The 56418-nt window shown below is 41.9% G+C and overlaps 1 protein-coding gene across 1 annotated transcript; it reads right to left on the bottom strand.

Annotated features, from left to right (window-relative positions):
• Positions 1-11519: 11519 nt before the first annotated feature.
• prrt4a (proline rich transmembrane protein 4a) lies at positions 11520-36902 on the bottom strand. The gene is made up of 2 exons (XM_020511700.2): positions 35720-36902; positions 11520-13486 (listed from the first exon to the last, which is right to left on the bottom strand). The coding sequence occupies exons 1-2, from the start codon at positions 36900-36902 to the stop codon at positions 11520-11522; spliced, it is 3150 nt and encodes a 1049-aa protein (XP_020367289.2).
• Positions 36903-56418: the final 19516 nt, after the last annotated feature.

Raw genomic sequence — 56418 nt, 5'->3', positions numbered from 1 at the left:
TATTTTCTGCATATAAACTGACGTCTTCCTAGCCACCATCAGTTCTGAGGAAGGGTCACCGGACCCGAAACGTTAACTCTGTTTTCTCCTCCACAGATGCTGCCAGACCTGCTGAGCTTTTGCAGCAACTTTGTTTTTGTTCCAGGAATAGTGCATGTTGTATGAACTGAGGATCTGTTTGATAGCAATTTATTTTTCATATGCAAAGTCTACAAAGCATCTAAACCAAATATTTCCTTCGCATATACTCCTCAATCTTTAATGTTTTAGCAAAGATCTGTAGCTTGGGTTGCGGTTGGAATTGTTGGTTGTTTCGCCGAGCTGACTGGTTTTTGTGCGAACATTTCGTCCCCCTCCTAGGTGACATCTTCAGTGCTGTCTAGCCTCCGTGAAAGCGCGGTTGTTCTGTTCCGTTCTGAATTTATATGGTCTGATCTGTCATGGTGGGCAGTTCTGTTTCCAGTTTTGTTCCGTAGTGGTGTATAGATGGGGTCTATTTCAACATGTTTGTTGATGGCAACAGTGATTGCCAACCAGGCTTCCGGGGCAAAAAAGATCCTAACAGCTTCAGCACACAAATGAACAGCCGCACTTCGCCAGCTACTCTCAAAGATAAGAGTACCCACAATGAGCAGGACAAATGTGATATACAAAATACCATGCAGCAACTATGAGAACCAATACATAGGACAGGCGGGCAGGAAACTCGCCACCAGAATACATGAACACCAACTCGCAGCAAAACGGCATGACTAACTCTCCCTCATTTCTATTCGCTCTGACAAGAAAGGACATCAGTTTAACTGGGACAATGTAACAGTACCAGGACAAGCAAAATAAAGACAAGCACAAGAATTGCTGGAAGCCTAAATTCAGGATGGAACAGAACAACAGCACTTCAATGGAGGCTAGACAGCACTAAAATTGTCACCTGGAAGGGGGACAAAATGTTTGCATGAAAACCAGTCAGCTCAGCGAACCAAGCAACAGCTCTTCACTCTTTTCAAATGCAATGAAACTGAATACAAAATCAGAAATCCTCAAGTTGTAAGTAAATGTACGGAAAATAGATCTTATCAGACTCACTGTAAGCTGTCCTTATAGAGTCATACAGTCATACAGCACAGAAACAGACTCTTTGGTCCAACTTAGACATCCCAATCTGACCTCGTTTAATTCGCCAGCATTTGGCCCATATCCCTCCAAAAACTTCCTATTCATATACTCATGCAGATGCCTTTTAAATGTTGTAATTGCACTTGCCTCGATAACTTCCTCCAGCAGCTCCTTTCAGACTTGTGAATAGTCTACCCTTCACACATAAGTTTATTACCTTGTTTTACTTAGATAATGCAGTCAAGTAAAGGGGGTCCCAGCACAGTAAGTCAAGGGCACCATCTATTACCAGTTCAGACACTGATCGGGGCAGTCGGAATCAGGATCCATATCTTCAGCAGAGACAACTGCTGTTTCCTGTTGGAAATGTAAAGCCTGGGCTGTATCAGTCAACAAACAGCTCAGTCTAAGGAAGACATAATGGTGTGATTTTTTTTATCCTTCCTTGGATGTGGCGAGAAAGGTGTCAAGGGGAAATAATGGCATGAGTTATCCCAGAAGAGACACTCAACCCCCTTCTCGACTCAACAATAATTAAGACTCTGTAGTAGTTAAGTAGGGCTGAATGGCCTTCTCTTGCTCCTATTAACGGTCACTTAAGGGCCTTGGTTCACCACTTCCCATATCACCTGCCTCCCCAGCGGATGAAGAACGTGGTTGATGAGGGGGGCTCCAATTACTGAAACCTGGGGCACTTGGAGACACAAGGCCTCTGAAAACCACCTCCTTGCCTTGCCACTGACCACACCTGGAGAAGAAGAGAAAAGAATTAGCTTCTTCCTTCTGGGTCCCTATGGGGTAGTTCCATGGAGTTTAGGACCCAGAAGGTGCCAACCTTTCATTTGCTGGCAGCTTCTCACAAACCATTAGATGTTTAGTGGGTGATCAGGAACATTATTTTGACGATGGAATGAGGTCTTGGTTGCCAGCTAATGCCCTCAAACCCCAATTTAGAAAGAAATATGGGAGAATTCCACCATAAGTAATGAAAGTCACTGCCACATTGTCTGCCACTGATACAGATATATATGAGTCCTGAGTAAAATATCAAGTATGTTGGTTGCTGAGCTTGATTCAGGATCAACAGTTCAATATTTAATTGGAGTTGCAATGACACTGACTGGTGGTTGGTGTGAAGATTTGCATTGGTGCAGTCACCACTACCAGAAGGAGGACCTCAGCAAGACACCCTCTGACTGTGAGGACCACAAGCAAGGGAAAGTGAGTGGTCTTGCCCTGCTGTAGGTGACTACAAGGGAGCGAGCTGATTGGTGAGTGGCAGGTAAGTCAGGTAAGTCCTTACGACTTCTATCGCTTATAGTACTTTCTTTGGTTTCTGCTCTGTAAGGGTAGTACACAGACCAGGAAAGAAGGGCCACAGATACCGGATTTGATTTAATCTAATATAAAGTACTACCCAAGGTTTAATTTAAAGAGGTAAACCATGGCAGGAGAGCTCAAAGTCTTGGTTTGCTCCTCTTGCTCCATGTGGCAGACTGGGGACAGTTCCGGACCCCTTGGCTCAGCATGTGTGCAGGAAGTGTCCAGCTACAGGTCTTGGAAGCTCGAGTTCCAGAGCTGGAGTGGCGGCTGGGGACAATGTGGAGCATCTGCAAGGCAGAGAGTATCATGGAAAGCATGTATAGAGAGGTGGTCCCACTGCAGGCTCAGACTCTGCAGGAAGGAAGGGAATGACCACCAGACAGAGCAAGAGAGATAGGCAGGTAGTGCAGGAATCTCCTGTGGCCATTGCCCTGAAAAACAGATATACCGCTTTGGATACTGTTGAGGGGAATGACCGCTCAGATGAAAGCAGCAGCAGCCAAACTCGTTGCACCATGGTTGGTTCTGCTACAGAGGAGAGGGATAAAAGGCATGCCAGGGAAAGAGGGGACTCAATTGTAAGGGGAATAGTCAGGTATTTCTGTGCTGCAAATTAGACTCCAAGATGATATGTTGCTTCCCTGGTGCTAGGGTCAAGAATCTCTCAGAGCGGGTTCAGGACATTCTGGAGGGGGAGGGTGAACAGCCTGTAGTTGTGGTGCACGTTGGTGGAGTACCACGTGGTGCACTAATGACATAGGTTTAAAAAAAAGGGATGAGGTCCTAAAAGCAGGGAGCTAGGAAGAAAGTTAAGAAATTGGACCTCAGGATGACTACCGGTGCCACGTGCTAGTCAGAGTGGAAATGACAGCATATATCGGATGAATACGTGGCTGGAAAGACGGTGTCGGGGGAGGGTTTCAGATTCCTGGGGCATTGGGACCAGTTCTGGGGGAGGTGAGACCTGTACAAATTGGACAGGTTACACCTGGGCAGGACTGGGACCGATGTACCAGGGGGAGTGTTTGCTAGGGATAAAGGAAGAAGCATACAGATTGGCCAAGAAAAATAATGTATATGAGGATTGGGAGCAGTTTAGAATTCAGCAAAGAAGAACCAAAGGATTGATTAAGAAGGGGAAAATACAGTATGAAAGTAAGCTTGAAGGGAACATAAAGACTGACACTAAGAGTTTCTATAGGTGCATGAAGAGAAACAGATTGGTGAAGACAAATGTAGGTCCTCTACAGACAAACAGGGGAATGTATAATAGAGGACAAAAAAATGGCTGAGCTACTGAATACATACTTTGGTTCTGTCTTCACAAAACAGGACACAAATCAGATACCAGAAATGTTGGGGAATGCAAGATTTAGTGAGAGGGAAGAATTGAGGGAAATCAATATTAGTAGAGAAATGGTGCTAGGAAAATTGATGGGATTGAAGGTGGATAAATCCGCAGGGCCTGATAATCTTCATTCCAGAGTACTTAAGGAAGTGGCTGTAGAAATGGTGGATGCATTGGTGGTCCTCTTCCAGGATTCTATTGACTCTGGAACAGTCCCGACAGATTGGAGGGTAGCTAATGTCACTCCAATATTCAAAAAGGGAGGTAGAGAGAAAACAGGGAATTATAGACCAGTAAGCCTAACATCCGTAGTGGGGAAAATTCTCGAATCCATTATCAAGGACTTTATAGCAGAGCATTTAGAAAGCAGTGGCAGGATCAGACAGAGTCAGCATGGATTATGAAGGGGAAATCATGCTTGACAAATTTGTTGGAATTCTATAAAGATGTAACGAGTAGAGTTGACAAAGGGGAGCCATTCAATGTGGTATATTTGGACTTTCAGAAAGCATTTGACAAATTCCCGCATAAGAGATTATTGTGCAAGATTATAGCGCATGGGATTGGGAAAGTGCATTGAGATGGATAGAAAAGTGGTTGGCAGAGAGAAAACAGAGAGTAGGAATTGATGGGCCCTTTTCAAATTGGCAGGCAATAACTAGTGGGGTGCCACAGAGCTGGTGCTTGGACACCAGCTATTCACAATATATATTAATGATTTGGATGAGGAAACAAAATGTAATATCTCAAAGTTTGCAGGTGTTACCAAGTTGCTTGGGAGGGTGAACTGTGATGAGGATGCAGAGATCCTTCAGCATGATCTCAACAGGTTGGGTGAGTGGGCAAATCAATGGCAGATGTAGTATAATTTGGAAAAATGTGAGGTTATTCACTTTGAAAGCAAAAACAAAAAGGCAGATTACTACCTGAATGACTGACTGTAAATTGGAAGAGGGGAGTATGCAGCGGGACCTGGGTGTCCTTGTGCACCAGTCACTGAGGGTAAGCATGCAGGTGCAGCAGGCGGTAAAGAAGGCAAATAGTATGTTAGACTTCATAGTGAGAAGTTTCAAGTATAGGAGCAGGGATGTGTTGTTGCAGTTGTACAGGGCCTTGGTGAGGCCACACCTAGAATATTGTGTGCAGTTTTGGTCTCCTTTTCTGAGGAAGGATGCTCTTGCTCTTGAGGGAATGCAGCGAAGATTACCAGGCTGATTCCAGGGATGGTGGGATTGACGTATGAGGAGAGATTGACTAGGTTAGGACTGTGCTTGCTGGAGTTTAGACGAATGAGGAGGGATCTCATTAGGGATTTATACAATTATAACAGCACTGGACAGGGTAGATGCAGGGAGGATGTTCCTGATGGTGGGTGTGTCCAGAACCAGGAGTCACAATCTGAGGACTCAGGGTGGACGATTTAGGATGGAGATGAGGAGACATTTCTTCACTCAGAGAGTGGTGAGCCTGAGGAATTCATTACCACAAGAAGTAGTTGATGCAAAAACATTGAATGTATTCAAGAGGCGACTGGATATAACACTAGGGGCAAATGGGAGCAAACATTATGGGGAGAAATCAGGGTAAGGCTATTGACTTGGACGATCAGCCATAATTGTGATGACTAGCAGAGCAGACTCGAAGGTCCATATGGCCTCCTCGTTCTCCTATCTTCTATGGTTCTATATTTTCTATGCTATGTTGATGTTCATTACTGTCCTTGTGTGCAACATCACTGACCGTTTCTGCAAGTGAATGTTGCACTCCATGCAGACAAGAATATGTGCTCTTTACTTGCCCAACATCTGTGTGAACACAATAACACCCAGAAGTCAAAGATTGTTCTCATTCCTGGTCACAGTGTCCTACTCAAAACTGAGAATGTGTGGCAATACAAGGCTATGACTCAGCTGTCACTCCTACCCCATCTTCAACTGCTTCCCTGTAGTTGAATCTATTTGTCCATGATTCTCTCCCAAAGTTCATCAGTTAGATGCTATTATCTCTGAACGTGTTGCAAGAAAACAATCAATCATGTGGATGCCAGTATACTGAGTTATCTGTTACTTTCCAATTGTAAGAATAGTTACGTCAAGAGAAACTTCAGACCACTAAATTCCTCAGTGAGAAGGGAATTTTTTTTAAAAAATTCATTCACAGGATGACAGAGTCACTAACCAGGTAGTATTTTTTGCCCATCCCTAATTGCCTAGAGGGCAGTTTAGAGTCAACCACATTGTTCTGGGTCTGGAGTCAAATGTAGGCTAGACCAAGTAAATTTTATTCCCTAAAGCAGATTAGTTTTCACCAACAATCAGTTCATGGTTATCCAGATATTTTATTGAATTCAAATTCCACCATCTGCTGTGGCAGGATTTGAACCTAGGTCCTTAGATTATTATCTGGATTAACAGTCCAGTGATAATTCCACTAGGCCATTGCCTCCCAGGTAGGAAGGTGAAAGAGGATCAGAGGGTTACATACATCTGTATGAGATGTGGAATTACACAAGAAACCTGAGTTACTTCTTTTAACGTTTGAACATAAGCTAATTCTATTGGCTTCAATAGTATTCAAAATGGTACAAAGCTAGCGAAAAAGTAGTGATCCCCAGCAATGACAATGGACCAATAGGTCATCCATGAAACCAGAAATTAGCATTGTCTTTATTTGGATACTCTGAAAATTGAGTCAGGACAAGGAAGAAATTAAAGATGGGATTAGTTTGAATCCACCAGACTACTTCTTACTTTTCACTGCTCAGAGCCTTTAAGGGTTAATGGTTTAGGTAATAAAACAAAGCTCCCCCATCTTTTTTGTGCTCTCTGTGCTGTGTTAATGGACACACAGATCAGAACTGGTTTAACATCTCATGTGGGCTAAGTAAGGGATGGTCTAAGATGGGAGGGTGAATGAATAGGATAAGGATCAGGGTAAGCATTTTGTTGTAGATAGTCGCATAGTGCTACTGTCACTGAACTTGTAATCTGGAGGCTCCATCTAACACCATGGGGACATGGAAGCTGGTGGAATTTAAATTCAATGAATAAATCTGGAAGTAAAAATGCTAGTAATGGTGACCATCAATTATTGTAAAAGTTCAGTAATGTTATTTTCAAGGAGTTAAATAAAAGGCTAAATGCATCAAGGGTATAGGCAGAAAGCAGGAACAGGGTACTAAATTGGATGATTAGCCATGATCATGTTGAATTTGCATTTCATATAGCACTTTATGTTATCTTAGAATATCCCAGAATGCTTCACAGCTAATTAAATATATTTGAAGTTATCACTATAAAGTAGGACAGTGGAGAGGAAAGATAAGATCAGGAGACAATTATTGAATGATCTAGTTTCTGGTTCACCACCATAGAAAGGGAAAAGAGAGAGAAAATTAGATTGCATTGGTCCCAAGGCATACTAAACTCAACGTTCAGGACAGGAGACAACAATTATACCCATTACTGTTTCAATATCGCACTGGTGGTAACATAGCTGTAACACTCCTGCAACTGTTTGGGATTGTTGTCACAACTGAATTATAAAAAATATACACAACAATTAATGCAGCAATTCACATTGATAAGTACGTTTATTTTCATCTGTCTTGTTACCATTTTTTTTGTGTTAAATTGCAGTCAGTTGTTCACAGAACATGGTAGGGCTAACAGGCAAACATTCAGCTACGTTCCCTGGCCCCTGCTATTGGAGGGCCACAGTTCAATATGTAATGAGGCAGGAAAAGGAAATGGATCTTAAAGCACAAGTTACAGTTACTAAGCCATGAGAATAATCTGATATTGAGGTACAGTTAGCAAGTAGGGCCAGTGTGAGGTGTTTATCTTTTATCCGCATTTTCATTAGAGCCAGAATGTTACAGTATATTTGAAACCATGATACCCACTATTATCTCCCCTTAGTTTATTGCACAGCAGCTGAACTGGATTAGAGACATACAGCTATACTATTGCGAACTTTGGGCTGCAAAGACCATACTCAGTAGGCAACAGCTCATAGGCTGTATGAGTAATCAGTTTTGTGAACCCTTGCCACTGCGCTGGATGCAGTCCTCTTCCTGCTCATCGATTCGTCTGACTGAGCAGAAGCACAATGTCATCAATCCCTTAATGTCTGCTTACAGCAGAGACATTGTGGCAGAGGTGCTAGGGAAGCAGTGACTGCAGTTGCTCTTCAAATGTCATCCTTTCAAAATTGATGCACCATCTTTAAGTCCATGGTAATTCATATCTACTGAGGGATGGGGTTTAGCTCATACTGACTGTTGGTGGGCTAAGTAAGGGATGGTCTAAGATGGGAAGGTGAATGACAAAGGAGGCTCACACAAAGTACAATGAAATTAAAGAAGTGTAATTCACAAAAAAAATCAAAATCCTTGAATAAAAAAGGAATTTAACTTGTTCAGTCAACTTGAAGCAATGGCCACGGCCAAAGTCTTTATTTCAGGCTGGTTTATCTAACCTACATTGTACTCTGAGCTGTCAGCATATTTTAGTTCTGGGCCAGCTCTTTTGAAGGGGTGTCAGTTGGGGGTGCTTAATTATTTCTGGGCCCAATGAGGCATTGGGTACCATGTCTGATCAAGTGAGATGTTCAATCCTGAACCCAAATGATTAACATATTCTCTGGTAAGTACTTTATCCTGTATCCAAACTAACCAATCAAGTATTAGACATCAGATGGTGGTAAGCAACCAGAGGAGTAACCTTCAACTCCTTACTCCTATGAGGGGACTGCACTCATTGGGAACTGGGATTGAAAAATGGTGGCTGCTTTGGGTAAAGGGGATTGTAGATTTACCCTCAATTTTATACTGTGATGACATTGAATTTATTAGCCTTTCAGTTTATTGAAGGTAAAAAAAGCCATTAACCAAAGTTAACGAGTCCTGCTGTCATTAACAATACATCATTAATCTGGGAGTAAAATGCTGGAACTTCCATACTCTGGAATCCAGTCTTTGTGACACCCGAGCAGTGGAGTTCCACTTATAAGCAGCTGGCAATTTTGGAAGCAATTTATCTCTACTCTTTCTCTTATGTTTCCATTTAATCTTTGGCCAGGTTGCCACAGAAAATAGTCAAGAAAGCACCAACTTGTCAGCTGTCCTGTTAGTATCGTACATTATAGGGAGATTCAGAGTCCAGACCATTCTTGAAAAAGCAAACTGGTTGAAGTGCACAATCCAGTGCATTGTTGGCAGAGTATTCAATGTCTTGTTGCATTATGATTCAATCGTACATAGTTATAGAGTCTATTACAACACAGGAGGAGGCCATCATCCACGCTGGCTTTCTGTAGAATAATCCAATAAGTTCCATTCCCTGCTTCAGCCTTGTAGCCTGCAAGTTTACTTCCCTCAAGTGCCAATCCGTTTCCTTTTGCAATCTTCTTCATTTCCACTTTCACCACGTTCATAGGCAATGAGTTCCAGGTCCTTTCCACTTGCTGCTTTAAAAGGTTCTTATATGACCCTCTGTTTCTTGATTGGAACCTTATATCTGTGTCTCCTATTCCTTGTCCCATCAACTAATGGGATTGTGTGTCTTTGTCTACCTTATCTAAACCTGCCATAATTGTTATTACCTCATCACATGTCCTGTTAACCTCCTATGCTCCAAGGAGAAAAACTGCAGCTTCTCCTTCCCTTGTAGCTAAAATCCCGCCACCCTGAAACCAATCAGGTAAATCTCTTCTGCATCCACTGAAGGACCTTCACTAAAATGAGTTGGCCAGAAAGCTTCATTAATGTTCAACATAACTTCCCTGCTTTTGTACTCAGTATCTCTATTTATGAAGCCCAAGATCCCATATGCTTTTCTAACTACTCAGTACCCTTCTGGGACCAGATGCAATCTCAAAAAACCTTACTGAGTTGGTTACTGGGTTCGATAACTCATTGTATCAATTAGACTTGAAACTTGATTGAATCAGACGCAGGAACAAATCTGACTCAATATTTGATTTGATTAAGTGCACTCGATGAGACACATGTATGTTATTCTAAAAATCTGCATTACAGATGAGGGCCAATACCATTGATCAGAAATGTGACCGCATTGCCTTTGATATTTCTGATCAGAAACCATAGATATCTTGTTTTAAAGTTCCCCTTCTTAAGAACATTAGAATTGGAACTGGAGTAGACCATACTTCCCTTTAAGTGTTTATTCTATGACAGTGACCTGTAATTCTAGATCCTCCAGTCAGAGGAAAACAGCTTTCCAGCAACTACCCTGACAAGCCATACCCTTGACAGTGCCAGTAAGAACACCCTCGGTAGAATTAGTACTGATCTAAGTGGACTGTGTAATACCTCACTTGCTTAGGTAGGTACCTTCTTTATGTTCTTATTCTCCCTGTTTCAAAACTTAGCCCAGGCTCATGATCCCAGGGTTCATTTTGGAGATCACTGGTTAAAAGTTTTTAAGTGGGATCATTTTGGAGATCACTGGTTAAAAGCTCAATCTCCAGTGCTATTGCTTCTCCTTTCAATCACGCATCTGCTACAGAAAAACAAAAAGGGCTTAGGATTCTGGCACTGTGAATATAAACCGCAATGTTTATTATTGTAACAAGTGCTGAGTCAAATGGCCACATATTCTGGTCTGTTTGTTCTGTCTGGAAAGGTCCTGGGTATAGTTTTACAAATGGGACATTTATGTTTGACCTCACGTGGTGAGTGTGGGCTAGACATTCAATAAAAGGAAACAGGTACTTCACAGTGGAGCCCAGTCTATCTCTCACCTGAGATCCACTCACAAACACAAGTTCAGTTGAAGGCTCATTGTCTGGTTGATTTGCTCTGTTCCAAATTGAGGCCAATTAGTTTAACTTCACCTGACAGCAGCTAACTGAGCAGAGAACAAAAATGGAGCCAGAGACTTTCCTGTATATTTCAGAAGGACAACAGGCCAATATATGCAGAACTAAACCAGCAGGGATTGAATTTAAACTAAGGGGTTAAATAACCTGCAAGGAAGATCCACAGGAGTTGTTCCTGCCACTTCTCCAGGGTTTCCAGCTTCCAGTGAAATTATGGTACACACTAGGGCAAAGTACCACAGATACAGCCAGTATTTAATGTCTTATCTCAGCTCAATGGTAAAAATTACTTCCTAGTATTAATAACTATCTCCAAAAGAGAAAAATTGATGACAGTTTTACCTCAAAAATACCCATTTGGCTTATCTACAAGATTGCAAATTCTCTGTATACCAGTAAGCACTTGACCCAGCCTTGTCAGTAATACTGCACCATATATACACATTTGTAGAATTTCCATTTTTTTTAAAGTCAACATGTTGCAATCCACCTTTGAAGCTGGTAGAGATCTTGGCTCAGAGATAGGGACACTACCACCGTGTCACAAGAGTTTCCCTGTGCAGAAGTTCTAGGAGGCCAGAACTGGTCTCGCATGTTGGGGCAAAACAGGTGTCAGCAAATTAGCAGCATGTTTTACACTTGCCCAATTTTCCTTTCTGTTTAAGTTAGTTGAACATAAAACATGATTCCAATTCACTGTCTCACATTTTATGCCACTGTCCAAGACCAGTTCCAGCCTGTATGTGTCCTGAGTCCAGCAATCTTTGGCCTTTGAACACAAGCATTGCACTTTGTTTCTGTTTTGACAATACACTTCCCAGTAAGCATTTCCAAGTATTAAGGAAGATGCAGAGTAGAAATGGTTCTGGTTGGGCAACAGCATTGAGTTTCATAATTCTATTGTGTCACTGCTAATACTCAGCTGGTCAATTTGCCTGCAGATCTTCATGAACTCCACTTGTGTTGCTGAATCTGGGGGATCATTTCTATCCATGGTTTCTGGAGAAGACAAAGCCTGAAATTGCTTTGTTAACTGGGGAATACCATGAAGGCTTGTTGGAGAGGAGTCCCTGAAAGATTTTTGCTCAGAGTCAGTAGTTGAGAAGCCCGACTTCTCAGGTCTGGAGCAAAGCACCAAAGAGGATCCATCTTGTGAGGTTCTGCAGATGGAGCTGACAGAGCTATCCTCCCACCTTTCTGAAGACAAGGCTGGTGTCATGTTCAGCTTCTTGAAGGTGTTGGTGATACCTCTGGCAATCTCTGTTCTTTCCACACCAACACAAGATGATGTCCGATACAGGCCTCTGTCTGCTGAATTCTCCTTGAAGACTTCGTTGGTGCTTGCTGGCATTGACCTGTTGCCACAAAGGGACATATTGCTTGAACTGTGTAATTTTGACCAATGGAATAGACTTTCGGGAATGAGAGCCTCACTGAAAAGAGCTTCATCTATACTACGTCTTAGATTAATAGGTGAGGGTGGTCTTAGATCAACTGTGGAATCACTGTCCATCTGAACACTGATGAAGGAAGAGGTCCTGGAGGATCTACCATGTTTTAAATGGAAGTCCAGGTTTCTTATTTCACTGGTCTCACTGCTGTGATAGATCAAGTTGATCTCCTCACCGCTGCTCAATTGGTTGTTAGGCATGGTGTAGAGGGGAACACATTCTGATTCATTTTGGATAATCGCATCACAGTTCAATGTCTTCACCTGGTGGGGAGTTGACCATTGATTAGTGTTTGAAAGGATGGGAGCTTTCATGGATACATGAGTTGGAGAAAGGCAGAACATTTTGTTCCAATGGTTACGGTCTGATGTTTTAGGGGTACAAAACAACGGATAGATTCCAATAAGGGACATGGTGAGGCACATCCCTACTTCACATAAGCTGGTACCAAAATGGAAAATCCACCAAGGCCATGGCTGGAAAACATGATCTCCAGCCAATCCTAGTCGGTATAGAATAGCATATAACTGTAATGCAGCACAGCTCAAGCTGAACACTGCAGTCCACATGGCCAGTTTGGCTACTCTTCCCCAGTGCTCTGTTTCTCTGAAGGGCCCAGTGTTCAAAGTCTCCAGGCATGGTGTTGAAGTCTTCATGCTGTAGACCTGCATGCCAACCATACGTGCGTGACAGTAAAATGTGAAATACAGGATAGACAAAATGGTTACCAAAACTACAAAGATCCCATGTGACACAAAGAGGAGGAAGGGAGCTTGCTTTAGCAGAGTAATGACCAAGATTGTGCCTATAGTGAGTATGAAGTGGAGAAAGATAATTGTGGTTAGGAAGCATGAACGCTGGAATCTTGATGTCCCTGCTTGTGGCCCAGACCTCAACGACAGGACGAGGATTATGACTCCAAAAGCAGAAGTAAGGCAAGGGAAGACCAAATCATAGAGAAGTAAGGCAACAATTGTAGGTAATTTGTGCTGATAACAGTAGGCATCGTAAAGGAAGATAAAAGTTCTTATTGAGCTTGTCAAGAATAGCAATCCATTGAGAACCATGAAATAACCAAGGCCTAGTGGAGATCTGAAGGGAAGACAGAGGATACCAATTGCAGAGATGACTGTTACCAGGCCAAAGAGTGACCCCAATCCATAAACATGGAGGTCCCATGCCAATCCCCATTCAGCCAATGCAGTGTTCCAGTCTGTGTGGAGGAGCACAAATAATGGAGGGACAATTAGGAAGTGAGGGTTGAAAGATGCGTTTTGTCCTCCTCCTTCAGTGTCAGGATGAATGGTGTTCCAGACCTTATCTGAACTGCAGTTTCCATCTTTATTACCACTGGATACAGGGGTGGGGCCTATACCAGAAGAGTTTTCATCTCCAAGGATCAAATCTAGGCAAAAGAGGGAGAAGTTATAATGTAGAAACACAATAGCTGTAGCACAAGTATCTCAATATTCTACCCACTAACAATGTATTTAAAACAACACAATCATGGAATTTATTCTAAGGATAGCATGGTGGCTCAGTGGTTAGCACTGCTACCACACAGTGCCAGGGACCTGGGTTCGAGTCCAGCCTTGGGTGACTGTGGACTTTGCACATTCTCCCCATGTTTGCTTTGGTGTGCTCTGGTTTCTTCCCACAGTCCAAAGATGTGCAGGTTAGGTGGATTGGCCATGATAAATTGCCCCATGGTGTCCAGGGATGTGCAGCTTAGGTGGATTAGCTACAGGAAGTGCTGGGTCTGCATGGGATGTTTTTTGGAGGGTTAGTGCAGATTCAATTGGCTGAATGGCCACTTTCTACACTGTAGGGATTCTATATTTCCATCATAAATTATAGTGATGAGACAATTCTTGGTAAAGAATTTCCAATGTGCAAAACTCCTCTGTCTTTGAATGGAACAGATTGACCGTTTAAATCACTACGTAGAAATCAAATCCTTTGTTAACATTTGAATGTATTAAACATCCTTGACATAAGAATTTTCTATTTGGGTTAAACTCTGGTTAATCACATGTTTTGCTCATATACATTAATATGACTGTTTTTAAACTATGTTAGTTTGAAATTGTCAGGTTGAGCACTTCGGGGCCAATTCTAACTCCAGGTATGTGAATTAAAATCTCATAGGTTCTCACTGTCAGTATTTCTCCAAAGTCAGAAATCACACGACACCAGGTTATAGTCCAACTGGTTTATTTGAAATCACAAGCTTTTGGAACGCTGCTCCTTTGTCAGGTGAAGTGGAGGGAAGCGCACAGGCACGGAATTTATAGACGGAGAGTTCATTGCAAGATAATTCCAGGTAATTAAGAGTGTGAAAAGATAGTACAAATGGTGTGAGTGGAGTGTCGACAGGGTGAATAACAAAAGAACAAAAGAGAAGTGTGTTACAGGAACAGGGTTTTGGCCATCCAAGTCTGTGCTGATCATCATGCCCCAAATAAACTAAAAAACAAACCTTCTACCTTTATTTGGTCCGTATCCCTCTATTCCGTCCCTATTCATGTAACCATCCAGACACCTCTTAAATGTTGCCAACGTGCCTCCTTCCACCACCTCATCTGGCAGTGCATTCCAGGTTCCTACCACTCTCTGCGTGAAAAACTTTCTCGCACATTTCCCTTAAAATTTGCCCTCTCACCTTGAACCTGTGCCCCCTTGTAATTGAAACTTCAACCCTGGGAAAAAGCCTCTGACTATCCATCCTATCTTTGCCCCTCATAATTTTGTAGACCTTTATCAGGTCTCCTCTCAATCGCCGTCTTTCCAGTGAAAACAATTCTAGGCTTTTTAACCTTTCCTCAAAGCCAATGCCCTTGAGATTGTGCAGCATCCTGGTGAACCTTCTCTGTACTCTATCCAAAGCTTCCACATCCTTCTGATACCATGGTGACCAAAACTGCACACAATACTCCAAATGCGGCCTAACAAGGGTTTTATATTGCTGCAACATGTTTTGCCAACTCTTGTACTCCATGCCCCGGCCGATGAAGGCAAGCGTGCCATATGCCTTCTTAATCACTTTGGCCTCCTGTGTTGCCACTTTTAGGGAACTGTGGACCTGCATTCCCAGATTCATCTGTTTGTTAACATTCTTAAGGGTTCTGCCATTAACAGTATAATTCACATCTAAAATTGACCCTCCAAAATGCATCACCTTGCGTTTGTCTGGAAGTCTTTGCAGGTGATCAAAAGTGTCAAACAGCATGAATAAATTGTCAGCAGCTGAATAGCAAATAAAGGGATGACCTGTGATCTGACAATTACAAAATATCAAAAATAAGATGGTACACTCCAAGGTCAGAAATGGGTCATATCAAGCATTTCAAGGTCATAGGTAATACTTTGGCATTAACACAGACTTGAAAAGGGCACCATCTACAGAATCACCATGATATTTCCATTCAATGTAACCATGATTCTTGTGGTATTGACAAATTACTGTTGAATTGTGAGCTATTTATGCTTTCACCAGGTGCCTAATTACTTCTGGTTTCTGGCTGCGCTAGATTCATTTATTTTTGGATTCTTTCTGCAGTGAAGAGAGACAGATTTAATGTCATCATTCTGATCTGAACTCAAATTACTGTTGCCAGCGCTAGTTTTCCTTCCAGGTGCCTTGCCTTCGCATTCCTCCCATAGTTCACCCAACGCATTCACACAAGTGCACATCTTCCATATAAATTGAGAATTGAATAGACACCTTATTGAATGATTATTGACCAACAGTAAAATGGCCTTTCTTCCACGCCACCCCATCCAATACTTTTACACCTAGTAAATTTATACTAGAAACCTTGGGCTGGATTTTCCCAGGAGTGATAATCACAGGCAGATTGTCATTCCATTTCTTATTTCCCTAACAAAAGCGCTCCGCATTTCTGATAGGAGATTCCGATAAATGCTCTTTCAGAAATGTGGAGCCATTCTGACAGGTCACTCATCACACAGATCAGCCTGGAGGAAGTCAATCACATTCCCTTTGTCACAGCCAACTTCATTCCACAGTGCCGTATTCTTTAAAGGTCCAGCATCAAAGACAGCCACTTTGATAGCTCCTGTGTAAGGGTAAGTACACAGGGTAAGTGAGGTTACACTGTCAAGAAAATGGTGAGGTGTTTAGAGTTAAGTCATGGTATATTGGGTCTAGTGGGGGTAAGGGAGCACACGGGTCCCAATGGTTGAGGAGGGTGACAGATGTAGTGGCTTGGGGAGTCGAGGGGAGGTGAATGTTAGGTCCTGGGGTGGCAGGATGTCAGTTCTGGTGCTGGGGTTGTGTCAAGTCCCAAGAGGAGAGTGGGTATTAAGTCCTGGGGACAGATAGGGGTATCAGGTCCAGAGGTGGAATAGGGAGGTCTTGGTTCCTGGGCTAGAAGGGATGTATCAGTTCCTTGGGGGTGGGGAGGGTCCCATATGGAGAGAGGGTGTTTGTTCAGGTCAGGGGATTTAAGGGGTCTGGTGGAGGTGTAGTTGAGGACATATAAGGTACATTGGACCCAGTCAAAAGGTTACTCAGGAATTAGACTAGGTTTTTAATAGTCTGACTTTTCCTGAGTAACAATTTACTTAACTGCAATGGAACCCTCCAAATTCAACAATTTGCTGCTAAAATGTTGTTATTCTTGACCTATTTTTCAAAACGTGTAGTCATTCATATGGTAAAAGAGGTGAACAGTTTTTTTTTGAGGTTTCACCTAGTATTGGAAGGTCTACAACAAAAATATATTGCTAGAGAAACTCAGCAGGTCTGGCATCAACTGTGGGAAGAAAGCAGAGCTAAAATTTCCATTCTGGTGATTCTTTAGAACTGGAAGATCTACATTTCCTGGAGATAGTAAGGACTGCGGATGCTGGAAGTCAAAGTTGATAAAATGTGGAGCTGGAGGAGCACAGCAGGTCAGACAGCATCAGGGGAGCAGGAAAGTCGACATTTTAGGTCTGGACCCTTCATCAGGACTGATCTACATTTCCTGAGCTTGTCTGTCTTGCATTGTTCTAGCAATGAAACTAGCAAACAGCTTCTGAGACAACACCAAAAAGACTTTTATTAATGTCAATAATTGCTTCCCTTTCCTCATAGGTTGATAATAGGTTCATAAGGTTGATAGCTCAGCACATGAACTGCCCATAATAGAAGTACAGAATATGTTCAAGCTGTTCATATGATTTTGCTTTGACTGAATAATGAAGTTTCCTTTTCTACTCCAGGTTCTGCTTTAGATCTTCATTTTAGTGATGTTGCATCTCTTGATAAGGAATTAGAGGATAAAGATACTGATGGCATAGGATTAAAAGGTAATGAAGAACATAGCTAAATTCAGCAATGAGCAAAAAATAAACATTAATCTAGGGCTAAATAGAGTGCAAGTACACTGTGTGCTTTCATTTCTGGGTTCATATTGAACTTGGGTTTGACAAGTGAAACTAGTCTCTTACTTCCACTGTAAATGGACAAGTGTGTGTCTCAGAATGAGGCAGGTTTTTTTTGTGGAGGCTGCCTGGAGCTTTCTGATGTGAACTGTGATGCATCAAAATGATCATCCTGACCTCCTGAGTTGATTAGGCTAATTAAAATTCAGCTACCATAATCTTCCAAATAAAGGGACAGCAAAAATCATTATGATGCAGGAGTCTAGGGATTTACTGGGGCTACCATATAAGGGGTATGGTTAGTAAGTTTGCATGTGACACCAAAATTGCTGGTGTAGTGGACAGTGAAGCAAATTATCTCAGAGAACAACGGGACCTTGATCAGATGAGCCAATGGCCCAAGGAGTGGCAGATAGCGTTTAAGCAAGTGTGAGGTGTTGGATTTTGGTAAGGCACATCAGAGCGGTACTTATACACTTAATAGTAGAGTCCTGGGGAGTGTTGCTGAACAAAAAGACCTTGGAGTGCAGGTTCATATTCCTTGAAGATTGAGTCATAGGCAGGCAGGGTAGTGAAGCTGGTGTTTGGTATGCTTGCTTTTATTGGTCAGTGCATTGAGTACAGGAGTTGGGGTGTCATGTTGCAGTTCTACAGGACAAGTTAGGCCACTTTTGAAATACTGCATTCAATTCTGCTCTCCCAGCAAAAAGAAAGGTGTTGTTAAACTTGAAAGGGTTCAGAAAAAATTTAGAAGGATATTGCCTGGTTGGAGGGTTTGAGCTATAGGGAGAGGCTGAATAGACTGGGGCTATTTTCCTTGGAGCGGCGGAGGCTGAGGGGTGACCTTATAGAGGTATATAGAAGCATAAATGACATGGTGAATAACCGAGGTCTTTTTCCCAGGTTAGGGGAATCCAAAACTAGAAGGCATAGGTTTAAGGAGAGACGGGCAAGATTTATAAGGTCCTAAGAGGCAACTTTTCATGCAGAGAGTGATGCTTGTGTGGAATGAGCTGCCAGGGGAAGTGGTGGAGGCAGATATTATTACAGCATTTAAAAGACATCTGGATGGGTATATGAATAGGAAGGGTTTTGAGGGACATGGGCCAAATGCTGGCAAATGGGACTAGTTTAATTTGGGATAACTGGTCAGCATGGATGAGTTGGACCGAAGAGTCTGTTTCCGTTCTGTAGAGGTCAAGACTCTCTATGGCTCAAAATGGATACTTTCAGACATTCCCAGGCACAGGGAAATTGTCCAGCAAAATGTTGAATTCTCTGGACAACTTATTTGAAGTTGTGTTTTGTTGGGGATTCAGCAGGGTCCTGATGATCTGGCCTTTTTTTTCAATCATCCCATAGGCATTTTTCCTTTTTTTCAGCAGTGTGTTCTGGAGATTAGTTTTTAATTCCTGCAGAATCCAGAACAATCCTAGAGTGTTGTCAATTCTACCTGAAAGCCAGGCTTTATTAATGAAAAGGAGGTGCACAACTTTAACCTTCTTCCTTTCCAATTATTCAACTTTTCTGTACATGGGTAAGCACAGTAGGAATTTGTATTTATTAGCATTTCATCATGTGCTCGGGGCTATCCAAAGTATTTTGCGACTACTGCCTCATTTTTGAAATGGAACCTTTCATTTGGACTGGTAATCAATTTGCAGCAAGCTCTTACAGACAATGTAACCAGGTAATTTATTTCGGACTGATAGAAGAAATTTGACAAGTACACCTCCCTGCTCTTCTTCAAAGTAATAGTGTATATTTCAAATCCACCTAACTATGCAAACAACACTTCAATTTAAATTCAGCACACTTGACAACATCTCTAAATCCTCAGTAGTACACTGACTTGTCAGCTAGAACATACAAGTCCTGGATCTGGCTTTGAACCTGGTCTCAGAGACAAAACTGAGTGACTGAGCCACACAAGTAACTGATGGAATCACTCAAATAAAAATAAAAACCCATCTTCCTCATTCTTCCTTTTCCCTTTGAAAGTTAAGTGCTATTTTGAATGTTATTGCCTCATCAATACCTCTTGATTAATGTCACTTCCTCTTCTGGTCTTTTGAACCTTGGTGGCCTTCTGCATGCTGACCTTTGGCTATTCATCTGGCTTTCTTAATTGAGAAAAATTCACTTGTTGAAGTGTAAAGTCAACAGATTCCTGCCCAGTGTGAAGTCAGTTTTTAACATCCAGTTTGCTGTGTACATTTGAAACTGTTATGACCACAATCATTTCAGCACCAATTTGCTACAGTTTAATGCCTCCCCACAGACTGTGTTTCACTCAGCTTCAAACAAAAAGTCCTGGGTGTTCATTCACTCATCTGATATTGACCAACTTAGCCCTGACCCTCAAATTTGTTTGATTGAGATTACAGATAATTACAGGAAGAACCTTTCATTATTACTCACAGGAGTTGTCAATGAATTCATTTAGTCTAATGACAGCCTTCATAACACTGTCAACCAGTACTGCCATCACCAACTTTAATGAGATGGCAGGTAACCAGGTCTTATCTTTAGAATGGAGAAACTAATCAGAATGAGTGAGGGAGTGTCCAAGTGCTGGTGCAAGAAATACGCAGAGTAAAAAGGACAAAAGTAAAAGGAGCACAAATATATAGACAGCAGACAACAGACACACACATACAGGAAATAGGAAAAGAAGTTATTCATAAATACAAAGGCGTATAAAGCAAGCACACATACAGAGAGTCAGAGCAACAATTACAGTTAAACATGAAGGGATAGGAAAAGGAAGAAAACAGGAAAGGAGATGAAGGAGTGACTGAAGAAATGAAGCTAGAAGTACACAAAGACTGATAGAACGAAATAGTGTTCATGTACAGTGACACTGTGTCATACAATCCCAGGTATTAATTACAAGTTAATACTGGGAAAATCCTAGGTATACATTTTTTTAGTTATGAAGTAACAGAGTAAAATTCCCCAGTTTACCATCAAACATTTCTAGGGTAGGCACAGCATGTGTTAGGTACAGAATGAAGCTCCGTCCCTGCTGTCCCAGGATGAGGAAGTGATCAGGCAATGTTAGAAAACAAGTGTGTGGGCAACAGATAATTCCCAAGGTTAAGCCCGTCAGCACTCAAGCTCTGATTTTAAGGTGAGGAAATATTCATAGAAGCAGCAGTTAATCATCGGAAAGACCCAGATGAGAGTCAAAAGTTACAGGGAGCCAGAAGGAGCTGGCTACCACTGCTGCTGGGAATCCACAAGAAGGATCTTACTAAGGTAAGTATGAATGGGCAGGTGGGGAGGTGATACAAAGATCTCTGATTAAAGAAGAGGCAGACAATCCAGGAGGTATAGATAGAGTTAATGGTAGCTGTCTTTTCCCTAGGATGGCGGATTTCAAGGGGGGGCACATTTTTAAGGTGACAGGAGAGGGATTGAAAAAAGACACAAGGGGCAAATTTTTTATGCAGAAGGTGGTTCGCGTGTGGAATGAACTTACTGAGGAACTGGTGGATGCGGATAGAATTACAATGTTTAAAAGACGTTTGGATAAGTACATGAATAGGAAAGGTTTGGAGGGATATGGGCCAGGAGCAGGTAGGTGGGACTACTTTAGTTTGGAATTATGTTTGGCATGGACTGGTTGGACTGAAGAGTCTGTTTCCATTTTGTATGGCTCTATGAGAGGAGATGCCCCTAAAGTTTTTGAGCTACCTATAACCAGGTATACATTTGTCTCAGAGTGTTGTTTTCTTGATACTGAATTTACACTGTTGAAAATATTGGGGCTGGGGTGGTGGTCAGAATGTTGAGTAGTAGCACATTGAGGATGGGACATAAACCTCCCTCCACACCACCTCCACAATCCCAATTCCCCATTGTTTCATTCCCACACTGGGTTAAAATTGGCTAGTGTCATGTAAAACATGAAGAGTAACTATTTAAGCAAGCTTTCACATATCCTCATTACCATAGTAAAAAGTCAGGGCTTTCAGGAGAGGAGAGGGGTGTCTTAGAGGAATACATAATTCTGCACTCAGGAAGCTTTGGGCCTACTGCAATTTTGACACCTTCCTATGAGAATGGAGGTGGCATTGCACGAATCATAAATCACAGCAGCAGTTTCAAAGGAAGATAAAATAAAGACTACAATTTCATCCTAATCTAGAATGAGAGGTTGGTACAGCAACACAGGAGAAGGCCAGAGATAACAAGGTGTAGAGCTGGATGAACACAGCAGGCCAAGCAGCATCAGAGGAGCAGGAAAGCTGACGTTTCGGGCCTAGACCCTTCTTCAGAAACAGGAGAAGGCCATTCAGCTTATCATACCTGGGTTAAATCTTTTATAGAATTTTTCCATTGCTGGCCCTTCACCATGGCCCTGTATTTCTTTCCCTTCAAATCTTTCACTTCACAGTTCTGTGTGTCAAATTTAATCTGTTGTGTGTGTCTGCCTATTTCAAATCTGTGTCCTCCTGAAGTCTCGTTATTATATGCTTCATTGTTTACGACACTTTTGAGTTCCATCTCACTTCTAAACTTTGAAATGATGCCCTGTATAGCCAAGACCAAGTCATTAATATGCATCAAAAAGAACCCCTCTCACTGCATTCCAGGCAACTCCTCTATACACTTCCTTCCAGTTTGAAAAACAATCGTTCACCATTGCTCTCTACTGTATCTATTTCACTCTTTGAGGATTCATTTGGAAAACATCAGGAAGAGGCCTAACCCAACAAACTGCTTCCTGTTGTCCAGTCCCACAATCAGGGTCCCAGTGGCCAGGAACTTTCTGATGGTGGAGGTGGGTGTAGGGAAGGGAAGGGAGGCTCTATTCCGACCTCCTGATTCAAAAGGTCTCTTACTAAAAATATATTTTAAAAAAAACTTTTGCTGTAATGAACTAGGAGACAGAAGGAAATTAAAAACAGAAACTGCAATAACATGTCTCTACAGGAAATGGATAAACTTAATTATCCTTCATACTACAGAAAGGAAAATTCTAAATTTAAATTGATGGAACAGAAAACTCTTAGTACAGTCATTGTACAAAAACTAAATGCCACATATGATTTGTCCACTACTGTGCAACTTCCTCAGAAAAATAAATCCTGCATAGAATCCCTACAGTGTGGAAGCAGGCCATTCAGCCCATCGAGTCTAAACCATCCCTCCAAAGAACATCCTACCCTATCCCTGTAGTCACGAAGGAGTTTGTAATTGATTCCAAAAATGTTGGCGAACACTGGGTCTACTGAGATGGAGAAATTGAAGGAAATCAATATTATAGGGAAATGGTATTGAGAAAATAGATGGCATTAAAGGCTGACAAATCCCCAGGACCTGATAATTTACATCCCAGAGTACTTAAGGAAGTGGCCCTCAAAATTGTAGATACATCTTTCAAGATTCTGTAGACTGTGGACAGTTCCTATGGATTGAAGAGTAGTTATTATAACCTCACTATTTGAAAAAGGAGGTAGAGAGAAAACAGGAATTATAGACTTGTTAGCCTGACATTGGTAGTGGAGTAAATGCTAGGGTCCAGAGGAAAAGATTTAATAGTAGAGCACTAGAAAACAGCATAGATTTACAAAATCATGCTTGACAAATCTACTGGAATTTTTGGAGGATATAACTAAGAGAGTTAATGGAGGGAAACTAGTAGATATTATTTGCATGGACATTCAGAAGGCTTTCGATAAGATCCCACGTAAGAGATCAGCTTGTAAATTTAAAGTGCATGGGATTGGAGGTAGTACATTAACATGGATGTAAAACTGGTTGGCAAATAGAAAACAAAGAATAGGACCAAACAGGTCTTTTTCCAGTTGGTGGGCAGTGACTATTGGGGAACAAAAGGGATCAGTGCCTAGACCCCCACTGTTTACAATATATATGAATGATTTAGAGGAGGGAACTAAATGTGATAACTCCATGTTTACAGACAACACAAAGCTGGGTAGAGAATGAACTGTGAGGAGGATGCAGTGATGCTTCAGTGTGATTTGGAAAAGTTGAGTTAGTGGGTTTTTGCATGACATATGAAGTGTAATGTAGATAATTCTGAGGTTATCTTCTGGCAAAAACAGGAAGGCAGATTATTATTGAATGACAAAACAATGGGAAAGAAAAGGGTGCAACAGGACCTGAGTGTCATGGTACACCAGTCACTGAAGGTAGGCATTCAGTGGAGTCAGCGGTGATGAAGGCAAAATGGTATGTTGGCCTTCATAGTGAGAGGATACACGTAGAGAAGCAGGGATGTCTTGCTGCAATTGTGCAGGGTCTTGATCTAGACCACGTCTGGAGTATTGATGCAATTCTGGTCTCGTTATCTGAAGAAGTATGTTCTAGCTATGGAGTGAGTGCAATGAAGGTTTACCAGACTGATCCCTGGGACGGCAGGATTAACATATTAGATAGGCTGGGGCTATATTCTCTGGAGTTTCAAAGAATGACGGAACTCTCATAGAAACGTACAGCATTCTAATAGGACAAGGAAGAGTAAGTGCAGGAAAGATGCTCCCGATGACCAGGGAGTCAAGAACCAGGGGTCACAATTTAAGCATAAGGCATATGTCATTTAGGACTGAGATGAGGAGAAATTTCTTCATCCAGACAGTAAAAATGGTAAGCCTGTGGAATTCTCTACCACAGAAAGCAGCTGCGGCCAAACGTTCAATGTTTTCAAGAAAGAATTAGATATAGTTCTTAGGGCTAAAGGGATCAAAGTGTAGTGGGAGAAAGTGAAAACATGATACTGAGATGGATGATCAACCATAACCATACTGAATGGTCTACTCCTGGCCTTATTTCTATTCAAGGAAACTGCTCAAAAGATCACAGGAGTTAGACTAAATAGATAGGTCTTTCACAGAGCTGCCAAAGCAATAGTGGGTTGAATGGACTTCTGTGATTCATACAAATATTCCCGCATTGATAGTTACTGGTTTCAACGACATTAACAGGATCTCCTCCACCACACTAACGATACACGTAATTGTAGCCGCCTTCTCTTCTCCCTAGCTGATGAGAGACCTACTCAATAATTCATTGCTGTCTTCTGTAGCTTTCAAATGCTGCATCCAAAGTCTTAAGAGACAGGAGGCAAATTAATAGTGAAATGTGTATCCATTTAATCAGGTTAATGCAAATGAATCTGGTTGTATGCTGTAATAGAGTCCCATACTAAGGTCAGCAGGAGATCCTAACCATACCTGAAGTTATGTTTGCTGAAATGCTTATGAGTGCGGCTCCTGTACTGATCTATTGCACAGACACAATGGATGACAATGTACAATGGACAAAGTCCCTGCAGACTGATTGGCAGTAATAATGCAGTGAGATGTGTAATAGACAGCTTAATCAATATTACCCATTTTAGACTCTCTTCAAAGTTAAAATGGCACCAGTGCTCTACAGGGTGGATGACTATGCTCCCCTATCCTTAACACTGTACACTGCAGTCAGCACCATTCTTCACTTTCTGCATTGCTTTGAAGACACCTTTGATTCAGAAACCATAATCCCCACAACTCTAGAGCAACCCAGCATGAATACTATCATTCCTAGGACGCCTCATATTTCACAAGTCATAGAAAATAAATTAACTGCTGGTCACAAATGGTGAATTGGGAATCTAGATATGGCTAATTGCACTTCTGGTTAGTTAATAAAAATGAGTAATAGAACCACTTCGACCTGGGAGTCTCCGTTCTTATTTCCACAGTGTATACGTATGCACTTTTAATCTTTCTGTTTTGTCATGACAATGGATCATAATCCCAGATTACTTTCAGATATATTGAACTTTTAATCACAACATAAGTTTTTAAAAGAGGACACACAGCTAAAAGGTGACTGCAGGTATAAATTGACTTGTTATGTAGTAAAGCTTTATAGGGAACCTTGGAAGGTCACATCTGAGATTGCAAGGCAACTACAAACAGAAACCCATCAAAGGGAAAGAGGCAACTGAAAACCAGGTAGACTGTGATCTCCTGTGGCTACAGATGTAATGAGGAGCTGATTGGTGCTCTCAGCAGAAAGCCATCTCCAGTGGATTATGTCCCAAACTTCAGGCATGTTCATATTTCAACCTTACAGGATTATGTAAAAAAAAGTTTGAAAATGAATGCAACCCCTGGTCTGTGTATGGTGACTTGATGTGCCAGTGTAGACTGTGCGCTGTGAAGGTCACAACTTGAAGATAGCCATTTGACACCCCTGCACTGTAGGTATAGAAAGACGTTTACAGGGTTAGAAGCCAGAAAACCAGTAAAATCACTGTTGAAGAGGAAACAGGTTGACATCAGTTGGCTAACTTGCAGAACCAAGAAACTTGAAATCAACTGCTTCACTGCGAATGTCACCATTACTGATAATCATCCAAATTAATGGCTGTAACACTGTACCATATACTCTTCATGGAATCCAGAGACCGATTAGTATATTTTTTATTACCGTTTCACTTAATTCACGTCTCTAATCTGTGTGTCACATTTTACTATCTTTTCTCATGTTTAGTAACTAAAACTAACCCTTTTGTTAACTCGAGATTGAATGATTAATTTTGCTTTTTTTAAAACATAAATACATTTGGATTGGGAAAAGGTACCCATAAGGGAAAGGTACCTTTTAAAATTAACTTTGTTGTGATCAACCAGGAGTAATGTTCAGTTAAGAACATGAGCCAAATAGCTATTTGGGAGTATCCTGTACAGAATCATAACAAACCAGGGACCCTTGTCTGGAAATAGCTATAACAGTTTATTTGTTTGTTAGTAAAATTGTGGCTTGGAAGACAGAGTGAGTGAATATTACTGATTGGTACAACTTTGCTTTATAGTTTATTTCACAAGTATGCACAAATAAAGTATTGCATATAAAGTACTTTCTACTAAACTGAGTGCAAGGGGCTAAAAATATTGGTATAGTAGCGAAATCCATGGTGTCAGCAGTTTCTACAGGACTGCAGTGTTGTAACAGGGCAGAACAGCTTTATCGAAAATCCCCTGGACATTGTTAAACCCTGTGAATTGTGAAGCTCCATGTGAATGATTGAGAAGGATTTGTGGGCTTTACAGAATTGTACAGACTCAGCCAAAACTCTCCTTTCACTGGTTGGGAGATGGGCCCTATGTTTATGATGCATAATTTCCAAATGACTGAGCTGAGAAAGTGTTACACTGAGTGGCCCAGGGAGCTTGCCCTGTAGATTCCTGTAGTCAAAACCTAGCTGGGTTGAGAGGTGGGGAGCTCTGTGTGATTGCTTGTTGATTGCTGCTTTTAATGAGAAAAATCTGAGAAAAAAATTGAGGTACAGGGAGATTCCATGTAGACGAACTGTTTTATAGATAGCGGGAAACTTATTTTGAGGTAAGGATCTCTTGCCTACCACATCAGGACTTCAATCTTGAACATAAACAGTAATTTCAAGCTTTTTTTTCTGGATATCTTTCACTGGAGTTTTTGATTACGATGGAATTACAACTATCCTAATATCCATAGCTGCAATGGAACTCTTCTGTTAAAACTAAAGAACCTGCATGTCCTCACTGGTAACACCCCAATTTCAAACCATTGCTTTAGTTTTCAGATGCAAAAAGAAATACAAAGGAAACGCTAATGGTAGAAGCACAAGGAAGTAATTAAAAGAGTGAAGGAGGAAGAAAAGAGGAGAAAAAAAGATTTTACACGATTGATCAGTTACTGAAGGTGACCTCACTCCCCTCTGTGTCCTCATTCCCTTCCCACATCCTCACTACACTCCACATCCTCACTATTCCCGTGTTCTCACTTAACTATATCCTCACACTCTCCCTGCATCCTTACTGCATGTGTCTTCATTCCCAACATGTCCTCCTCTCCACTGCATTCTCAGTCTCTCATGTCCTTGCTTCCCTAGCATCTTCACTCCACCCATATCCTCTTCCCCCCACCACATCCGCACACTCTTCCACAGCAATCCCCCATTCAATTCAAGAGACTTGTGTGGTCAATAAACACCAACATAGGTCAGAGATAGTAGGAACTGCCAATGCTGGTGTCTGAGGTAACAAAGTGTAGAGCTGGATGAACACAGCAGGCTAGGCAGCATCAGAGGAGCAGGAAAGCTGATGTTTTGGGTCTGGACCCAAGGGTTCCTGCTGTGTTCATCCAGCTCTACACCAACATAGGTCAGTTGCGTCAAATGATTAATCCCTTATTCTGAAAAAATTTGCCCCAAGTTCTATATTATTCAGAAAGGGAAATAACCTCACAGTGTCTACTCTGTTAAGCCCATTCAGAATCTTGTGTGTTACAATGAGATTACTTTTCATTCTTATCTCTAGAAAATATAGGCCCAGTTTACTCATCCATACATTAAAGGACATACCTCTCATCCCAGGAAACAACCTGATGCATATTTGATATACTGCCTAAGAAAAATACATCCTTCATAGATATGGTGACCAAAACTGCACTCAGTATTCCAGGCCCCATTCAATTGCAACAATATCCCCTTGCAATAAAGGCCAACATGCCATTTGCCTTCCTAATTGCTGCTGCACCTGCATGTGGATTCACGTACACTAAAGTGTCTCTGAACAAGAATATTTACAAGTTCCACATCTTTTAAAAATATTTTCTGCTTTTCTATTCCAATGACGAAGTGAATAACCTCGTGCTTCTCCATATTATACTCCATCTGTCACCCTGTTACTCGATCTGTTAACCTGTCTAGATTGCTTTATGTCCTCTTTGTGTTCACCTCAGAGCTTACATCCCCAGTCACCTTTGTATCCCCAGCAAATTTGGATTATCACTCTAGTTCTCTTTGTCTAAGTCATTAATATCAATTGTGAATGGCTGTCAGCAACAACTCTTGGCAACCGTTCACTAAAGAACAACGTGTGGTGCAGAGGAATTGAGCCTCCCCCTACAGTTTTTCTCCTGTCACTGGGAGAGTTGGTTGGTCTTCCAAGAGACTAAATAATTCTCTAAAATGGTTGCAGATAACAGTTTTATTGTTTGGAAGTTAGGTGAGACCAAGTAAGATCCAACCACATCATCAGTAATTTGTTTTATATAAGAACACCATGCATGGCAGCACGGTGGCCTACTGGTTGCCAGGGCATCACAGTGGCTCAGTGGTTAGCACTGCTGCCTCACAGCATCAGGGACCTGTGTTCAATTCCACGTTTGGGAGATTATCTATGTGGAGGTTGCACATTCTCGTCGTTTCTGCGTGGGTTTCTTCCGGGTGCTCTAGTCTCCTCCCACAGTCCAAAGATGTGCAGGTTCGGTGGATTGGCCATCCTAAATTGCCCATAGTGTCTAGGGATGTGCAGGCTGGGTGGATTAGCCATGGGAAATGTGGGGTTACAGGGATAGGGTGAGGTACGGTGGGTGTGGGAGGGTTACTCTTCGGAGGGTCAGTGTGGACTCAATAGGCTGAATGACCTGCTTCCATACTGTAGGGATTCTATGATTCAGAAAGTAAAAGGAATGGAATATGGAACTTAAAGCGTATACCTGGACTATACCTCCTCTTACCCATCTTCCTGCAAGAATGCGACCCCCTACTCCCAATTCCTCCGCCTCTGCCGCGTCTGCTCCCAAGAAGGGCTGTTCCACTCCTGAACATGCCAGATGTCCTCTTATTTCAAGGACCACAACATCCTCCCTTTGGTGGTCGAAAAGGCTCTCGACCGCATCTCTTACATTTCCCGCACCTCTGCCCTCACGTTTCCTCCCCCCAACAAACATAAAGACAGAGTCCCCCTTGTCCTCACGTATCATCCCACTAACGTATCCGACGTATCATTCTCTGCCCTTTCCGCCACCCACAATCCAACCCCACAACCAAAGATATATTTCCCTCCCCACCCCTATCTGCCTTTCGTAGGGACCGCTCTCTCCATGACTCCCTCGTCCACTTCACACTCCCTGGCACCTTTCCCTGCAACCGCAGGAAATGCTACACCTGCCTCTACACCTCCGCCCTCACCTCCATCCAAGGCACTAAACAAACCTTTCACATCAGACAGAGGTTCACCTGCACATCCGCCAATATGGTCCACTGCATCTGCTGCTCCCGATGTGGCCTCTCTACATCAGTGAGACCAAGCGGAGGCTCGAAGACTGTTTTGTAGAGCACCTGCACTTTGTTTGCGACAAACAACAATACCTTCTGTTCGCGAACCATTTCAACTCCCCCTCTTACTCCCTGGATGCCATGTCCATCCTGGGCCTCCTCCAGAGTCATAATGACACCACCCGAAAACTGGAGGAGCAGCACCTCATATTCCGCCTCGGGAGCCTACAGCCCAATGGCCTAAATGTGGATTTTACCAGTTTCAAAATCTCCCCACCCACGGCCTCATTCCATGACCAACCCTTCCTCTCATCCTTGCCTTCTTGACCTGACACAATCCATCCATCTTCTCTCCCACCTTGCCGCTCCACCCACCTCACTGACCAATCCCACCACTGCTTACCTCCACTTACCTATCACCATCCCACTGACCTTCCCCAGCCCCAGCCCTCCTGTCTCTATTTATGCCTGAGCTCACTTCTCCCTCCCCCATTTCTGAAGAAGGGTCCCGACTTGAAACATCAACTTTCCTGCTCCTCTGAAACTGCCTGGCCTGCTGTGTTCCTCTAGCTCCACACTGTGTTATCTCTGACTCCAGCATCGGCAGTTCTTACTACCTCCCATTGGAAGCATTAGTATTCCAGAAATGAAGAGAGCTTGTATTTGGGAATCTAATTACATCACCACGACATCCCAAAACACTTTTATTATCAGCAAATTACTTTTATTCTGCAGTTAACCTAGCAGCCAATTTGATCACTTCATGGTGTTATAAATAGAAAGTAAGTTATCACATAAAGTTTTCAGTGACTGGGAGTTGGCTCAGGACACTGGGAATAACTCTGCTTTTATTTAATTAAAATCCACAGTCTGCTGATTTCAGAGGTTACTGGGCAGCCAAGAGAAGCAGGATGACAGATGAGAGATAATGATCAGATCTGTGTGCTGGATTTTACATTCCACATCCCTGACCTGTATCCTGTAATCCAGTGGGTTAGAAAGATATTAGGTAACCCATCAATCTTTGGGTGTGTTGATGGCTACTTATGGGCCTCATTCCACCCTTGCAGCTATTTTACGAGTGGCAGGGAATGGCAGAATCATTGTGGGCTTTTGGCAGGCATTAAGGGGGAATATTTCCTTTGGCAGCAATCTCCTGATCCCCAAGATCATGGCCCCCACTTTAGGCCTCCCTCTGGGCTGTAAAATACAGACCCCCAACTCACCCCCTCCACACACACACACACACACACACACACACACACACCTTTCCATCCTGCTGAATTCTGACAAGCATCGACATATAATTTCCATTCAGAATCTATGACATTAATTTTTTTAGGGACTGGTTAGAGAGCCAGTAGTGACCATTACTCCATCCCGGTACTGCTTGGACTACAGAGCTGCCAGCCAAGAGGTGGAGTGGGATTTAGTAGATTGCTGGCTGAGTCCCAATCCTCTAGACTTTTCCTGTTAGTGTCCAACTCTTCTGTGGCAGCAGCACCTTGAATGGATTTAAGTTCCACGGATGCAGCATCGTCGGAAGGAAAAGAAATTTACATGGATCAGAAATCTTTAGCATCAGGAACAAAGGGATGGCTCCACCCCACCTACTGACTCCACCTGAGTAAACAGTTCACAAGTAATTCCTCGAATCATGGATTAATATGACACACAAGAACATAGGAATGGAAGCATTCATCCCCTTGAGCCTGTTTAACCTTTCAATGGCCTAACTCCATATATAGTAGGAACTGCAGATGCTGGAGAATCCGAGACAACAAGGTGCAGGGCTGGATGAACACAACAGGCCAAGCAGCTGATGAAGGGTCTAGGCCCGAAACGTCAGCCTCTCTGCTCCTATGATGCTGCTTGGCCTGCTGTGTTCATCCAGCCCTGCACCTTGTTAACTCCATATATACTTGCCTTTGGCTCATATCCCTTAATACATTTGCTAAACAAGAAAAAACTATCTCAGATTTAAAATTAACAACCGATCCAGCATCCAATGCCATTTGTGGAGGAGAGTTCCAAACATCTATCACCCTTTGTGTATAGAATTGCTTCCTAACATCTCTCCTGATTGGTCTAGCCCTCATTCTCAGACTATGCCTCCTAGGTCTAGAATGTCTAATCAGTGGAAATAGTTTATTTCTCTTTACCCTGAATTTTTATGTTAATATCTTGAAAGCTTTGATCAGAACACCCCTTAACCATTTAAAATCTAGAGAATATTGGCCTAATTTGTCTAATCTCTCTTTATAACTTAACTCCAAAGTCCAAGTAACATTCTTGTAAACCTATGTTGTGCTCCCTCAAAGGCCAATTTATCCTTCTTACGGTGTGGTGCCCAGATCTCCCCACAGTACTCCAAGTGGGTCTAGCCAGGGTTTTGTATAACTGCAGCATAACTTCTGCATCCTTGTACTCCTATCCTCTAGATATAAAGGCGAGCATTCTATTAGCTTTCTTGAATATTTTCTGAAGCTATTTGTGACATCCTAAAAATCTGTGCAACTAAATCTCCAAAGTCTCTTTGGACATCCACTGTATTTAGCTTCATACCATCTAGAAAGTTCCATGATCTATCCTTTTTCAGTCCAAAATGGATAACCTCACACTCGCTTACATTGAACTCCATGTAGAAGGTCAGAAATCAAATGACAGTAGGTTATAATCCAACCAGGTTTATTTGAAAACACAAGCTTTCGGAACGTTATTCCTTCTTCAGGTGTTAGTGAGAGAAATAGTACCAGACACAGAATTTATAAGTGAAAGATCAAAGAATCACAGCACTGATGAGGATGTACTAAACAGACCTAAGATGCTGTAAAATCTTTAATCAGTTAGAAGGTTTTAATTGATTATAATGTACATGTAAATCTCTGAATTCCTTTCAAGTCACGGTCCTGAGAGGATTAATTGTAAAGAAGAGGTGACATTTTAGGAACAAAAACAAAGTTTTTTAACCCTGTTCTGAGGAAGAGTCACCGGACCCAAAACGTTAACTCTTTTTTTCCTTCACAGATGCTGCCAGACCTGCTGAGCTTTTCCAACAACTTTGTTTTTGTTCCTGACTTACAGCATCCGCAGTTCTTTCGGTTTTTATTAGGTGACATTTTAGGTCAGACAATGCATGTTAGGTGTGAGGCGTTTTGTAGAATCTGTTTGTGTTTTTGTTTGGAGTCAGACTGGTTTCATTTCTAAAGTAGGAATTTATAAAATGCCACATTGACTGACTGTCTATAAGTTGTTTGCTTTTTGAACAAAATAGAACGTATCTGCAAATACAAATTCACTCCATAGATTCATATGTGCTTGTGCATGTGTCTGTCAGTGGGGAGACAGAGTGTGTGAGTGAGGGGGGTTGAGAGAGAGAGAGAGATAGATAGAGAGAGAGAGAAAGAAAGTGTGTGTGTGTGTGTGTGTGTGTGTGTGTGTGTGGGCTGGGGGGCAGGGGAGGGGTGGTGGTTGGGGGTGTACCATCTTTCAGGTGAGATGTTATACCAGGGCTGACTGCCTCTCAAGTGGTCGGGAAAGATCCCTTGCCATTAATTTGCAAGGCAGAGAAAGTATCACCTCATCCTGACTTATCGTCATCTCTCAATCAACCTTGCAAAAAGTGTCTGCTCATTATGACATTGCTGTTTAATTGTGGGAGCTTGCTGTGAACAAATTGGCTGCTGTGTTTCTCATATTACAATGGTGGTCACATTTCAGACAAATGACTTAATTGTTTGTAAAGGTCTTGAGACATCAGGTGATTTTAATAAACCCTACATAAATGCAAGTCTGTCTTTTCTTTTTGAATAATACTGAGAAATCTGCAATAAAGTTATAATCATTTTAATATTTAGAATGATGAAAGGATTTCCTTTTTCCCTGGACAGCCAATTTTGTATTATTTAATCTCATGCACTGGAAACACAACAGGGAACCTCATTACATAAAATAGCAGACTTTGCAAGTGAATTACAGATGAACACAATTGAGGGGTTCATTTTACAAAATAGCAACCTTTGGGAGGGAGCTCTGGGATACAATACAATGGATGATCACAGAGTTGGGTCATTCGTAGTAAATCTGTATAATCCTTAGTCCTGCCACCATGGATCTATCAATTCACAAGTGCACCTTTAATAATTTCCTCCCAGCCAGATGATTATTATGTTGCAAGATCATTCTCACGTTAGAGCAAACCTTCAGATGGTTTTCCTTGCTCAAAAAGGGCTGTTGTGTGTAAGTTAGATCATAGAATCCCTACTGTGTGGGAACAGGCCCTTTGGCCCAACAAGTCCACACCGACCCTCAAAGCATCCCACCCAGACCCATCCCCCTAATCTACACATCCCTGAACACTACGGGCAATTTAGCATGGCCAATCCATCTACCCTGCACATCTTTGGACTGTGGGAGTAAACTAGAGCACCCAGAGGAAACCCACACAGGCACAAGGAGAATGTGCAAACTCTACACAGTCACCTGAGGGTGGAATTGAACCCAAGTCCCCAGCACTGCGAGGCAGCAGTGCTAACTGCTGAGCCACTGTGCTGCCTTTTAACATATCTCTCACTCTTTTATTCACATCACAATGAATGAGCTGGGGATGGTGGAGAAAGAGAGAGTGGAAGAGAGGAAGGCAGAGGGAAAGTAAAAGACAACGAGAGAAAGAGCAGGAGGTTATAGGAGGGGGTGACACAGAGCACACGAGAGGGGGACGCATAGGGACAGCGTGATAAAGGCAGACACATTCACAGTGTACAGGAGTGAGATTGAGTAATGAAGAGTAGAATAACTGTGTGAACAAGACCTCAAGACACAGCCAGAGCTAGAATTACAGTGACTCGGTCAGAGCAAGAGACTGAAGCAGAATGAGAATGACAGTGTGCAGTCTGTAGATATTGATGCACACGTGTTGGATTCTAATAGGCTTCTTCTACAATCTTCCCAGGAGCAAATGACATAAATCAGGTTCACATATGCGCAGAATACCAATAGATGCTGCAGTGAGTCTGTGATCCTTCCTTTTAAGATTTTCCTCACATTTTCTACAACTATTCTTCTCTCCCAGCCATTCACCTTTCAGTCAAGTGATGTTCTGAGTGAATGCTGCAACCTACTGATTTACTGCACTAACAGTTTTGTTTTTCAGACTTTCTCTTCTTGTCTTTTCTCTAATCCCATGAAAGCCCATTCTACAGAAACTAACCACTCTCTAATTCTAAACTTAGTGGCCACTCTTCGTTTCCAAGCCTAGTCTGTCAGTATCAAGAGGTATAAGAACCGTGAAGGCCTTTATAATTTTCCTCTGCCCACTGCAAGATTTTTAGATTTTTAGATTTAGATTTTAGATTTTATTGTCAAATAGTCACAACAAAAGGTAGCAGTTTGTGTCTATATAGCACCTTTAACATGGTAAGATGTGCTGAAATTACTTGTAGGAGCAGTTACCAAACACTGATGTCTTTGGGCAGATTGTATAGTTTCTCCATCCATTTCCTGGCACCCAGAATTACAGTACCTTTAGCAGCCCTCTTCCCCAAGTACGAGTTGATTTTTGAAAGAGTAGGTTCATAATTTCTGAGCTTGGGCTATACAGTTTGACTAAACAACCGCTGGGATCCTTTGAAGATGAGAACAAAATACTGTGAACTGAACACTGGATGGCCCCCTAATAAGGGGATCATGAAAAGATCATGGGAGAGGATTCAACATTAGCTCTTCAAGCAAAAACAGTGGACACTTAGCTGAACAAATGGCCTCCTTCTGGACTACACTATTTTCCAATTCTATAAGCATACTGTATCAATTATATTCAAATGTGTGCTCATTTATTTTTGTAATTCTTTGCTTAGATATTCTAAACGCACAAGAAATAAAACCAACTGGTTAACATGGCGCCAATTTCAGTGGTTATTTGAAAACAGGAAATAGGAGCAGGATTAATCCATGTAGGCCCCTTGATCCAGTTCCAGCATTTCATAAGGTCACCTCAGCATTTTCCAACTGGATCTCTACATTCCAATTGTGTTAGATTCCCCACTCTACTGAATATACTCCACAACTGAGCATCTTCTGCCCTCACACCAAGTGCACATTTATTATGTAATTGGGATTTTCTGAAATTTATAAATGATTGTTACAAGAAAGTAGAGTTTTTATTTAAAAATCATTATTTACCTGTTGTCTTTTCTGGCTCTTCCTTGTTCTTTGTTTGGCGAATCTGGTAGTTTGGAGTAGAATGAATCGTTGTTACAGATAAAGAGTCCCACATGCCTTTGTTGGGAGAACCCGTTCCATCTGATCTGCTGGTTGATGCAGTCCTTTCCTGTGCAGTTTTAGAAGTTGTAGTGTTATTAAACAGCTCACCTTCACCGAACTGGGTGGTAGTCTTTGATGTTATAGGGTAAGTTGATGACCTAATGCTTGATTGGTCCACTATCAATGTAATAGCTTGATGTGTAATACTTGTTGAAGTTGACCTCAAGATTCCAGGTTGCAGTTCTGACACCGAGAAAAGCACAGAGCGGTCAGTGTTCAAAATATCGAAGGCTGGTTTACTTGGTGCCTTGGTCTTGGTTAGCAGCTCAGGACTTTGAGTGGTGGCTGGTCTTTGCTGAGGCCGAGGATATGTATAGATTGGCACCACTGATCCTGCATGAGAAGGTTCTTGTGGAGAATTATGAGTGGTTTTCACCATTGCAACATATATTGGGGAGAAGGATGATGTAGTTGTGGATCCTGTTGGCTGCAATGCAGTACTGGGTAGGTTTTGAACAGAAAAGTCACTAGATTCACCATATAACATTTTGCTTGTTAACTCTGGGATATTTGAGGGAATGGGTCCTTGAGGATTTTCTTTAGAAAGTAGGATGTCTATCTGGTTTCCATTTGAAAAAGGGGTCATATGTAATTGTCCAGCATGCTGGGGTGTACCAACTTCATCATTGTTGAACAACACAGCATTCATAGTCTTGTTACTGGACTCCAATTGGATGGGTGGTATCTGCAATGACTCTGTACTAGCTCCACTGTCAACTGGTAGCACTGTAGGCACCCAAGATGTCAACAATGGTCTCGTACCAACCTGTCTTGCTGAGGCATGTGGTCTAGACATCTTAGAAACTGAAAGAGGACCCATACTACTTTCTGTCTCTGCAGTCAATGCAGAAGACACAGGAGGTAGGTTTAGTTTGAATTCTTGTTGTCTTGTTGATAAATGGACAACTCCAATCACGTTTGGTTGTGATGAAGGACTGTTAACTTGAGATACTTCACGTTCCCCAACTCGAAAAGATGCGATTTTTGATTCAATTATTATTGAGGAAATAATATTCACAAGAATAATGCTTTTGCACAACATAGTGATATTTTCCAGGCGCACTATGAATTGGCCCTTAATTATTTAGAAATAGTCTTCAAAACACCTGAAAAACAGATATATATATATAGTTAATAAATGTAATAAGTATCCTAAACTTTGTGCTCTAACAATATTTTTGTGCCAACAATGTAAAGGTTCAGCTCAATGCAAGTTCAATGTGGAATTACACAATACAAAGCTAGGAGTTCTGCACTCTCTGTCAATTTCAGCTGGGATAGTGATAGGTGGTTTATTAATGGTTCTAGTGTCTCCAAATTACAAAGTGAGAAAAAAGGGGCACAGAAGTCCTGGAAATGTGCCTGTGTGGCTAGTAGGTGAAGATAGGCTTGGGTTTGGCTATGGTGCCTCCCAAAGTTTAATAGCACACCAACAATCACTGTCTGGGTTTACATGTAAGATCCTTGGCTGACACATGGAAAATCAATCAACATCCAGCATAAGACAATGTCTTCAGAAGAGAAAACATAGTTAAGGAAAACTAACTGAGAAGGTATAGTATTAATTTAAAGAATTTAGAGATTCTATTTTAGAGTTGCACACTTTCTATTGTTTGTTACAAGCATATAATCTTTCAAATTAATTTTAATCTGTTGTATTTTGTTATTGCTGTCAAAGATGAGCTCTGTAGTTTATTGGTTTCACTTTTTAAACTTGCAGTTTATCTTACACATCAACTGTCCATATTGGGCTTTAGGAAATTATCAATGAGATCTGTGGTTGCCAATTCTGCAGGAACATATGAGTAATCCCAGGATAATACTGTACGTAGATTCAGCGAAGCACTAAACAAAAACATTTTTCTTGAGAGCTTCCACGCATTAGTTGTGGAAACATTGGATATTGAGGTCTGGGAAGGGAGTGTATCATGAGGATAGAGGTGTGAGAGAATCAGTGGCAGAAGGCTGGAGAATGGATAGTTGGAGAGGGTATGTCATATAAGCCAAGTCAGCAGCCCTAATGATATCCCATGTTATGTTTTATTTAAAAATCAGCGAAGGTGTACACAGTGGAGCTTACATTGACACAAATGTTAATATACACTCAACAAACACAAATGTATATATTCACAGATAGTAGGAACTGCAGATGCTGGAGAATCTGAGATAACAATGTGTAGAGCTGGATGAATACAGCAGGCCAAGCAGCATCAGGGGAGCAGAAAAGATGACGTTTTGGGCCTAGACCCTTCTTCAGAAATGGGGGAGGGGAAGGGGATTCTGAAATAAATAGGGAGAGAGGGGGAGGCGGATAGAAGATGGATACAAGAGAGTTGCAGTGGGAGAGAGATCCACTGAGGTCTTGGCTACACAAATAACACCAGCACATGCAAATAAAAACATCTACAGGTAGTTATTAGCTTTGTATAAGCATTAATTAACACAAGAAACCCTGGCATTTTGACTCTTTTAAAAGAGAACTACTGAGAAATATCAATCAGAATGGTTGTCGAACATTTCATTTAAGACTTGCAATGCTTGCATATCTTTTTACAGAGAACAAACTTTGAGCACTATTGTACTTTGTTTTCTAAACTCAGCTTTCTTCAATATGTTCTTGAGTGATTATTTCCTGATTGGAGGTGGGGAGTGGCTTCATGCTTTGGAGTAAGAGTCATTGGCAGGGGATTGGAAGAGTGGGGATCTAATTAAATGCCTTGAGGCGTACACTCAAATTCTGGTCTCTTGCATATCCCTATTTTCATGACTTCACTATTTGGTGGCCTTCCCTCAACTTTCCTATCCCTCTTGCCTTAAAAAAAGCTTTTAATTGAGTTTGGTCACCTGTGTTAATATGTAGCTTGAAATCAAATCTCGTTAAAGCTTTTGTGGAACATTGTGGGATGTTTTACTAAGTTAAAGTTGCTATACAAATGCATTTTTTTTATCGTTGAGAAGGAGTGATAGGATTCTGCCTTCACCTCCACATTTCCAACCTTGTACCACAGAATTAAATTCATAACTACTTTATTTTAGAAAAAGGAATGTTCTTGCAGATTTAAACTTACCACTACACAAATAATGGCCATCTTGCTGAACAGGCAGGCAACATTATTATTGACTATCAAGCTTTTGTTTGAGTCTAACAATCTGGCCATTTTATTTTGGAGAATGACAGGATTCCAATAACGATTCTCACCCTATTTATGAACGTTACCAGTATTTCTGAATTAATGTAGGTTCACCATTCTTCTTGTTCTACATACTGTAACACCATTACAGTTACAACACAGTCTCTGAAACAGAAGTCTTATTCTCTGGTTTTTAAAAAACGTTGTTCTGAAGAATCATCACTGGAACTGAAACATTAACTCTGCTTTCTCTCCACAGATGCTGCCAGGCCTGCTGAGTTTTTCCAGCAACTTCTGTTTTTGTTTGTCTTTTTGTTTGTGTTTGAATTCCTTCATGGCTTCATCTCTCACTATGCCTTCTCAAACATTATATATCCTTCCCTTCTGTTTTCCAAATTTAGCATTTTGTGCACCCAGTCACTTTTCACCCCACCATTGGAAGCCATGCTTTTTGTCACCTAGGTCCCTAAATCACTTATGCCTCCCTACCATTCTTTACGATTCTTCTTGAAGTCCATCTCCTTTGAGAATCATTTTAGACATCCCTCCGAATATCTTCCTTTTTTAGCTGTGCCTCAGTATTTTCTGATTATGCCTCTGAAATGCCTCAGGACATTTTTTTCTATGTGAGAGGCTATATAAATGCAAATTACCATCATTATGGATTGAAAATGTTCTATAAACACCAACTTTGTAAGGCATGGTGTTAAGCCAAAATGAAGTAGAGACTGTCTTGTTGCCCTGGATTTCATGGGCTTCCCCAAGATGATAGAGATTTTCTGAAGAGCTGGGGGTGGGTTTTTGTCAATTCCCCAACTCAATTGTCTCTCTCTCTTTGCCAGTGAACAACAAACCATACAGCACCCAAGAAACTTGGCTTTGTGTAAAGGCCATCTGCAGACACAGGGTCTGGGAGGGTCATGGAAGGCTGTAGAAGGAAGGCATGTCATGCAGTTTTTTTTTTCCCAGCTCTTATTCTACAAGTCATCCCTTACCAACACACATGTCCCCGATTGTTCTCCCCAATCTATCAGGTGTAGTGCGTAGTCCAGAAGCATACTTTAGTTTTAGTACAGTGTCATGAGCGTCTGCAACATGAGTGCATTTGCTCAGAAAAGCAGAGCTCATTCTGAGATGGAGAGGGGCATCATCCTTTATCTGTTCTTGGTGACAGCAGCTAAGGAAAGAATGTTCAGAGAACTAACTACCCTTTTTCAAATAGAGCCTTAGGTTTAAAAGATGAAATATGGTCAGACAGACAAGAAACTGTGGGACCTTGGATAATGGAACTGCTTTTCATAATAGTTTGATTTTAAACTTACCTCTAAATGTCTGTTTCAGAATGGTCAAAGAGAGCTCCACCAATATTTTAATAGTCATTTTACATATTAACTTGCTTCATCTCCAGAAAGATGCATTTAACATAGTTTAAAATGTTAATTAATATCATCTACAAAGTCACAAACGTAACTAGTACTGTTCAATGTGTTAACTAGAACCACTAACTGATTATGTTGCTCCAACATAACGTATTGTTTGGCCATTTCAAAAGTATTAATATTGTTAAATACTTGGTCAGTATTGTCAACTGAAGGGTTAACTCATTTAATTTGTGAGGTAGCATCACTAATTGATGCTTGATCATAACATGTATTGTTTAATATGTTACCCAGTGTCATTAACCAAAGCATTAATATATCAAGCACTATTTGGCACATTAACCTTTACCACCAACCAAACATAACAAGAACCAAATATGGGGTTAATTAGGAAAACTATTCAATGTTCAGCAAAAACGATGAACTCATTAAAAAAAAAGATTTCCCCAGATTGGTCTAAGAGTATCTTACCAAAGTTAAGACAAAAATACACGAGTATTGCTGTGCTATATAATTACAACTCCTGCTGCACCGGACTCTCAATTCCCATGTAGAACTGCTCTCCCGCTATTACAACGACAAGTTCAAAACATGGGAGCTCAAGACCGACAGCACAAGGGGGTGTACAGAGAGGAATATTTAACCTTGTCCTCGCCCCCTGTCCCAGTCCCTTTGAGATCTCTGCCTGTGATTCAATTGTTTGGATGCCCATCTTTCAATAGGAGAACGCAAGTCTCTTGCTGATATCAGAACAACACAGTAAGCACCCTCCACTTATTCCGATACTGTTCAATCTGCAGCACTGAGGTCGCTCTATTTCTCATGTACACAGAAACACTTAATTCCAAAAGGTTTCTATTACCTTACTGCAGCGATCACTCTGCCCTCACTCCACCTCTTTTGGAAAAACGCTTTTTTTTAACCGGCCTGGTCCCTTTGCAAGCGCCCAGTGCGGACAAGCAAAAAAAATACAAACAGCACAAAAGGAACGACTGAGCGAGCAGCTCATCCAGCGGCTGTTAAAGCTGGTGCAGAACCCCGGGAGAGAGGCACGGGAAGGGAAGAGGTGGAATGAGAGGCTCCAACCTTTTTTTTGTTGCACGTTAGAGAAGAGAGGGAGCGCAGTTGGTGCAGGTTTGGTGGTGGTCAGTTTCTACAATAGGCGAATGGGAGGAAGTGTTACTGCGACCGAGCCGTGGGACCAGCTTCTACTGTCAAAGCCCTGGCATTGCAGGTCCAACATTCTATCTCTATTGGCGGTGTCAGAAGATTAGGAGCTCGACCACTGTTGGCCAAATTCAGACCACACGAGAACACATCAGTTGTTTACTTCTCGACAGTGTCCAGAACAGTTCTTAATGAATCACAAATAAACTGGAGAGAACGAACAGCGTGGATTTCGCTCAGCGCGTTGTCACATCAGGGAACTCTCCCTATGTACAACTAACTAACAATGGATTTCTTTGCAGGTGGACTGTTTTCCAGTATTGTTTTCTGTATAGCAAGACTCCCCGCCGCCTCCAAATATCATACTCTTCTTCCAAAGGATTTTCCCCCCAATAAGCAAGTAACTTGTATTTACATAGCGACCTAATGATGGCCAAAAGCCCTGTACAATGTGTTCACATGCCGCAAGACCAGGACATCAGACTTGGTGGCAAGATACATTGGTGCTACACAAGTGCCAGCCAATGAACATCTCCAACAAAAGAGAGAATCTAATCACATTTCCCCCTGATATTAAATAGTTTTACTGTCATTTTTATGCCTCATTATCAACAGCCTGGTGGTTACCATTGACCAGAAACTGAAATAGATCAGATGCAAAACTGTGGCTTTGTATGAGGAAAATGGTGTCCCACAAATTTGATTCAGTTTTTTAATGAAGTAATCAGGATGATTGATGAGGGCAGAGTGGTAGATGTTGTTTACTTGAACTTTAGTAAAGCCTTTGACAAGGTTAGGCATGGTATGCGAATTAGTAAAGTTGGATCAGATAGGATTCAGGGTGAGCTTGTCAATTGAATACAAAATTGACTTTATGGTAGGAGACAGAGGGTGGTGGGGGAGGGTTTTTTTTGGACTGGAGTCCACAAGAATTGGTACTGAGTCCTGGCTCAGTGGTTAGCGCTGCTGCCTCATAGTGCCAGGGACCCAGGTTCAATTCCAGCCTCAGGCGACTGTCTGTGTGGAGTTTGCACATTCTCCTCATGCCTGCGTGGGTTTCCTCCAGGTGCTCCGGTTTCCTCCCACAGTCCAAAAATGTGCAGGCTAGGTATATTGTGTTGATTAGGTATGTTATGAAGGGATGGGTCTGAGTCTGGGTGGGAAGCTCTGAGAGTCAGTGTGGACTTGTTGGGCCGAAGGGCTTGATTCCACACTGTAGGTATTCTATGATTTCTATTTGTTATTTATGTAAATGATTTGGATGAGAATGTAGGAAACATGGTTAGTAAGTTTGCAGATGACACCAAAATTGGTGATATAGTGGACAGTGAAGACAGTTATTTAAAATTACAAAGAGATCTTGATCAATTGGTCAATAGACTGAGGAGTGGCAGATGGAGTTTAATTTGGATAAATGTGAAGTATTGCATTTTGGTAATACAAACAAGGGTAGGACTTATACAATTAATGGTAGGGCCATGGGTAATGTTGTAGAACAGAATGGCTGAAGGATTTGTGTACATAATTCTTTGAAATTTGCATCACAGGTAAACAGGGTGGCTAAGAAGGCATTCAGTATACTTGCTTTTATTGTACAGACCTTTGAGTATACGAGTTGGAATGTTATGTTGAGGTTGTACAGGATGTTGGTGAGGGTACTTCTGGAGTAGTGTGTGCAGTTGTAGACACCTTGTTATAGGAAGGCTATTATTAAACTGGAGAGGGTTCAGAAAAGATGTACCATGATGTTGCTGGGAATGGAAGGTTTGAGATATAAAAATAGACTGGAAAGGCTGGGACCTTTTTCATTGGAACGTAGGAGGTTGAAGGGTGACCTTATTGAGGTTTAGAAAATCATGAAGGTCATAGATAAGGTGAATGACATGGGTCTTTACCCAAGGGTGGGGGCGTTCAAGACAAGGGGACATGTTTTTAAGGTGAGAGGAGATAAAGACTGAGGGTCAACCTTTTTACACAGAGTGGTTAGTGTGTGGGATGAACTGCCAGAGAAAGTGGTGATTGCAGGTTCAGTTACAACATATAAAAGAAATTTGGATAAGTTCATGAATAGGAAAGGTTTGGAGGGACATAGGACAAGCGCAGGCAGGTGGGACTAGTTTAGTTTGGGAACACAGTTGCCATGGACTGGTTGGTCTGAAGGTCTGTTTCCATGCTTTATAATTCAGTGACTCTATGACTGCATGGCTACAAGGCCAAGTCAGAGACTAGGATTTCTGCAACAAGTAACTCACCTCCTGAATCCTCAAAGCCAGTCTACCATCAATAAAGCATGAGTCAAGAAAGTGATGGAATACTCTCCACTCACCTGAATGAATGCCATTCCAGCAGCATTCAAGAAGCCTGGAATCTTCCAGAACAAAGCAATCCATTTGACTGGCACCCAATTGACCAATTTAAACATTCATTTCCTTCACCATCGAATCTTAGTGACTGCAGTGTGTACCATATTGTACACAATGCACTGCAGCAACTCACCAAGGCTCCTTTGTCAGCATCGTCCAAAGCCATGACCTTTTCCTATGTAAAAAGAGCAACCAAAACATAGGAACACCACCAGCTGCATGTTCTCCTCCAAGCCATACTCTGCCCTGACTTTGACCTATATTGCTGATAAAAGCCTGAAACATTGTGGATGTCTTTACACCACATGGACTGCAGTGGTTCAAAAAGGTGTCTCACCATCACCTTCTCAAGAGGGATTAAAGATTGGCATTAAATGCTAACTTTGGCAGTGACATTCATGGCACAGAAAAGAATTTAAAGAAAAACTTTGAAGTGTAGCCACTGTTGCCATCTAGGCAATACAGCAGATAATTAATTACCACAATCAATGTGATAAAAGACCAGGTAATTTTATTTCAATCATGTTCTTTGCAGCATAAGTTTTGGCAATATTGTCAAGGGAAAATTCCTCCAATCTTCTCCAAAATAATATGGGATCTTTTACATTCCCTGAGATAAGCTCTCAGTTAAACAGATCATCAGAACTTTTTTTTCATTTGTTAATTCATCGAGATACAAGTGTCTTTGCCATGGCCACCATTTGTTGCCATCCTTGATTACCCTTGAACTGAGGGCAGTTAAGGGTCACTGAGTTAGTGCTCCAGGGAAAGCTGAGCTATAGAAAATCAAAAATCCCCAAGTACTGAGCGCTTACTTGTTCCAGTGGCGGTCATTACTACCCACAATGTTTCTGGGTTAGGGTGGGTTAAATTTTCAATTCCTTATCGTTGCTGAGTCTAGTACTGAGATCAAGGCAGGGGAAGAGACAAGGCATGTGATGATCAGTAAGTCTGATACAGAAACATATACTTTGAACAGCACCAATTTCTTTTGGAGCCAAAGGCATACAACAAGTTCTCACAAAAAAAATGTTTGAATTATGATTTTTTGATGATGATGAAAGAGGGAGTAACAGATACTTCAACAAGTCAATATCCTGTCAGTCTGACACTGAAGTTTCAACCTTGATTGTAATGGGGAGGATGGAGCTTCCTTGGATCTGCATTGGGTTTTTGGATTGTTAAATCACTCCGATGCAGCATCTGTTGTGAATTTGACTGAGTCATGTTCACTATAAAGGTGGACTGGTCATATAGAACATTAAAGGAATTTCAAGTGTCCAGGGATTGGGTTCAAAGTGTTGTGTTATTGCTTTCCCTTCCTCTCTCAGAATCTATTAGAATCCGATACATGGGAAACAACCCAACATTTTCCAATATCTATTTCATCCAACACAAACCTAAGAAAACCTTCCCAATCTGCTCAAACTCTGTGGTGAAACCTGGACTCACAACTGCTCGTGAGTAAGAGATAGTAAAAACTGCTGATGCCGGAGTCAGAGATAACATAGTGTGGAGCTAGAGGAACATAGCAGACCAGGCAGCATCAGAGGAGCAGAAAGCTGACGTTTTGGGTCAGGACCATTCTTCAGAAAGTACCTGATGGTGTAAGTGTTCAAAGTGTGTGATGGTGTGAGAAGAAGTGTGCAATGATTTAAATGTGGCGAGTGAGAATTTGGGTGTTTGAGATGAATTTTTTTACAAGGAATTTAATACATCACCACTCAGTTTGGCTGGGAGCGCTGGTTGAAGGTGGTAAGCTCAATTCTCTGGCTCACGCAATCAGGGGTTGTACACTGTGGTCATTTGCACTCCAGATTTGATGGCCACTCTAGGTGCATTGATATTGTGGCCAAACAGATTGATTATCAATCTGGAAATTCTTTCAACACAATGATGGCAGGCATTAGGAGCAGAAGAGTCAGCTGGTCAGCCACTCTTCACAGAGTGGCACCCCTGAAACTGTTTATAGCCTCTGGCTTCAGGCTAGCAATATGTTCCAGGAAAAACAATGGTGTGTTACATCTGTCTCATATGTTGCTCAATACAGGAAGCCAAAGTTGAGGCTGCTTTGGTGCATGTGACAAGGCTAAACATAAACATTTTCATCTGTATTTTAAACCAAAGACTTTTACACATTAAGGGGACTGGAAATTTAGAACTCTTTCTCCCAAAAAGCTGTTGAGGCTGGCGGTGGGGGTGGGGAGTGTGGGGGGTGGTGTTGGAGAGTGGGGGTGGTAGTCAGGGGGAGGGGTGTGTCACATTCAGTTGAACTATACAAACTGAGATTGATCAATTATTGTTGAGCAAGGATAGTAAGGATTATGGAATTTAAGTGTGCAGATGGATTTAAGGTACTAGTTAGCTCAAATCTAACTGTTCAAGGGACAGAATAGCCTTTTCCTGTTCCCATTTCTATGAAACACCAAGTGGATCCCATACACTGGGAGAAAAAAAATAGAGGCAGTGAACTTTCAGCCATGCTACACATACTGATGAGTTTGGTTGGTAGATGAAACTGTTGTTACCCTGGAAGCAAGGGTGCCCTGAGAATGGTGCATGAGGAGGAAGGACAAAAGGCCATTTTATTGAAGTTAGTAAGGACTATTGTCAAGTGACCGTAAATCTGTCTCAGTGTTACTCCGTGTACTTATCTGATCTCTTAGCTTTCTTTCTCTGCGGCCCTTATGCTGTCTTGCGTATAAAACCTCTGACTGGGCTGGCATCTGGTTCCACAGACTGCCTGCTTTCACCTCCAGGCTGTACACGTGAGACAGACTACACATTGTTGATTGATTGTTCATTCTTTTTTAAATGTCCATACAAACACAACCACTGGACAAAGAACTTAGGATATTAAAAGCTTCAGCTTCAGGATTGCAGAGAAAATATTCTGCTCTAATGCCGCAGTGTGATGACTGCGGTAAAATATTGACTATCAATTTTTGACTTTCATCAACTGTTTTCAATACCTAGGATCCAAAAATTTTTTTAAAAGGGGAAAAAAGAATTTAAAAAGGCTGCAACAATCAGATAGCCACAGGTTGAAGAAGTTCGGTAAACTATTAATCAACAAGAATCGGTCTGATTTGAAATTAAACACACCGAATCCCTACAGTGCAGAAAGAGACCATTCAGCCCATCGAGTCTGCATCAACTCTCTGCATAGCATTTCACTCAGACCCAGCCCTCCAGCCTCTTCCTGTAACCCTGCATAATTACTCTAACCTGCACATCCCTGGACATGATGGGGCAATTTACATTGGCCAAACAATCTAATCTGCATGTCTTTGGACTGTGGGAGGAAAACAGAGCACCTGGAGGAAACCCACACAGACACAGAGAGAACATACAAACTCCACACAGTCACCTGAGGCTGGAATCAAACCCAGATCCCTGGTGCAGTGAAGCAGCAGTACTAACTACTGAATTACCGTCCTGCCTTAACCTTTGAGTAGCAACTTTTTAAAAGTCTGATGCACTGTCCATTGTGCTACAGATTTGCGAATTAATAAAAGACATTGAAACTCAAATCCGTATCACCTGTTTGATTTACACCTCTATGGATAACTTTCACATACTGAATGAACGAATTGCTTGAAAATTATCTGGTTTTGAAAAACAATGATGCCAGACATGATAATAAACAAACAAACTATATTTTAAACAGCTGCTTTGTCAGAGCTGCAGAGAGAGGAAAATAGATTTATGACAGCAGAACTGGAAGTCCCACTCACTCACTGTTTAATTTCAGCCTCTCAAAAATGATGCCCAGTGATAAAGCAAATTGGAGAAACATTCATTCACCAAGAACTAAAAGATACTTGCAGTTTTTGCTACTACCAAGGATACAAGACTTCAATTAAAGCTACAGTGGCCTTAGATTAAAACTTAACTCCTCAAGGACTCTAAAGACTTTTATCTTACTTTTTGTATTACACACAGTCAGCTTTTTAAAACTTCAGACTTTTATTTGTGTATGTTTTTGGTGTTGGATGTTTATTGTAGTCTCTGGGTTTGTTAGTAATAATATTTTTCTTCCTTTCATTCCAGAAAATGTTGAAATTAGTTGCTTATTTTGATGCCGGTAAACCAGTATACTACACTTTTATTTGAAGGCAGATATAGCTGCAGACAAAAAATAAACCAAATCTTTGTTGTGGCCAACCAAGAGGGTTAGAAAAATAGGGAGCTAATTCACTTCTCCTCATCTGGTCATAACAGATTAATGTGTTTAAGGTGTAGGAGTTAAACTAAAGAATGCTATGCATGCTACCCAGTTTGTGCCTAGTTCTCCTCAGGCTGTTTAAATGGAAAACAAAGTAAAATGGGTTAGGATGGAGAAGTTCATGTTTCCAATCTGGGCCCTTTGAAAGAAATTACAGGTGACCAGCGTTTAAAAAGGGACCAAGCATAGAGACGGAGAGGGAAAGTACATATAAAGGTACCTGCGCAATTCCACAGACACACGCGCACACACATGCATCTGCACACTAGTACACATATTAATATGCATATGTACACTCACGCACACATACATACAAACAATAACATATACACTCGTGATTCTGTTTTTTCACCATTCTCTATTTATTTCCTTTTAAAATATAATTTGTAATTTATTCCAGTTCTAATTCAAGATTCGTAACTACTAATCTTCTCCATTACTCTCCCCACATTTGCTGCCAGACCACTGAATGGTTCCAGCACTTTCCATCCTTTTGTATTATACCTTTTGTTCCACAAATTTGCTTAATTATCTTTTAATAGTGAGAAAGTCAGGAGATTAAGCAGGTTGGATGCAATTGATGCATCAGTATATAGCAGAAGGAATGAGATCAATTGGCCAAATTGTTCATTTTTGTCCATATTTTCAAAAGCACCTAACATCTTCAGATTTCCTGTATCAAGCCAGGCCTTGTACAGCAAACATTCCAGGTTCTGAAGCATTTTACCAAACATTTCCATTTGCTTTCTTTCCCCTGACTGAATGGAAAAACACATCCTTCTATTTGGCAATTGTTTCTCTTACCAACTGGCCAGGGCCAGATTGGAACATAGGAACACGAATAGTCCATTCTGCTCATTGAGGCTGTACTAGTCCATTCAATTTGATCATAATTGTTCTGTACCTAAACTCCACTTTGTTTTGGGAACCTTTATTACTGTTAACTAAAACAAACCTATCAATCATTTTAAAATGTTCAATTGACCTTCAGCTTTAACAGCTTTTTAAAAGAAATATTTGCATTTATGTGGCACTTTCACTATCACAGGATATTCCAATGCACTTATCACCTAACAAAGTACTTTTGGAGTGTAATGATGAAAAGAGTCATCAACAGTGCTATCAAGTGGCACATACTCACCAATAACCTGCTCACTGATACCCAGTTTGGGATCTGCCAAGGTCACTCAGCTCCTGACCTCGTTACAGCTTTGATATAAAAATGGGCAAAGGAGCTGAACTCAAGAAGTAAGAGTGACTGCCCTTGATATCAGTCAGCATTTGACTGAGTCTAGCACCAAGGAACACTAAGATAACCGAAGTTAATGTGTATCAGGGAGAAGACTCTCCACTGATTGAGGTCATACATAGCAGAAAGAATGCTTACAGTCATAGAGTCATAGAGATGTAGAGCACAGAAACAGGCCCTTCAGTCCAACTCGTCCATGCCGGCCAGATATCCTAAATAAATCTAGTCCCATTTGCCAGCATTTGGCCCATATCCCTCTAAACGTTTCCTATTCATATATCCATCCGGATGCTTTTTAAATGTTATAATTGTACCAGCCTCCACCACTTCCTCTGGCAACTTGTGGTTTCTGGAAGTCAATCACCTCAGTCATTGGACATTGCTGCAGGAGTTTGTTGGCGTAGTGTCCTTGGCCAAACCATCTTCAGCTTCTTTATTAACTACCTTCCTTCCTTTATAAGATCAGAAGTGTGGATGATCGCTGATGGTTGCACAATGCCCAACATCATTCGTGACTGCTGACATACTGAAATAGTTCAATGTGCAGTAAAAACTGAACAACATTCAGGCTGATAAGTAACAAGTAACACTTGAGCCACACAAGTGCGAGGCAATAGACACCTTCAATAAGATAGAATCTGACCATCATCCTTAACATCGAATGGCATTACCATCACTGAATCCCCATTGGAATCTCATGGCAGTGAAGGGAGGTGTATTCTGGGGAGGTAGTGGGAAGTGCTTGGTGGTTGTCTTGATGGAACGGCTGGGGATGAGAGCGCCCTGGGATGTAGACCTTCAGAGGATGCAGTTGATATGGAAAGGCACCCCTGAATGACATGGCCTCCCCAATTCTTTCTGGGCTTCTCCTCTACCTACCTGACCACAACTACTCCCACCAACTACAAAATTCCAGGAAGCAGCCATTAAGTCACCAATAACTGACATCTTAATGGCCTCACATACAACGAGGCCTGGTGGTCTCCCTAAACCTCCCCAGCCTCCCATAAAATTATAAATAGGTTGGGGTCAGCGGGAAGGTGACAGCAAGGCCTAGTCAGAAATTTTGTCCTTCACAGCCATCAGCAGGGGTATACAGAAGTCTAACCAGAGTGTCAGCTTTGACCTTTTTTACCTTAAATCCTGGAATACAACATAAACCCACAATCCTTTGATCAGCTTGTAAACCTCAAACAGATCACTCCCTGCTCTTCTATACTGTACTCAAGAGAATACAAGTTTAACCCTTGTAATCTTTCGTTGTAATTTAAATATTTTAACCCTGCTATCATTCTTTTGCATTGGGTGTGATGGTCAAATTCTGTGCCAAGACTCACCATCTAGCTGCACCCATAATTTATTCAAATGAGATACTGTAGGATAGGTCATAGGACTCCACCCCAATGTGGGTCTACAAAGATCAGAAGGAAAACATTTTTGAGATAATGGGCAAAGTCCCAGTTGGTGTATGAAATGGATAGAGCTGGACCGTTACTCAAACCAAACTGAACGAATTCTAGGCGCAGAGCAGAGATGAAATATCATTTTCATTTTTTTTAACATGTGAAATTATTCCAAAACATCAAGTTAATATACAGCTCTCCCAAGTCAGTATGAGCAGTAATTTCATGGAAAAATAGAATCCCTACAGTGTGGAAACAGGCCCCTCAGCCCAACAAGTCCACACCAACCATTGGAGCATCCCATCCAGACCATCCCCATATAACCCACCTAAGGTACATATCCTGAGCACTACAGGCAACTTAGCATGGCCAATCCACCTAACCTGCACATCTTTGGACTGTGGGAGGAAACCGGAGCACCCGAAGGAAACCCATGCAGACATGGGGAGAATGTGGAAACTCCACACAGACAGTTGCCTGAAGCTGGAATTGAACCCAAGTCCCTGATGCTGTGAGGCAGCAATGCTAACCACTCAGCTCTGGAGGCTGGGACATGGCTTTCACATGTGTGACACCAAACTCCAGAATCAACTAATCTATTTGGAACTTGGTCATGGCAGCAGACTCCCAGAAGGACAACAGAAACACTTTAAGAACGTCTTCAAAGTATCTCTGAAGCAGTCAAACGTTCCCACATTAATTTGGTTCAGTCAGGGAACTCTGACTGACAATTATAAACAGGGATGTCAGACATCCTGCTCACTCCGAGATCTGACTCTGAGGAAGGTGGATCAGAATCAAGGACTCTCCACATGCAAATAAAGGGTGACTGTGTGATGGGATACTGGCCTCTGTGGAGTTATTTGAGTGGCAATGAGAGAAAAACACATTCCTGTAAGAAATTTGCCCGCAATAGTCATCTTTGAGTTGGCGTAAACATTTCTCACATCATGCTGTTATTTGGGAAGCTTGACTTGTTCAATCCTGCCATATTATTTGGAAAGAATGCAGTATTTTTCTGGGCAAATTATATTGGGGCATATCAAAAGCAATGAATAATTCTCCTGACAGCTTTGGACTCACAGCTTTTTTGATTATTAGGATCCTAACTTTCCCTGAGGTACCAGATAGTAAAATCTTTCAAAGGTTGATGGATTTAGTTAAGGAATATTACAACACCAAGCCTCCTCTAATTCTGAGACATGACCAGTTTTGCTCAGTAATTCGAGAACAAGGGGAATCCTGATTGGGATTTTTGACTGGGTTAAGACAACTGGCAGAGGCACATGACTTTGGTTTAACCCTTAACAAGATGCTGAGAGACTATTTGGTATGTGGGTTTAATGATGTAACCATGCAAGAGCGCCTACTAGCTGAAGCTGAACTGGACTTCAACCAGACACTACAACTGGCTTTATCATTGGAAAATGCTGCAAGTGGAGCATATGAGTTCCAGGTATTCCGATGGAAGTGGACACCCTTTCCAGTCTGACTGAGCTCGAGTAACACCACTTGAGTAAAGGAAATTGCACAGCCTCACTCAGGATGTACCCTAAACAGCAAAATCCCAAAACAAAGGCAAGCCTCTGCCAGATAGTTAAAATATTCTTAAGGATCCGGGCCGGCAAGCCATTGTAATTGCTGCTGGTGTACAGAGACACAAAAGAGTCCCACTAGACTTAAATTGAGTAAGAAAACTCATAGGCCAGTATCTCGGAGAGTGCACACCCTGGAAAGTCCACCTACGTCTTGCTTGGAACAGTTAAATTGCTTAGCAACGTCCAACTCAGAACCAATTAAAATAAACATTTGCTTAAATGGTCACCCAGTTCTAATAGAGGCTGATACCAGCGCATCCATTTCAGTGATTGCAGAACCAGTCTTTAACAAAATTCAGAGATAACACCATGTGGAGCTGGAGGAACACAGCAGGCCAGGCAGCATCAGGGGAGCAGGAAAGTTGACGTTTTGGGTCGGGACCCTCCTTCAGAAAAGAAGGGCCTGAAGAAGGGTCTCGACCCGAAACATCGACTTTCCTGCTCCTCAGATGCTGCCTGGCCTGCTGTGTTCCTCCAGCTCCACACTGTGTTATTTCTGACTCCAGCATCTGCAGTTCTTACTGTCTTTAACAACATTCACTCTGGACTCCAGCCCCTAAGTTTGCACAAGACCTTGGCTAGACTGAGAACCTATACTGGAGAACAGTTACAGATTAAGGGTACAACTTTGATTCTGGTCTCTTATGAGAAGCAGCTAGTTCAGTTACCATGAATTGTAGTAAAAGGCTCAGATCCTAGCTTGATGGGGCGGAACTGGTTGAGAAAAAGTCACCTGGAGTGGCTCAACATTTTTCGACTACAAAATGGCTGACTGAGTGAAGTCCTAATTAAATACCTGGAAATTTTTCAGGAAGGTCTAGGGACTAACAAAAGAAACAAGGCCACTATGCATGTTGACCTAGAAGCAATTCCACAATTCTGCAAGTCCTGCCCAGTGCCATTTGCCTTATGGGCAGAAGTAGAGGCAGAAATCAGAAGGTTGGAAAGTGAAGGAATCATCAAATCAGTGCAGTTTGTGGAATGGACAGCACCATTCATACTGATTGTGAAGCCTGATGGTTCAGTTTGCATTTGTGTGGACTTTAAACAAATGGTAAACCACCTTTTGCAGCTGGATAAATACCCAATCCCGCGTATAGAGGATTTATATGCATATCACTGTCCTCCATGAAGCTGGACATGAGCTATGCGTACTTGTAACTGCGGTTAGATGAGGATTCCCAGAAGTGTGCTACAATTAATACCCATAAGGGTTGTGCCAATATACAAGAGTGCTATTTCAGGTATCATCAGCCTGTACAATTTTTCAACAGACTATGGAGAACATGTTCAAGGTCTACCACAGGTCATCATTTATCTACATGACTTGCTAATAGTAGGGAGGACCAAAAGGAGTACTTAGAGAACTTGGACATAGACCTTAGACGTTTCTCCCAAGTGGGCATATGCCTTAGAAAGGGAAGCATATGTGTTCAAGCCACCCCAAGTGACCTACTTGGGCTACAGAGTCAACAAGACTGGATTACACTTGTTCGAAGATGCAGTGAGGGTGATAAAAGATGCCCCTGCTCCCATGTCTGTACTGTGGCTTATGTCTTTCCTTGGGCTGGTGAATTATTACGGAAAGTTTATACATAACCTGGCCTCCATCTTGGCACTCCTAAAAAAGGGTCAGCCATGGAAATAGCCATGTAGCCAAGCCATAGCTTTCAGGGAAATGAAGAAGCAGCTATCATCCTCTAAAGTGTTGGCAGACCATGATCCCAGGTGAGATCTGGTGCTGACATCTGATGCCTCCCCATATGGCATTGGGGCAATGTTAACTCATAGGTGGCTCAATGGAGAGGAACATCCAATAGTGTATGCATCTTGGACTTTGGCTAATGCAGAGCTTAAGTACACCCAGATAGAGAAGGAAAATTTGATGGTCATATTTGGAGTCAGTAATTTCCACCAATGCCTTTGCTGACGTACATTTGTAATAATAACAGACCATAAACCTCAGTTAGGTCTACTTAAAGAGGACAAGGTAGAGCTGCCCATATCTTCAGGCCAAACTCAGCGGTGGGCTCTAATACTAAGTGTGTGTAATTACAAGTTGTTCACTGTCCGTGAGGCCAAGTAGTGAATGCGGATGTATTGAGTTGCCTCCTGCTGGCAGGTACACCACTGTTGGTACCACCACTAGAAGAGTCCATGATGGTTTTAAATTTTCTGGGCACATTTCCAGTCACAGCTGACAGTATCAGACTTTGGATGCAGAAAGATCCAGTCATGGCAAAACTGAAACAGCTGGTGGTGATGGGGAAAACCAAAGGACTGTCACACCCAGAATGGAAACCTTTTTGGACCCAGAGAGTCCAGATCACAGTAAGAGGACGACATATTATTATGGGGAGCAAGACAGATTGTTCCACGCAAAGGTTGTCCCCAGAGACTGGCTGAACTCCACCAGGGTCATCCAGCGGTTTCCAAAATGAAGATGTTGGTGAGAAGTTATGTCTAGTGGCCAGGATTGGATGCAGACAAAGCTGCGTTGGTGGGGCAGTGCCCAGTGTGCCAAGAAGGACAAAAATTACCATCAGCAGTTCCCCCACATTCGTGGGAATGGCCGGATAAACCCTGGACTTGGTTACACGTCGACAATGCAGGTCTTTTCATGGGCTCAATGTTCCTAGTCGTTGTGGATGCCCAATCCCATTTTTGACTTTAGGACCTCACCTCAGGCAAATACAGGGATAGCTCCAGCAGAGTTGCTAATGGAGAGAAGACTCCACACCAGGTTAAATCTGATCTTCCCAGATCTGGGGAGTGAGGCTGAAATGGCATCAGGAACACCAATGCCAGAACAAAGACTCCACTAAGCTAGAGAGACAGCTTACTGCAGGGGACGTAGTTTGGTGAAGGAATCATGGGAATGGCCCTGCATGGGTATGAAGCATGGTCAATGCGAGGTCAGGTCCACTGATGTATAAAGTTCGGACAGGTGTGTTGGACCTGAACAAACATGTGGATCTTTGAAAGCTGTAAACTTGCAAATGAGGCAGGATCAAAATGTGCCCAGTTCCTTGGAACAGTCGGAAAAGGTGGAGGAAGCTATGGTTTCTCCCTCTCCGTCAAGCGTTGAAGACACCTTGGAATGTGAGGTGAATGTGGCAAATGTCGCCACCTTGATGCCTTTTCCACTTGAAGAGGAGAATGAACTTCTTCCGAGACACTCTGGGTGCAAGAGGTAAGCTATTGTGCATTACACACCGCTCATAACAGTGGCAGAATTGGAGGAACGTGACCTGGTGCTAAAACACCCCAGGCGGAGCTACAAGAAGAAGGACCAGCCTATGTCCTCAGACTCAGAGGGGGAGGGATGTAGTCATGAGTGACTCATAGAATATGAGTTCCCTGATTGGGGATGTTAATCTGGTCCATTCAGGGACCGCTGGCTGACAAATATAAACAGTAGTGTCAAACATCCTGACACTCTTGAGAGCTGGATCTGAGGGAGCTGGATCAGTGTCAAGGACTTTCCACGTGTAAATAAAGGGTGATTTAGTGACAGGATACCGGCTTCTGTGGAGTTATTTCAGCAACCTCTTTTTAATCATATTGATTAAATGATAACCATTAACCAAGGCACCAGGAATAACTCTCTTGCTGTTCCTCAAAATATTCTGTCTTAGTTTATGTTCACTTGGGAGGGCAGCCAGGATCTGAGTTTAAAGCTTCATGTAAAAGTCAGCACCTCTGACAGCGCAGAGCTCTCCCTTGATAGTGTACTGGAGAGTCTGCTTTGATTTTTTTCACTCAAGTCTTACGAGAACTGAATATACAATCTTCTGATTGAGATGAAAGACTTACCAAAATAACTTGCATTTATGTAGCACCTTTCACAACCATGAAATGTCCCAAAGCATTTTACAGCCAATTAAATACTTTTGAACTGTAGTCACTGTTATAACGTTGGAAACACGACAGCCAACGTTCTCACAGTAAACCCCCACTAACAGCAATGTAATAATGATCATCTGCCTGTGTGATGTTGATTTAGGGATAAAAATTGCACAACACTGGGAATAACTCAG

This window comes from Rhincodon typus, chromosome 22 (genome assembly GCF_021869965.1).
Source record: "Rhincodon typus isolate 14 chromosome 22, sRhiTyp1.1, whole genome shotgun sequence".
NCBI classification, from domain to species: Eukaryota; Metazoa; Chordata; class Chondrichthyes; order Orectolobiformes; family Rhincodontidae; genus Rhincodon; species Rhincodon typus.
This window is presented reverse-complemented; position numbering and strand designations above follow the sequence as displayed.

Bases quoted from the DNA above. Each gene is read 5' to 3' on its own strand.
- prrt4a (XM_020511700.2), bottom strand. From the start codon at position 36,902: ATGTTGTGCAAAAGCATTATTCTTGTGAATATTATTTCCTCAATAATA. The intron at 13,487-35,719 runs GTAAATAATGAT...TCTTTTGCCTAG, and splicing joins AGAGCCAGAAAAGACAACAG to ATTTGATCCTTGGAGATGAA.